The 72,089-nt window shown below is 50.3% G+C and overlaps 3 protein-coding genes across 5 annotated transcripts; 2 read left to right on the top strand and 1 right to left on the bottom strand.

Moving 5' to 3' along the window:
* Positions 1-18,260: 18,260 nt before the first annotated feature.
* Positions 18,261-33,681, bottom strand: PFAS (phosphoribosylformylglycinamidine synthase). 3 transcript variants are annotated; one of them, XM_063935154.1, is made up of 29 exons: positions 33,579-33,681; positions 31,822-31,960; positions 30,198-30,333; positions 29,968-30,073; positions 29,694-29,880; positions 29,425-29,530; positions 28,366-28,506; positions 27,323-27,447; positions 27,093-27,221; positions 26,881-27,012; positions 26,664-26,792; positions 26,300-26,373; positions 26,037-26,193; positions 25,842-25,903; positions 25,574-25,735; positions 25,382-25,492; positions 25,163-25,294; positions 24,849-25,079; positions 24,558-24,738; positions 24,372-24,455; positions 23,797-23,952; positions 23,463-23,582; positions 23,223-23,368; positions 22,582-22,792; positions 21,558-21,649; positions 21,368-21,482; positions 20,361-20,513; positions 20,127-20,279; positions 18,261-19,156 (listed from the first exon to the last, which is right to left on the bottom strand). In XM_063935154.1, the coding sequence occupies exons 1-29, from the start codon at positions 33,585-33,587 to the stop codon at positions 18,834-18,836; spliced, it is 4,002 nt and encodes a 1,333-aa protein (XP_063791224.1). In that variant the 5' UTR covers positions 33,588-33,681; the 3' UTR covers positions 18,261-18,833. The 3 variants fall into 3 exon arrangements, with proteins under 3 accessions (XP_063791224.1, XP_063791222.1, XP_063791223.1); XM_063935152.1 differs by having other exon boundaries at positions 20,127-20,513; XM_063935153.1 differs by lacking the exon at positions 33,579-33,681 and adding an exon at positions 33,431-33,571 and having other exon boundaries at positions 20,127-20,513.
* Positions 33,682-43,435: 9,754 nt separating this feature from the next.
* LOC134944422 (protein kinase C theta type-like) lies at positions 43,436-44,965 on the top strand. Its single transcript, XM_063933001.1, has one exon. The coding sequence runs from the start codon at positions 43,436-43,438 to the stop codon at positions 44,963-44,965; it is 1,530 nt and encodes a 509-aa protein (XP_063789071.1).
* A 13,380-nt stretch (positions 44,966-58,345) lies between these two features.
* Positions 58,346-59,875, top strand: LOC134944421 (protein kinase C theta type-like). Its single transcript, XM_063933000.1, has one exon. The coding sequence runs from the start codon at positions 58,346-58,348 to the stop codon at positions 59,873-59,875; it is 1,530 nt and encodes a 509-aa protein (XP_063789070.1).
* Positions 59,876-72,089: the final 12,214 nt, after the last annotated feature.

The following is a 72,089-nucleotide window of genomic DNA, read 5'->3' as shown; positions in this document are numbered from 1 at the left end:
TACTGTCTGTGTCACCCTGCAGCGGGAGGGACGGATACACGTCAGAGCTCCCTACTGTCTGTGTCACCCTGCAGCGGGAGGGACGGATACACGTCAGAGCTCCCTACTGTCTGTGTCACCCTGCAGCGGGAGGGACGGATACACGTCAGAGCTCCCTACTGTCTGTGTCACCCTGCAGCGGGAGGGACGGATACACGTCAGAGCTCCCTCCTGTCTGTGTCACCCTGCAGCGGGAGGGACGGATACACGTCAGAGCTCCCTACTGTCTGTGTCACCCTGCAGCGGGAGGGACAGAGACACGTCAGAGCTCCCTACTGTCTGTGTCACCCTGCAGCGGGAGGGACAGATACACGTCAGAGCTCCCTACTGTCTGTGTCACCCTGCAGCGGGAGGGAGGGATACACGTCAGAGCTCCCTACTGTCTGTGTCGCCCTGCAGCGGGAGGGACGGATACACGTCAGAGCTCCCTACTGTCTGTGTCACCCTGCAGCGGGAGGGACGCATACACGTCAGAGCTCCCTACTGTCTGTGTCACCCTGCAGCGGGAGGGACGGATACACATCAGAGCTCCCTACTGTCTGTCACCCTGCAGCGGGAGGGAGGGATACACGTCAGAGCTCCCTACTGTCTGTGTCACCCTGCAGCGGGAGGGACGGATACACGTCAGAGCTCCCTACTGTCTGTGTCACCCTGCAGCGGGAGGGACGGATACACGTCAGAGCTCCCTACTGTCTGTGTCACCCTGCAGCGGGAGGGACGGATACACGTCAGAGCTCCCTACTGTCTGTGTCACCCTGCAGCGGGAGGGACGGATACACGTCAGAGCTCCCTACTGTCTGTGTCACCCTGCAGCGGGAGGGACGGATACACATCAGAGCTCCCTACTGTCTGTGTCACCCTGCAGCGGGAGGGACGGATACACGTCAGAGCTCCCTACTGTCTGTGTCACCCTGCAGCGGGAGGGACGGATACATCTCAGAGCTCCCTACTGTCTGTGTCACCCTGCAGCGGGAGGGACGGAGACACGTCAGAGCTCCCTACTGTCTGTGTCACCCTGCAGCGGGAGGGATGGATACACGTCAGAGCTCCCTACTGTCTGTGTCACCCTGCAGCGGGAGGGACGGATACACGTCAGAGCTCCCTACTGTCTGTGTCACCCTGCAGCGGGAGGGACGCATACACGTCAGAGCTCCCTACTGTCTGTGTCACCCTGCAGCGGGAGGGACGCATACACGTCAGAGCTCCCTACTGTCTGTGTCACCCTGCAGCGGGAGGGACGGAGACACGTCAGAGCTCCCTACTGTCTGTGTCACCCTGCAGCGGGAGGGATGGATACACGTCAGAGCTCCCTACTGTCTGTGTCACCCTGCAGCGGGAGGGACGGATACACGTCAGAGCTCCCTACTGTCTGTGTCACCCTGCAGCGGGAGGGACGGATACACGTCAGAGCTCCCTACTGTCTGTGTCACCCTGCAGCGGGAGGGACGGATACACGTCAGAGCTCCCTACTGTCTGTGTCACCCTGCAGCGGGAGGGACGGAGACACGTCAGAGCTCCCTACTGTCTGTGTCACCCTGCAGCGGGAGGGACGGATACATGTCAGAGCTCCCTACTGTCTGTGTCACCCTGCAGCGGGAGGGATGGATACACGTCAGAGCTCCCTACTGTCTGTGTCACCCTGCAGCGGGAGGGACGGATACACGTCAGAGCTCCCTACTGTCTGTGTCACCCTGCAGCGGGAGGGATGGATACACGTCAGAGCTCCCTACTGTCTGTGTCACCCTGCAGCGGGAGGGACGGATACATGTTAGAGCTCCCTACTGTCTGTGTCGCCCTGCAGCGGGAGGGATGGATACACGTCAGAGCTCCCTACTGTCTGTGTCACCCTGCAGCGGGAGGGACGGATACACGTCAGAGCTCCCTACTGTCTATGTCACCCTGCAGCGGGAGGGACGGATACACGTCAGAGCTCCCTACTGTCTGTGTCACCCTGCAGCGGGAGGGACGGATACATGTTAGAGCTCCCTACTGTCTGTGTCGCCCTGCAGCGGGAGGGATGGATACACGTCAGAGCTCCCTACTGTCTGTGTCACCCTGCAGCGGGAGGGACGGATACACGTCAGAGCTCCCTACTGTCTATGTCACCCTGCAGCGGGAGGGATGGATACACGTCAGAGCTCCCTACTGTCTGTGTCACCCTGCAGCGGGAGGGACGGATACATGTTAGAGCTCCCTACTGTCTGTGTCGCCCTGCAGCGGGAGGGACGGATACATGTTAGAGCTCCCTACTGTCTGTGTCACCCTGCAGCGGGAGGGACGGATACATGTTAGAGCTCCCTACTGTCTGTGTCGCCCTGCAGCGGGAGGGATGGATACACGTCAGAGCTCCCTACTGTCTGTGTCGCCCTGCAGCGGGAGGGACAGATACACGTCAGAGCTCCCTACTGTCTGTGTCACCCTGCAGCGGGAGGGACAGATACACGTCAGAGATCCCTACTGTCTGTGTCACCCTGCAGCGGGAGGGACAGATACACGTCAGAGCTCCCTACTGTCTGTGTCACCCTGCAGCGGGAGGGAGGGATACATGTCAGAGCTCCCTACTGTCTGTGTCACCCTGCAGCGGGAGGGACAGATACACGTCAGAGCTCCCTACTGTCTGTGTCACCCTGCAGCGGGAGGGACGGGTACACGTCAGAGCTCCCTACTGTCTGTGTCACCCTGCAGCGGGAGGGACGGATACACGTCAGAGCTCCCTACTGTCTGTGTCACCCTGCAGCGGGAGGGACGGATACACGTCAGAGCTCCCTACTGTCTATGTCACCCTGCAGCGGGAGGGACAGATACATGTCAGAGCTCCCTACTGTCTGTGTCACCCTGCAGCGGGAGGGACGGATACACGTCAGAGCTCCCTACTGTCTGTGTCACCCTGCAGCGGGAGGGACGGATACACGTCAGAGCTCCCTACTGTCTGTGTCACCCTGCAGCGGGAGGGACGGATACACGTCAGAGCTCCCTACTGTCTGTGTCACCCTGCAGCGGGAGGGACGGATACACGTCAGAGCTCCCTACTGTCTGTGTCACCCTGCAGCGGGAGGGACGGATACACGTCAGAGCTCCCTACTGTCTGTATCACCCTGCAGCGGGAGGGACGGATACACGTCAGAGCTCCCTACTGTCTGTGTCACCCTGCAGCGGGAGGGACGGATACACGTCAGAGCTCCCTACTGTCTGTGTCACCCTGCAGCGGGAGGGACGGATACACGTCAGAGCTCCCTACTGTCTGTGTCACCCTGCAGCGGGAGGGACGGATACACGTCAGAGCTCCCTACTGTCTGTGTCACCCTGCAGCGGGAGGGACGGATACATGTCAGAGCTCCCTACTGTCTGTGTCACCCTGCAGCGGGAGGGACGGATACACGTCAGAGCTCCCTACTGTCTGTGTCACCCTGCAGCGGGAGGGATACACGTCAGAGCTCCCTACTGTCTGTGTCACCCTGCAGCGGGAGGGACGGATACACGTCAGAGCTCCCTACTGTCTGTGTCACCCTGCAGCGGGAGGGACGGATACACGTCAGAGCTCCCTACTGTCTGTGTCACCCTGCAGCGGGAGGGACGGATACACGTCAGAGCTCCCTACTGTCTGTGTCACCCTGCAGCGGGAGGGACGGATACATGTTAGAGCTCCCTACTGTCTGTGTCGCCCTGCAGCGGGAGGGACGGATACATGTCAGAGCTCCCTACTGTCTGTGTCACCCTGCAGCGGGAGGGACGGATACATGTCAGAGCTCCCTACTGTCTGTGTCACCCTGCAGCGGGAGGGACGGATACACGTCAGAGCTCCCTACTGTCTGTGTCACCCTGCAGCGGGAGGGACGGATACATGTCAGAGCTCCCTACTGTCCGTGTCACCCTGCAGCGGGAGGGACGGATACACGTCAGAGCTCCCTACTGTCTGTGTCACCCTGCAGCGGGAGGGACGGATACACGTCAGAGCTCCCTACTGTCTGTGTCACCCTGCAGCGGGAGGGACGGATACACGTCAGAGCTCCCTACTGTCTGTGTCACCCTGCAGCGGGAGGGACGGATACATGTCAGAGCTCCCTACTGTCTGTGTCACCCTGCAGCGGGAGGGAGGGATACACATCAGAGCTCCCTACTGTCTGTGTCACCCTGCAGCGGGAGGGACGGATACACGTCAGAGCTCCCTACTGTCTGTGTCACCCTGCAGCGGGAGGGATGGATACACGTCAGAGCTCCCTACTGTCTGTGTCACCCTGCAGCGGGAGGAACGGATACACGTCAGAGCTCCCTACTGTCTGTGTCACCCTGCAGCGGGAGGGATGGATACACGTCAGAGCTCCCTACTGTCTGTGTCACCCTGCAGCGGGAGGGATGGATACACGTCAGAGCTCCCTACTGTCTGTGTCACCCTGCAGCGGGAGGGACGGATACACGTCAGAGCTCCCTACTGTCTGTGTCACCCTGCAGCGGGAGGGACGGATACATGTCAGAGCTCCCTACTGTCTGTGTCACCCTGCAGCGGGAGGGACGGATACACGTCAGAGCTCCCTACTGTCTGTGTCACCCTGCAGCGGGAGGGACGGATACACGTCAGAGCTCCCTACTGTCTGTGTCACCCTGCAGCGGGAGGGACGGATACACGTCAGAGCTCCCTACTGTCTGTGTCACCCTGCAGCGGGAGGGACGGATACACGTCAGAGCTCCCTACTGTCTGTGTCACCCTGCAGCGGGAGGGACGGATACACGTCAGAGCTCCCTACTGTCTGTGTCACCCTGCAGCGGGAGGGACGGATACACGTCAGAGCTCCCTACTGTCTGTGTCACCCTGCAGCGGGAGGGACGGATACATGTCAGAGCTCCCTCCTGTCTGTGTCACCCTGCAGCGGGAGGGAGGGATACACGTCAGAGCTCCCTACTGTCTGTGTCACCCTGCAGCGGGAGGGATGGATACACGTCAGAACTCCCTACTGTCTGTGTCACCCTGCAGCGGGAGGGAGGGATACACGTCAGAGCTCCCTACTGTCTGTGTCACCCTGCAGCGGGAGGGAGGGATACACGTCAGAGCTCCCTACTGTCTGTGTCACCCTGCAGCGGGAGGGATGGATACATGTCAGAGCTCCCTACTGTCTGTGTCACCCTGCAGCGGGAGGGATGGATACACGTCAGAGCTCCCTACTGTCTGTATCACCCTGCAGCGGGAGGGACGGATACACGTCAGAGCTCCCTACTGTCTGTGTCACCCTGCAGCGGGAGGGATGGATACACGTCAGAGCTCCCTACTGTCTGTGTCACCCTGCAGCGGGAGGGACGGATACACGTCAGAGCTCCCTACTGTCTGTGTCACCCTGCAGCGGGAGGGACGGATACACGTCAGAGCTCCCTACTGTCTGTGTCACCCTGCAGCGGGAGGGACAGATACACGTCAGAGCTCCCTACTGTCTGTGTCACCCTGCAGCGGGAGGGACGGATACACGTCAGAGCTCCCTACTGTCTGTGTCACCCTGCAGCGGGAGGGAGGGATACATGTCAGAGCTCCCTACTGTCTGTGTCACCCTGCAGCGGGAGGGACGGATACACGTCAGAGCTCCCTACTGTCTGTGTCACCCTGCAGCGGGAGGGATGGATACACGTCAGAGCTCCCTACTGTCTGTGTCACCCTGCAGCGGGAGGGATGGATACACGTCAGAGCTCCCTACTGTCTGTGTCACCCTGCAGTGGGAGGGAGGGATACACGTCAGAGCTCCCTACTGTCTGTGTCACCCTGCAGCGGGAGGGAGGGATACACGTCAGAGCTCCCTACTGTCTGTGTCACCCTGCAGCGGGAGGGAGGGATACACGTCAGAGCTCCCTACTGTCTGTGTCACCCTGCAGCGGGAGGGATGGATACATGTCAGAGCTCCCTACTGTCTGTGTCACCCTGCAGCGGGAGGGACGGATACACGTCAGAGCTCCCTACTGTCTGTGTCACCCTGCAGCGGGAGGGACGGATACACGTCAGAGCTCCCTACTGTCTGTGTCACCCTGCAGCGGGAGGGACGGATACACGTCAGAGCTCCCTCCTGTCTGTGTCACCCTGCAGCGGGAGGGATGGATACACGTCAGAGCTCCCTACTGTCTGTGTCACCCTGCAGCGGGAGGGACGGATACACGTCAGAGCTCCCTACTGTCTGTGTCACCCTGCAGCGGGAGGGATGGATACACGTCAGAGCTCCCTACTGTCTGTGTCACCCTGCAGCGGGAGGGACGGATACACGTCAGAGCTCCCTACTGTCTGTGTCACCCTGCAGCGGGAGGGACGGATACACGTCAGAGCTCCCTCCTGTCTGTGTCACCCTGCAGCGGGAGGGAGGGATACACGTCAGAGCTCCCTACTGTCTGTATCACCCTGCAGCGGGAGGGAGGGATACACGTCAGAGCTCCCTACTGTCTGTGTCACCCTGCAGCGGGAGGGAGGGATACACGTCAGAGCTCCCTACTGTCTGTGTCACCCTGCAGCGGGAGGGACGGATACACGTCAGAGCTCCCTACTGTCTGTGTCACCCTGCAGCGGGAGGGACGGATACACGTCAGAGCTCCCTACTGTCTGTGTCACCCTGCAGCGGGAGGGACGGATACACGTCAGAGCTCCCTACTGTCTGTGTCACCCTGCAGCGGGAGGGAGGGATACACATCAGAGCTCCCTACTGTCTGTCACCCTGCAGCGGGAGGGAGGGATACACGTCAGAGCTCCCTACTGTCTGTGTCACCCTGCAGCGGGAGGGAGGGATACACGTCAGAGCTCCCTACTGTCTGTGTCACCCTGCAGCGGGAGGGACGGATACATGTCAGAGCTACCTACTGTCTGTGTCACCCTGCAGCGGGAGGGACGGATACACGTCAGAGCTCCCTACTGTCTGTGTCACCCTGCAGCGGGAGGGATGGATACACATCAGAGCTCCCTACTGTCTGTGTCACCCTGCAGCGGGAGGGATGGATACACGTCAGAGCTCCCTACTGTCTGTGTCACCCTGCAGCGGGAGGGACGCATACACGTCAGAGCTCCCTACTGTCTGTGTCACCCTGCAGCGGGAGGGACGCATACACGTCAGAGCTCCCTACTGTCTGTGTCACCCTGCAGCGGGAGGGATGGATACACGTCAGAGCTCCCTACTGTCTGTGTCACCCTGCAGCGGGAGGGACGGATACACGTCAGAGCTCCCTACTGTCTGTGTCACCCTGCAGCGGGAGGGACGGATACACGTCAGAGCTCCCTACTGTCTGTGTCACCCTGCAGCGGGAGGGACGGATACACGTCAGAGCTCCCTACTGTCTGTGTCACCCTGCAGTGGGAGGGATGGATACATGTCAGAGCTCCCTACTGTCTGTGTCACCCTGCAGCGGGAGGGGCGGATACATGTCAGAGCTCCCTACTGTCTGTGTCACCCTGCAGCGGGAGGGACGGAGACACGTCAGAGCTCCCTACTGTCTGTGTCACCCTGCAGCGGGAGGGACGGAGACACGTCAGAGCTCCCTACTGTCTGTGTCACCCTGCAGCGGGAGGGACAGATACACGTCAGAGCTCCCTACTGTCTGTGTCACCCTGCAGCGGGAGGGACAGAGACACGTCAGAGCTCCCTACTGTCTGTATCACCCTGCAGCGGGAGGGAGGGATACACGTCAGAGCTCCCTACTGTCTGTGTCACCCTGCAGCGGGAGGGACGGATACACGTCAGAGCTCCCTACTGTCTGTGTCACCCTGCAGCGGGAGGGACGGATACACGTCAGAGCTCCCTACTGTCTGTGTCACCCTGCAGCGGGAGGGACGGATACACGTCAGAGCTCCCTACTGTCTGTGTCACCCTGCAGCGGGAGGGAGGGATACACGTCAGAGCTCCCTACTGTCTGTGTCACCCTGCAGCGGGAGGGATGGATACACGTCAGAGCTCCCTACTGTCTGTGTCACCCTGCAGCGGGAGGGACGGATACACGTCAGAGCTCCCTACTGTCTGTGTCACCCTGCAGCGGGAGGGACAGATACACGTCAGAGCTCCCTACTGTCTGTGTCACCCTGCAGCGGGAGGGATGGATACATGTCAGAGCTCCCTACTGTCTGTGTCACCCTGCAGCGGGAGGGAGGGATACACGTCAGAGCTCCCTACTGTCTGTGTCACCCTGCAGCGGGAGGGATGGATACACGTCAGAGCTCCCTACTGTCTGTGTCACCCTGCAGCGGGAGGGAGGGATACACGTCAGAGCTCCCTACTGTCTGTGTCACCCTGCAGCGGGAGGGAGGGATATATACGTCAGAGCTCCCTTCTGTCTGTGTCACCCTGCAGCGGGAGGGAGGGATACACGTCAGAGCTCCCTACTGTCTGTGTCACCCTGCAGCGGGAGGGACGGATACACGTCAGAGCTCCCTACTGTCTGTGTCACCCTGCAGCGGGAGGGACAGATACACGTCAGAGCTCCCTACTGTCTGTGTCACCCTGCAGCGGGAGGGACGGATACACGTCAGAGCTCCCTACTGTCTGTGTCACCCTGCAGCGGGAGGGAGGGATACACGTCAGAGCTCCCTACTGTCTGTGTCACCCTGCAGCGGGAGGGACAGATACACGTCAGAGCTCCCTACTGTCTGTGTCACCCTGCAGCGGGAGGGACGGATACACGTCAGAGCTCCCTACTGTCTGTGTCACCCTGCAGCGGGAGGGACGGATACACGTCAGAGCTCCCTACTGTCTGTGTCACCCTGCAGCGGGAGGGATGGATACACGTCAGAGCTCCCTACTGTCTGTGTCACCCTGCAGCGGGAGGGACGGATACACGTCAGAGTTCCCTACTGTCTGTGTCACCCTGCAGCGGGAGGGATGGATACACGTCAGAGCTCCCTACTGTCTGTGTCACCCTGCAGCGGGAGGGATGGATACACGTCAGAGTTCCCTACTGTCTGTGTCACCCTGCAGCGGGAGGGATGGATACATGTCAGAGCTCCCTACTGTCTGTGTCACCCTGCAGCGGGAGGGACGGATACACGTCAGAGCTCCCTACTGTCTGTGTCACCCTGCAGCGGGAGGGACGCATACACGTCAGAGCTCCCTACTGTCTGTGTCACCCTGCAGCGGGAGGGACGGATACACGTCAGAGCTCCCTCCTGTCTGTGTCACCCTGCAGCGGGAGGGACAGATACACGTCAGAGCTCCCTACTGTCTGTGTCACCCTGCAGCGGGAGGGACGGATACATGTCAGAGCTCCCTACTGTCTGTGTCACCCTGCAGCGGGAGGGGCGGATACACGTCAGAGCTCCCTACTGTCTGTGTCACCCTGCAGCGGGAGGGACGGATACATGTCAGAGCTCCCTACTGTCTGTGTCACCCTGCAGCGGGAGGGACGGATACACGTCAGAGGTCCCTACTGTCTGTGTCACCCTGCAGCGGGAGGGATGGATACACGTCAGAGGTCCCTACTGTCTGTGTCACCCTGCAGTGGGAGGGACAGATACACGTCAGAGCTCCCTACTGTCTGTGTCACCCTGCAGCGGGAGGGGCGGATACACGTCAGAGCTCCCTACTGTCTGTGTCACCCTGCAGCGGGAGGGAGGGATACACGTCAGAGCTCCCTACTGTCTGTGTCACCCTGCAGCGGGAGGGACGGATACACGTCAGAGCTCCCTACTGTCTGTGTCACCCTGCAGTGGGAGGGATGGATACACGTCAGAGCTCCCTACTGTCTGTGTCACCCTGCAGCGGGAGGGACGGATACACGTCAGAGCTCCCTACTGTCTGTGTCACCCTGCAGCGGGAGGGATGGATACACGTCAGAGCTCCCTACTGTCTGTGTCACCCTGCAGCGGGAGGGACGGATACATGTCAGAGCTCCCTACTGTCTGTGTCACCCTGCAGCGGGAGGGATGGATACACGTCAGAGCTCCCTACTGTCTGTGTCACCCTGCAGTGGGAGGGACGGATACACGTCAGAGCTCCCTACTGTCTGTGTCACCCTGCAGCGGGAGGGATGGATACACGTCAGAGCTCCCTACTGTCTGTGTCACCCTGCAGCGGGAGGGAGGGATACACATCAGAGCTCCCTACTGTCTGTGTCACCCTGCAGCGGGAGGGATGGATACACGTCAGAGCTCCCTACTGTCTGTGTCACCCTGCAGCGGGAGGGACGGATACACGTCAGAGCTCCCTACTGTCTGTGTCACCCTGCAGCGGGAGGGAGGGATACACGTCAGAGCTCCCTACTGTCTGTGTCACCCTGCAGCGGGAGGGAGGGATACACGTCAGAGCTCCCTACTGTCTGTGTCACCCTGCAGCGGGAGGGACGGATACACGTCAGAGCTCCCTACTGTCTGTGTCACCCTGCAGTGGGAGGGACGGGTACAGGACAATTTGGTCACAGTGTTATTACCTCCGTTTTCCAGAGCCCAGGTGTAGAAATCCTGCACTGTCTCCCACGTGGAAGCCATCCTGTACACCTGTAACACAAGAAACCTCTCAGGTACTGTGTGACCCTGGGGTGTTCCCGGGTCATAGAGGAATAATCACAGCCGCCAGGAATAGCGGCCACTAAGCAGATCAACAGCTACAAATAATCAGAAACTAATGTGAATCCTTCTAGTGACATCTATGTTACTTTCAGCCGGTGCAAAATTGTTATGTGACAGTCACATCCCAGACCTCCCAGCATGACCCCTCCGGGGGGGGACACAATGCTCATCTCCTGGGCTTCCCTCCTACTGTATGATTGCCGGCACCTGTGCTGAACAGGTGAATGGATAAGAAAGGTGTTTCAGCACAGGTGATAGCAATCATACAGTAAGAGGGAAGTCCAGGAGCAGAGCAGCCTGTACCTCCTGGAGAGGGTCATGTGGGAGGTTTATATATATATATATATATATATATATATATATATACATATACACTAGTTGTGATGCCCGGCACTACTATATATATATATATATATATATATATATATATATATATATATCTCCGCAGCTTGATACTAATACAATGTACGTTGGCTGAGAGCACTACATGTGCTAGCATAGAGAATACCCACCAGAACTACTGTTGTATGAAGAACAGCCAGAGAGGACACTAAAACCCGGTATGGTGACTATGATAAAGCAGCAAGGCTCTGCGGTGTATAACACAGATTACCTGCACTATATGGGAATCCTTCAATCCTTTGCCTCTTATTTATATATATATTATACCATGCAAGCAGCGGGACATGTGTATATCCGCCTTGTCTCACCTGACAACAGGTGACAGAGCCTAAGTTGTGGTCATTCATTTACTAGATGTATGAAAATGAAAAGCGCTGATTCAGACTAAGTAGCTCTGCATGCTCTGCATTCTGACCCTCTGGCTGGCATATTGCTCTGCAGCACCCATCAAGTGTTCTGTAATATAGTGACCCCGACCATCCCACCTCTCACCCGTCCGTCCGAGCTGCTGCCACCCTGTCCTGTCTCTCTCAGTCTCTGTCCTGTGACAGTCCTCTCAGCAGACAGTCTATGGAGTCTTCATTACACAACAAGTCGGGGTGGAGAGGGCATGTCTTGTACTCCCCTCCCCTCTTATGTTTCCCTGTTTAACCCTGTAATTAGCCGGAGGGCGGCTGTGGCTGGAGCACAATGTCTGTGTTTTCCTGGCACTGGTGCTTTAACCCCCGCAGTGTTTCTGTGCAGCACGTGTGATGATTAATATTGCATCATGTTTTACAGCACTGTCACCCGACCGTCATCATGCATGCTACAAGTACACGTTAGTGGCGCACACGCTACGTATGTGTCGTAGAATAGAATTAACATTGGGGGTCATTCCGACCTGATTGCACGCTAGGTTTTTCCGCTGCGCTGCAATAAGGTCAGAACTGCGCATGCATATGCACCGCAATGCGCAGGCGCGTCATACGGGTACAAAGCAAATCATTGCTGGGCGATGGATTAAACGGAGAATCCATTCGCACAGCCGATCGCAAGGTGATTGACAGGAAGAAGGCGTTTGTGGGTGTCAACTGACTGTTTTCTGGGAATGTTTGGAAAAATGCAGGAGTGTCCAAGCGTTTGCAGGGCGGGTGTCTGACGTCAAATCCGGGACCGGACAGGCTGAAGTTATCGCAGCGGCTGAGTAAGTCCTGAGCTACTCAGAGACTGCACAAAACTGTTTTGTACCGCTCGGCTGCACAGGCGATCGCACACTTGCAAAGCAAAAATACACTCCCCTACAGGCGGCGACTATCTGCTCGCAGCGCTGCAAAAAAATAGCTAGTGCGCAATCAGGTCTGAATTATGCCCATAGTTTGTCGGAGAGATCGGGAATAAAATTTGGGCAACAGGCCGTCATCTGGACTTGGTTTATACATTTTCTTTTTGGGACGCACTGTGGGCCTGAAACAAAAACGTATTATACGTTAACTGGCCCCGGAAGCGTTAATTTCCCGGGCATTCTGGGTAACCTGAGGTTTATCAAGATGTCCATGCAGAACGGATGCAGCAGCGGATCACAGAAGCCGGCCGTGGGCGTCTTTCTACTACCAGGTAGCGTGCGAGCAGGGCCCTCTTACCTCTCTGGGTTGCACTGCAAGGGGAGCAGATAGTGATACATGCCCATACATTATTTTGCATGTGGGGTAGATACTGGCTGCTTTTCTGAAGAGCTAAATGTTTACACTGCAACTTCTATAACAGTCTGGACATGTCTCTCCCAAACCTAACTCTCACTGCACATGTTACATCTGCCCCACCTGCAGTGCAACGTGTTTGTTTTTTTTGCCAAGGTGCACAGTTACTTGACGCTTTTTTACTACTCCCAAATCAGAATCGGGCCCTCCAGCCCTAAGTCATGCAGACCGGCCGCGACAGTAGCGATGCTGGCGCCATGTTTCTCTACGCAGGTGAAGGCAGATCCGTGCTGCCTAAACGCCCAACGGTGCGACCAGCATGTACTGCCCCCTGCTGCTAGTGTGTTATAAAATGAACTTACGTCTGGTTATGAATGACAGCTCTGCGGGTTATTTTTCAAGAGATATAATTATTGGGTAACGGGGGTAAGGACCAGGTGCAAATGTGACTGAAGGATGGGCTTTGAACCAAGCATTTAAATTTGCAATCCAGCTGTCATGGCAAAGAAGAATCTGCATGGTCACAAAGAGAGCCTGCAAAGATGGTCAATAAAGGGGGGCTGGACTACACACCCTAATCTTAAACATGAGGTGCTACCTTGCGGAGACTTGTAGTGCCACACAGAAAAAGGGAAAATGCCGGTGCAGACTCTAAGCACTAAGAACAAAATAATCATAATAAACTCTACAATTTAACATGGAGTGAAACTGAGGATCTTGGCACAATTTTTAGCCAAAAGTGTGGGCCCACCTACCACATCACAGTGATCTCATAAGGTGGGTCCCTAACATCCCTAATATTTACATATTTGGGTGGTATTCAATTTTTGAAAAGTCAGTTGGATGTCTGTTTTTCGCTATCTAAAAGACAGAAAAATAACAGACACTCAACCGACTTTTCAAACAATTGAATTCCCCCCATTATATACATTTATCCAGGTCTTACCTATCATAGTGCCCATTCTTATAGACAGCAAATGCAAGGACTCATACTAATTAAAAACACCTAAGCGCAGGTAGTCCATGTAGAAGGGTCTCCACCTGCAAGTATATACCCACTTTATTCAATTCACCCTTTGCTTTTCCTGCTTCTTTTCACCTTACCTATGACTTCAGTCAGAGAGGACATCGGCCCAAAGTATATTTCATTGCTCACAGTATTATTTCAATATGTTTAAAAAATTGACGTTTGTGCGGCTACAAATTAATTTTCCATATTTATTGCACTTTGTGAGCAGAAGAGCGGCCCTCGGAAAGTATTGAAGCCTGAGGTGTAATAATCAGGTCCAATGTAAGAGCAGACAAGTTCTATAGCTGGAAAAAGCAGCTGAGGGTGCATATAGCTCCGAGCACTTCCCGTATCTCTTCCTGCGCCTTGTAAATTACCATAGCGCCATATAGCGATGACGTTTTGTGACCAGCGATGAACACCTATGATTTCTGATGCTTGATCATGTGTAAAGCCATTTTGCAGCCATAGCTGTCTAAGACAGAGGCAATATTAGTCAGTCAAAGAAATCTTATCCCCGGGAAGCCTTTTCACACACAGGGCCTCCCTTACTTGATTTAGAGACAATGGTCTCACAAGGAAGGGGTGTGGTCACACAATAGTACCCCCAATTCAAATTACGCCACACTGTAGAACAATCTTATTCCCATTACACAGCATGTAGTGCCCCTTATTCATATTACACCACATAGTAGTATCCCTTATTCACATTATGCCACACAGCAGTGCCCCTTATTCACATTACATCACTCAGTAGTGCCCTTTATTCACATTATGCCACACAGTGGTACCGCTTATACACGTTATGGAATTACTGTGCAAGGCCGTGGAGAAGGTGGAACTAGTTCCACCTACAATTACAAGTGGTGGAAATCAGTTCCACCCCGTTCCCCCCGACTTGAACCCCTGCTTTTACCAATGAGAAGATAGAAACAAGGGGTAACCGCCGCTTGACTCATGTTGCAAAATTGCACTTCGATGAAAAAGAGTTAAAAAAAAACAATTTTACACTGAATAGCTCTAATTTCTTGATCTCTTATTATTAAATACAGTGTATTTAAAGCAATAGTGTCCTGTACTGCATGCCTAACCTACAGTATTACCACTTTTCCACTAGCTAAATTTACCCGTGTTTTTGCACAGGGGCACGCATCAACACGGGTTTTTAGTAAGTGGAAACGGCTCAACACGGGTTGAGTGACCCAGGAATCCTACCCGGGTAGCTACCTGGGTTGGACACGGTAACACGGAACTGAGGAAGCCGCTGAACGTTTTTGGAAGGCGGAGAAACGCGTTTTCGAAGTGACCACAATCAGCAGTGACGATCACCTCCCATTCGTTTATATGATCACCGGCTTGTGGCTACGATTAACAGCCAGTTCACCTGCAATTACGGTTAGTCACCAGCAGAGGGAGCCGGAGTGCTGTGGATGAATTCCCGTGGATACTGTCTCCAGATATTCTGCATTTAACGGACGAGTACCAGCAGAGGGAGTCTTTTAAATTGGGATGGTCCGACTCCTAACAGACTGATCTTAAGAGGTGACAAGAAAACTCATTGTCTATGGTAATTACCTATTCTGAATCAATATATGTGTGCACACATTTTTCGGGACACTAATGAATTGAAGACACATGAATGCAATTAGTGTCTAAAACGCTGAATCCAGCCGGTCCATTACTGAATCAAGTGGACATTGTGAAATTTATACATCAAAGTCCAAGCCTCTGATATCTAGCGAGTTTTAAGTATTTTATTTGTGTATGTGGAGCATTTATATTAGAAGCTCCCAGTATACATAATATGTATTTTATGTATGTCAATTATGCTGCAGCATTATATGTTAATAAATTATAATTTATGTATTTTTTATCCTAACAGCAGTTTGCCATTGTAATTATTTTTAATTGTCTCCTATAATTAGTGAGGATAGCGCTCCTGATTTTCTACAGGGGGTTACACCTGTGTAGGTAGTTTGTGTTTTTTAACACGGTAATGACCCGGGTAATTGTGCAGTGAAAACGGTCATTACCTGTGTTTCAGAACCGAGTAACATTGATAGGCTTTTACAGAGTTTACCCGGGTTAAGTGGAAACAGATCCGACCCGGGAATAACCCGTGTCGGAGTGCAGGGGAAACAGTGGTGCCGACACGGGTTGTAGCCGGGTTAAACATCCCGCATCGGAACTGGTACTCAGGTGGAAAAGGGGTATATATTGGAGACAGTGGGCAGCGTCAGAAGTGGAGGCTCATGGGAGAGGAGGAGATAAAAGGGGTTGCGCTGACAGTGGTGGTCGGCCCACGGTGAAGGGGAGCAGAGCTGCACTACAAGGCGGCCCCTGGTCTCCGGCGACCTGCGGTGCTGGGCTGGTGGTCGACTGTGCTGAAACTGGCAGTAGGGGTTTCCGGTTGTACCCCTGGTATCCAGTGCGTCCTGGCAGATGTGGTCGGAGGTGGTACTTACCCCTAAGAAGGTGGATAGAGAGGTGAACACTCCCCCTGGCAGGCAGGTCTAGTATTAGCAGCAGAAAGGCTGTGATTCAGAGTTTGTTCCCACAAGTAAAGCGGGCGCTCCCGGGTGTCGTACACTCGGTGGGCGGCATCCTTGGGAGTAGATTCCTCCCGAGGAATCGTAATCCAGAAAAGAGGTGTGTCCTCATCGGAGTGGGTGTGGCTTCGTGGCACAGGACCGTTTTGTCATTTGGGGGTAGGCCCAGCGCTCCTCGAGCAGCCCGCGGCTCACCTACACGCACTGTGCACGGCATCTATACAGCGATCACTCGCAGCTTTGCATGGCAGAGCAGTGAGTGATCAAAGGATCCCCCCCAACTGTCTCCCCCTACCCGCGGGACACCGCTGCACGTGGGCGGGACAGTGTCCGAATAGCGGATTGTCCAGCTGGAATGGGGACAGTTGGGAGGTATGGTCAATGTACTGTTAAAGAGCTCTCAGCAATATTTGCTTAAATGCGCGCAAACTGGCAAGAACTCATAGAACTAATTAATGGCTTCATTTTGGCGGTTTGCCTTAAGGGAATTAAAAAGGGGAATAAACTGCAGAACCCGGTATTATTGTAACCGGTGTAGTGCATTGATTGTTAATGTCATTCTGTACGTTCATCGGAATACATGTTTTACCGGCAGACGGGTTGCTGGCTGTCAGTATAGCGACAGCGGCTTCCCATGTGTCGGAATCCCGGCAGCAAGTCCCTCGCGGGATCGCCACGCTTTGGCCCAGTGGCTTGCTGCACTCGCCACAAGTTATATTCCCACTCGGTTGGTGGCGTGGACCCACCAACAGAGTGGGAACAACCTGCGGTGGTCGGGATTCCGTCCGTCGGATTTCCACCGGCTGTCGGGATTCCGGCGTCGGTCTCATGATCGCCAGGATACTGACAGTATTTTAACTGTATCTTTGTTCATCAACGGTTGTTAGATTGTATTGGACACATCTTCTGAGGACATCTAAAGAACTTCATTCTCAACTAATAACTTGGGTCGTCTGTTAAACCCTTTTGTTATTTTGCTTTGAAACTTGAGTCCATTTATTCATCCCTAACACCCGACGTGAACCACAACCATCCCGCACCCATACTACTTCCTGGGTGTGACACTCGCTGCACCAGAAAGGGGTGTGTCTTCACTGAAAGTGGGAGTGGCTTCATAAGACTGATTATAGTGGGGTGGACGTGCAGAACACCCCCCCCCCCGCCCCCGTACTGTAGGACAAGGTAGAGATACTTAGTGTAGCTGTATACAGTGCATTGTGCATCTCTCAGTCCTGCGGGACTCAGTATTCAGAAAAACTGGATTTTATATAGCGCCCCCTAATGTGTAACGGCTTATTACATGCTAATTGCAAATAGACAACAGACGTGTCACAATTCATTGTATATGTGTAACCTTACACACCTGTGCTGCTTGTACTGCACGTTCTCTTCTTATCAGCCTCCATCACCCAGCGCATCCACCTAACCCTCAATGGCAGGAGGAAAACTGAGCTGCGGAGTTCCTCTTCAGTGCTAGGTACCCAGCGGGTGTGTTAATAGAATACGGATTCCTCCCGGATAGAGTCTCGCGGCTATCTCATACTCCGCACTCCCCCGGGTATAAATTATTCTATTATGTTATAATAATACAAACATCAGATTATTCCAAACAACCCATTAAGGTGCGCAGGATTGTATATGATGTTACTGTACCGCAATCCTCGCGAATGTTATTGCGCATATCAGAGAATGGCCTTGTTTGTGTATCGTTTGTATTTTCTGGCTTTGTTACATTGAAATATAGAATGTGACGGCTGAAAAGAACCACATGTCCCATCTAGTCTTCCCATGTATACGCACACACTTACAGTGCATGGTAGGGTTAATGTTTGTTGGGATCCAATTATACTACCGGAATATATTTTTGGATTGTGTAAGGAAACCGGAGTACCCGGAGGAAACCCACACAAGCACGGGGAGAACATACAAACTCCACACAGTTAGGCCCAAGGATTGTTGTTCACCTCCGTACTTCTTGTGATTGGCCGAGTTCATGATCTCATACCTTAATGAGCAATCATTTAGTAATTACATGCTTTAGTGGATTCTGTAACTTTAAATAACTAAGACAAACATTTATTTCATGAAGACATTTATTGCATTTGGAATAAAGAACACACTATAAATATGCATAACGAGGCACTGTGCACTAACGATGGCCGACCCCGAGGAAAGTGCAGCAGCGCAGAAATGTCACAGTCGTATGTTCTGCACAAATATACTCAGGTACATGGACGGGGACACTTTGCAGGACTGCACCTTGTGTATGGTCCATGACGTGGTGACATATCATCCTGTAGGCCTCCTGCTCTCACCCCACATCCTCATTCCTTCTATCCTTCTCCTCTTCCCCAGTTCAGACAATCTGACTTTTGTTTTTGGCCCCTGACTCATTTACAGAACATTCCCCAGCCGTATCTAATATATTGACCATGTTGCTTCCTGAATCCCATATATCCAGACGTCTGACATGCACACCCCAATCATTGGTGACTTCAACATCACCATTAATGACCCCACTGATGCTCAGCCTTCAGAGTGTCCGGGGACAGCAGATGTGCCATCATTACGAGAGGCCAGACACCAATAACAGCTGAGGACTCTGCTTTCAGAATGGAGTCACTCCGGCCTTATCTGGGCCTCTCCGGCTACACGTCACTGACAACGTTCTCCAAGCACCACTTGTAGCCGTTCTCAAAGAGTCGCATCCAGGGGGAAACGTCCAGGGACTTGCGCCACTCTTCAGGCATCCAGGGCCATTGCCACGTCAGCGTGCAGCGCTCTGGGTGGGGCATCATAGCCAGGTGGCGCCCGTCGTCAGAGCAAAGCCCAGCGATGCCCAGAGGAGACCCGTTGGGGTTCATAGGGTACTCCTCAGTGGCCACACACTGGTCATCAACATAACGAAGAGGAGCCAAGCCGTGGGAGACCACGTAGTCCTGGACCTGCTCGGACCGGAACCGCACGAAACCTAGAAGACAACAGGGACTTACAGATCTTGTTCACATCAGAGAATAAGGCAGTAACGGGATAAACCCAACCTGAGCCACTTGGGGCAGAAATCTAACATTCAGCTTTTGGATCATCTATTAGACGATAAAAGGGAGGACTCTGGGGATTGGGTCTTTTTTCCAACAAAAACAATTTAAATATAAAAAACAACTTCAAAAAGAGTAGATTTACTAAAGTTTTTAAACTAGACAAGTGGTGATGTTGGGATCATCGTAACCAATTAGATTCTGTTTATCATTTTGCAGAGAAATGATAGGTGGAATCTGATTGGCTGATATGCACAATATCTTTAGTAAATCTACATCTTAAAGTTTTGCCATAACGCTTTCTGCTGGTCCATTGGGACATGACTAAACATATATACGGAGCAGTACTATTATAAGATGGGTATGGGTCGTTGGGTTGTTGGGTCAATGGGTATGGGTCGTTGGGTCAACCATACTTAGGTTGACAGTCATTAGGTCGACCACTATTTGTCAACATGCAGTAGGTCGACAGGGTTGCTAGGTTGAAATGGTCTTTTAATCGACATGAAAAAGGTCAACATGAGGTTTTGTTTTTCGTTTTTCATTTTTTTGGTGTCGTTTTCTTCGTAGAGTGATCGGAAACCCCAATTAGTGCACCGTGTCCCCTCGCACGGTTCGCCATGTTTCGGGCAAGGTGCCTCGCTCCCTTACCGCTGCGCTCGGCACAGGTTACCGTTCCCAATTGTAGCCCATGTGGATCGTAAAGTATGAAAAAATTAAAAAATTTGAAACAAAATTATTTTTTTTTGTCAAAAACTCATGTAGAACTTTTGTCATGTCGACCTAGCAACCCTTTTGACCTACTGCATGTTGACCAATAGAGGTCGACCTAACGACCGTATCCCTATAAGATCTGCACAATAATCACACGTGTCACTTACACACAGTAACGGTGATGCTTACCTTCCCCATGTGCCACCCACACGCCGAGCGATGACCCGGCCATCCCGCGCAGCAGAACAGACGGACTCTCTTCAATCTTCACGGTGACAAAGCGAGACTCGAAGCGCCGGGACAGGTTGTGGCTGAGCAGGACCCCCTGTGTGGGTGCTTTCCCTGTAGGGTGGACGTTCTGTATGAGCAGAGAGCATGGAGGACACACAACAACACAATCTCTGGGCCTGAGGGGACACTGACCTGTATCTGTTGGGTTGTCGGATCCCACCCATCCAAGAAGAGTCATGAGCTGGCAGCCGTTGCAGATTCCCAGACTGAAAGCGTCAACCCGGCGTCGGAAAGTTTCAAACTGCGCACGGACACCAGCGTTGAATTTCACAGACGCTGCCCAACCTGCGGCACCGGGGAAACACAATGACACCTCTCCAGCGTATGGGATGTCCCACATGGCTCTCATACTCTTCCACACCTCATTTCATGCACTGCCCAAGGCCGTGTCCTGGGACACCATTCAGGACGCCATAACTAGTGCCTAGAGGACATAATTTCTCCTAGGACTCTATCACCGCCCCCTCACTAAATGCTCCATTATTCTCATTGGTTTAGCTTAATCTACGTCTTTAATAAATCATGAGAGTAAAGGAACGGCCTTTATCACAGGAGGCCATTTTCTGGGGTTTGAGGTTTTATTTTTCATTGTTTGAAATGTGCCTCTCTCCGCTGAAGCACAACATGCCACCCAAATGGAGGCACACAGCGCCCACCAGAGAGGCCTTTGCATTGCACGGTGTCCATTCTACAGTTAGTAAATGACCTCTAGTAGTATGCCAGGCCTATACATTCTATCACATCACTAGTCGGAACGGACAGACTGCTGGTTAGGAGTGTACGTGGTAAGAGGCTGCGTTTAGCTACTCTGTACATACATCTGTATACCCCAGCAGGTGACCTGGCCCCCATTACTTTCACCATCTGGGTCTGTGCACCCTCTGCCCGCCTCCTCTATATCACACTGCATTGTGCGGGGCTCCCCTCTGCCCCACTGTGACCCACATTACCCTGCCATGGAAGAGAGTGGGACACAGGAGAACCTGAGGAAACCGCCAATAGAGGTCATACAGCCACCACACATCCAAACACACAGTGGTTATTATTCAATGTCATGTACAGTGGTTCACCTCACAAAATGGCTGCCGCCACCATGTGCATGCACTGGGCAGAGTGTAAACCTGTAGCCGAGCACTAACCTTTTGCAGACCCTAAAACATCAGCGTAGCTGAATCCCCCGACAAATACAATACCCCTGAATATGTCCAGGGTGGTTCCTCCAGAAAGGAGGTCCTCCATGGTGACATCCCACACCTGGAGGAGACAAGAGAAGAACACTCAGTGCCGGGTGTGACACTATATATACAGGGATCCATGGGAGATCATTACCTCAAATCCAGCCATCAGCAACGCGGCCGCCATCTCCCTGTCCCCATTACTTCCCTCTTCACGCACAACAGCAACGCGTGGCCTGGCGGAGCCTGTGACAGTGTGACATATGTGTGCAGTCAGTCAGGCAGTGCTTAGTCCCATCCCTTACCAAATAGCATCTCATCACCGCCAGGTCTGTACCCATCGCAGCAGCACCCACTCTATCCATCACTGAACCCACTGCCCACCACACCCCTCGCTGCACCCACTGCCCACCATACCCATCGCAGCACCCATTGCCCACCACACCCCTCGCAGCACCCACTGCCCACCATACCCATCATTGAACCCACCGCCCACCATACCCATCACTGCACCCACTGCCCACCATACTCCTCGCAGCACCCACTGCCCACCATACCCATCGCAGCATCCACTGCCCACCATACCCATCACTGCACCCACCACACCCATCACTGCACCCACTACCCACCATACCCATCACAGCCCCTTCCCCACTGTATTCATCTCAGCACCCACTGCCCACCATACCCCTCGCAGCACCCACTGCCAACCATACCCCTCGCAGCACCCACTGCCCACCATACCCCTCACAGCACCCAATGTCCACCATACCCCTCGCAGCACCCAATGTCCACCATACCCCTCGCAGCACCCAATGTCCACCATACCCATCGCAGCACCCACTGCCCACCATACCCCTCACAGCACCCACTGCCCCCCATACCCCTCGCAGCACCCACTGCCCCCCATACCCCTCGCAGCACCCAATGTCCACCATACCCATCGTAGCACTTACTGCCCATCATACCCCTCACTGCATCCACTGCCCACCATACCCATCGCTTCCCCCCCCCCCCCGCTCTATACATCCTAACACCCACTGCACCCCATACTAATATTACAGCCTCACCCCCACTCTATAAATCACCGCACCCACTGCCCATCCCCCACTGTATTCATCTCAGCACCCACTGCCCATCCCCACTATATCCATCCCAGCCCCCATTCCCCATTTTACCAATCAAAGCTGGCATAGGAAGCTTTTCAGAGGGGTTAAATGTCAGCTTATAGTCCGGCCCTCTACGTCGACTGAGTCCCGCCTCCTCCTGTGACACACAGCTGGGATTGGCTTGCAAACGCTCCAGCTGGAAACTTGTCTCCTCCCAGAGAGCCCGCAGTTTCCCCACCTCCTCGCAGATCACCTCCTCGCCGTTCACACAAACCCGGACCTGGAGAGAACACAGTACATACATATGAGAGATTCTGCCGACCTTGTATATAATCCTGACACTGAGTGTCTGCAACGCAATATACACTAGATGTGGTTTCAGACTTCTCTCTATAATAGTGTTTCATTTTTTACAGGTCTCTTAACAATCAGTAATTACCAATACAATTATCCAATGTACAGCTATGGTGTGACCACGCAACACTCCAACACGGAGAACGTCAATCATTCAGTAGTGATTTCAAATGATTCCACACGGAACTCTATGCAAATGTCTCAGGAACCTGTTTGAACAATAGCAATGCACCTGAAGACTTCATACACAGCGGCAACCCCAGTTTTATGGTGCACACCTACTTCTCAGTCCTTAACCCTCCCCCCAGAACAATGGATCTGCGCCAGGATTGCACATACAGACTCAGGAGACTTACCGTGGAGCTGGGTCCCTGCCCCTGCGTACTTCCGATCCTCACGCATTGTAGGCCAGATGCTCGATATCGCTCCACAACCCGCTCAGATGTCGCTTCTGGGACTTCTAAGACCAGCCCCAATTCCTCCGCGAACAGCAGCTCCAGAGCTGAGAAGCAAAAATGGATGTCGCATGTAAAGATCTCCACACATCGGTCACCACTACGCTAAACTCGCTCAGACACCGTAACGTAGGGACTCACCGCTGGCGCCTGCCGAGTGAAGGTCAACGTCCAGCCCACGGTTCCCAGCAAAGGCCATCTCCAGGAGACACGTGATGAGACCTCCGTCACTCACATCATGTCCGGCACTCAGGGAGCGCTCTGAGCAAGACAAAATGCAGGAGAAGTAAATGTCTGAGGAGCAGGGAAGTTCCCCAGCCCACCGGTGAATGGACCATCTGTGGTGCCATTAATGCCAGTACAAGGGCTGCTGGCTCTATACAAGAATACAATGTGACCCACGCCCAAACATGGGGGGGCTCATACCATCCAGCTAGAGGAAGGTGCTATATGAAGGCCTCACGCTGCATCTTACCTTTGAGGAGTTGCTGAGTAACCTGGAAGCAGGACACCAACGTCTGGGGATCATCCAAGTCAGGAGGCTGGTCCCCGAGCTGTGAATAGCACTGAGCTAAAGCACTTCCACCCAACCGATGGTGGCCAGGGCAGAGAGGAACGTACAGGAGCACACCTGCAGTCAAAACAAACAGGTACTGAAATCTGCAACCACCTCCAAGTCCAGATTAAGAATGAGCCATATGGAAGAAGGGGGGGTAAAATGAAGCCAAGATTGAACTGTGCAGCTCATTTTTACGAGGCCCCTCTGGTCGGTGACCTGAATAGGTGTAGGACTATCCATGCAGAGGCCAACAGGGACATTTAGGGCAATTGTTGCAAAGGGAAAAAGGACAAATGACTTAACACAGACAAATGACAATTACAATCTGACTGTGTTCTACAAGCAACAACTTTACCTTGCACCAAGTTTTGGAAATACCTAGGTCACCAGTAAAATCTCTCCACAAATAACACAGCAGAGGTTGGGTAGCAGAACTAAATCCAATATACAGTAGTAGACATAGAAGTTATTTATTCCTTTGAGGTAATTACCCTTCTGTCCCGGGGTCTTCAGATCCGGTGTCACTGTGGCGGTTATATCCGGGCACACTGCATACACAGAGATCACCAGAGACCCTGGAAGTAGAAGACGACTGTATTACACTCAGGGAGAGAAGATAAGTGAAAGAAGGACGAGGACCAACAGACAAAACAGGATGAGAGAGGTCGCGTGATCACCTGGGGCCTTCACCGTTTCTGGGCCGGCTCTGGCAGCCATGCTGAGGGAATCCTTTCCTCCATCCACGGCCACACCGAGCTGCGCCATGACATCACACATAGCCACGCAGGCGTCATACAGAGCAGCGCCTTCTCCAGGCAGCTTCGCTGCCCACATCCAGTTGCCGCTGCATTTGACATCCTATGAGGAAGCGGAGGGAGAGATGACCCACCCTCTCTAAGCGCATTGAGCGGGGCTGGATATGTTATACATCTATATTGCACAGAGCCTGGAACTGTGGAGGCCGTTACCTTCAGGTCAGTCACCAAGGCAAACGTGAGGTTTGTAAGGGCCTCGCCCACTGCCAGCCGAGCCCCCGCTTTGGGGTCCAAGAGACCTTTAATCGGCTGCTCCCCAATTGCTGTAGCTCCTCCCACTATGTCAGTATAGGACAAAGCGATCACTGCCACATCAGCCAAGGGGGTGTGAAGGGGCCCCACGCACTGCTGCTGGGCCACAAGACCAGTGACTGAGCGGTCAACCTGCCGAAAGATAGAGATCAGGATTCGCTACATGGAGAAACTTCATAACAAGTCCAGGCAGAGAGACTCCAGGAGATATCCACCTTGTTAGTCAGGTATCGCTTGCTCCCCACTGATGGCAGCCTGAGAACCCGCTCCAGTGCTTGCCTGACAGTAAGGTCATCAGGGAGGGTTAAAGGTCGAAGTTCTGCGGCAACGCGATTTAGAGCAAACTCCTGTATGTCCAGGGAAACATGGAATTAAAAAAGTTGCACCAAATGTATTTATTTTTTTGTATCCAAGAGTATGGAACTGTACCGCACCTTACGTGGCATCTTGCCCAACACCCACTCCAGCTCTAGGTCCACCGGGACACAGTTTCGGTCCTTGTGATTGGGGACAGGATCCGTCTCGCTTCCATTTATGAGCACAATCTGTAAGGAGGAGAGAAAGTCTTAATGACTGCGCAGTAAAGGCCGCTGATCTCATCACGGAAGGCCGAAGTCGGTACTTACTCTGCCATCGCCTGTGATCTTGCCCACAAAGTCCACAGGAGACCTCTCTCTTCGGCACACAGAGCGCAGAAATTCCGCGTCACTTGGGCGGAGGAGCAAAGCGTTCGATTCCTGGTACTCTGCACCCCAAATCTCCAGCACACTCAAGGTGGGGTCCCCTAACTGGGATGGAATAAGCAGAGTATCTAGGACATTCTAAGGGTTTGCCCAGAGCAGTGGTGGTTACACAGCCAAGGGGTTAGAGGCAAGCATACAACATTGCTCTTACCTGGAAATTTCGAGTATAGATGACGGCTCCTTGCGGTTCACTCAGCTCCTTAAGAACATTACCTGTAGAGAGGGCGACAATGTGAATTTGGATGGAGTTCCTATCCAGCTATACAAGTTACATGAGGCTTAGGGGAGGAAAGTGCAGAAAACTGGAAGGACAAGGTAGAGAAGTGCAAGAGGACTAAAGTCTCACCATTGCCACCTGCTCCCTGGTCATGAATGCTACAGATTGGATTATGTTCCCCTCTTTCCACACAAGCCCTTACAGCTCGGTTCATCTTTTGCTCCATCTCGGCGTCCCCTCGTTGTACGGCTCCGAAATCCAGGTCACTGGCATTGTCCCCCTGAACCTGCAGATTCAAGGAGAACGCCACTAAATACCTCCACTTGGTCCATCTGCTGAAGTATGACCCCATGAAGCAGGCCTCGCCTTGGCCAATCTTAGACTGCGCTTACTTGAATGGAGGATGCAGCACCTCCCCCCACTCCAATCCTATAGACGGGACCTCCGACTTTCACCACACACATTCCTGAGTGGGAGAAGAGAAACGTAATACACGGATACGTCAGATCTTTCTGTGGATCACTAGTGCTCACTATGTCACAGCAGATACATGTGACCTCGATGTCATAGCAGATACACGTAACCTCGATTTCACAGCAGATACACGTAACCTCAATGTCAAAAATGACCCTTCTCCCGTCCCACTCAGAAACCAATGTAAACTAAAACCCATCTTAGCTCTTATTTTTGGGATAAACAGTATATTGTTTTATTTGAGTACTATGTCCTGCTGCACCACATCTAAAGAACCCTTACCAGGTTGTGGGACTTCCTTGGTCCGATGAACATGTTCCATAGATCCGATCCCACCACTAAACATAATAGGCTTCACCCACTCCTTCCTTTCCCCCGAGGGCAGACGCAGACCAAACGACCGAGCAAATCCTGCAGCCAAGATATTTTCAGGTGAAACTCAATACAAAGTAACCAGTGATGACCAGTGACTAGTCAACAACTCATGACACCCGCTGACCTGCCAGCACTGGCTCCCCAAATTTGTTTCCATAATCCGAGGCTCCATTGCTGGCCTCAATGGCTACCTCCAGAGGCCGGGCAAACTGGTTCGGATACTGAAAGGAGGTATCCTCCCAAGGAAGAGAGTATCCTGCGGGGAGATGGACATAAGAGTAAGAGGAGGAAGTAAGAACAAAGACGTATTACAAGGACCGCGTGGAGCACGCGTACCTGGAATGTGTAGGTTGCCAAAGCAATACCCGGCGGTTCCTGCAATGACATGCGCGCCCTTCCCTGTGCTCTGTACATCACGAATACGACCTCCAGTGCCAGTGGTGGCACCACTGAACGGAGCCACTCCTGTTGCGGGCAGATAACCAGAAGGGCCTGAGATTAGCGGCAGGCTTCCATCTGTACATGTAACACTTTCATACACAAACCCGCGTCACCCGTGCACTTACCCGTAGGGAAGTTGTGGGTCTCAGCGGTGAAGATAAGGTGCCGTGTGGAGCTTTTCAGGTGATAGGGGCCAGCACAAGAGGGGTCAGCTGGGATCAGACTGGTCACCTCTTTTCCCTGGATTGCGCTGCATAAGTGATGAGACGGTGAAACATTGCATTCACCTTCTCCACCAGGAAAATCCAACCGCTAAGCGTGACATCAGTTGTCTCCTTCTCACAGTGGCTAAACCAGAGGTTCCCAAACGTGGTCCTCAAGGCACCCCAACAGTCCTGGTTTTAAATGTATCCATGCTTGGCCACAGGTGACTTAATTAGCACCTTAGTCAATTTGATTTAACTATCTGTGCTGAGCCATGGCTATACCTAAATCCTGGACTGTTGGGGTGCCTTGAGGACTGCGTTTGGGAACCTCTGGGCGAAACCCAATAGGGTAACCTTCCTTTATTAGGGCGATTTGTGAACCTGCCATGTTTGTCTATGTGAAAAAATGTGCCTACTTCATTATAGTGCACTGCCCACAGGAACGTGCTCACTACACCAACACACCCAACGTACACAAATTACATCCCAACCCCAAACATCTCAGGACCATTCATTCCACTATTGGTTAGAACTTTTACATCTGTAACCCTTCTATATAGAGATGGGTGACTGCTGTAAAATATTGGCCTCATTCCATCGCATCTCCAGGATGTAGGAAGAAGAGGGCCAGAGAGTAGGAAGAAGAGAGCCAGAGAGTAGGAAGAAGAGAGCCAGAGAGTAGGAAGAAGAGAGCCAGAGAGTAGGAAGAAGAGGGCCAGAGTGTAGGAAGAAGAAAATGTTGTATCCCACCCCTGTATCACCCCCCCCCCCCCCACACACCTTATACAGGGGAGGGGGGGGTATGTCTAAACCAGAGCCAACGCCATGACTAATAGTCACTGTACCCGCCAATCCTTCTCGCATGTAGTGTGTTCTGCCAGTTACCCAGCTAACGCGGACTGGATGACCTCATCACTCTGACATCACATTACCTCGCTGCGCACTGCAGCATAGACACGTACCTGCTATTGTCACAGAACTTGATGACATTGTTTGGGTTGCTGGTGTCCTGAGTCTTCATGATCATATCAAACAGTGAGTGCCCCTTCTCCTGCCCGTCTATCAGCAGTCTGCCCTTAAAGAACCAATGACGGCTGTGCTCACTGCGAGAGAGGGAGAGACAGTGGATTAGTGGGGAGAGCGCGAAAGGGGTCAAAGAGGGTGAGGGGGGACAAAGAAGGCGAGGGAGGATCAGAGATGGATGGGGGTGGGGGGGGGGGGGGGGGGGGTAGAGAGCCAAAGAGTATGAGAAAGGGCCAGAGAAGGGGGTAGAGGGCCAGAGAGTAGGTGATAATGCCAGAAAGGGAAAGAGAGGTTGAGTGGGGGGATAGAGGGCCAGAGAGTCAGATAGAGAGTGGAGGGCCCGAGACAGGGGATAGATGGCCAGAGAGTAGGAGAGGTGGTGGTGGTGATGGTGGTGGGGTGGTATTATAGGGCCAGAGCGGAAGGGGGGATAGAGTAGAGGGCCAGAAAGGGTCAGAGAGTAGGAGAGATTAGGAAGAAGAGGGCCAGAGTGCAGGAAGAAGAGGGCCAGAGTGCAGGAAGAAGAGGGCCACAAGGGTGGAAGGGGGGGAGAAATAGAGGGCCAGAGTGTAGGAAGAAGAGGGCCAGAGTGCAGGAAGAAAAGGGCCACAAGGGTGGAAGGGGGGGGGGGGGAGAAATAGAGGGCCAGAGTGTAGAGAGAAGAGGGCCAGAGTGTAGAGAGAAGAGGGCCAGAGCGTAGAGAGAAGAGGGCCAGAGTGTAGAGAGAAGAGGGCCAGAGTGTAGAGAGAAGAGAGCCAGAGTGTAGAGAGAAGAGAGCCAGAGTGTAGAGAGAAGAGGGCCAGAGAAGAGGGCCAGAGTGTAGAGAGAAGAGGGCCAGAGTGTAGAGAGAAGAGGGCCAGAGTGTAGAGAGAAGAGGGCCAGAGTGTAGAGAGAAGAGAGCCAGAGTGTAGAGAGAAGAGGGCCAGAGTGTAGAGAGAAGAGGAAGACACTGGCAGAGGTGGGTGAAACACACATTTGGAGGGGTTAGAGACACAGACCTATTAGACTGTGCTAGATCAAAGCACTCAACGCTGCTCGGGTTCCGGCCCACACGTTGGAATAGCGCAGTATAATAATCTAAGTCCCAGGAATCAAAGGCTAAACCTGTAATAGAAACAACAGGAATATTATTAGGACATACTGTATACAAAAGAGAAAAAGCCATAAGCAATTCCAAAACGTGCGGACAGTATCATGTACGCTCCTTATCCCAGCCCGGGCACAGGTGGTGGCACCAGAGTCTCCCCCTAACATGCGTCACACGTACCCAGCTCGGAGTTTGCAGTCTCCAGAGCCGCCCTCCCGCATCTTATCACGTCCACCTCATAGACCTGCTCAGGCCGAACAGAGATGTCAAAACTGGTCACCGGCTCTGGGTAGACGCACTCGGTCATCCGGTCATACAAGGAAACCGCGAGCTTCTGCCTCTGGCTTTCCTCCGGTACCTGCTGAAACTGGCGGGTTGGGACTATATTAGTGACGCTGCGGGCCGGCACTATTACCCACCTGTGACCGCCCAGTCAGTGCAGAGTCCTGCTCACCTTTATTAAATATCTTTTTGAGCACTCAATCCTGTCCACGCTGGTCAGGCCGATGGTGCGACATATGGACACCGCGTTGGTGGAGGATGGAGTTGAAAAATTCAACCTAGAGAAGGACAGAGCGACAGTAGCGCGTGGGAGCATCTCCGATAACCATGTGACGGCGCAGCTATGGAGGACGGGATGCGGGGTGTGTGAGGGGGAGGGGGGACAATCATTCAGTCACGTACCTTGGTCCAACTTCCAGGAGCAGATCCGAGGGCTCGGGGTGAAGGAACGAGGTATCGGAGATGCTCTTCTGGTCAAACGGGCAACTGAAGAGCCAACGCAACGCGTCCTTCTGCTCACTGGATGGCGAGGAGGCATCTGTAGGGGATCAGGAGACACACATGGGGAGGTGGGGTGATGTATGTATGGTATTATTACAGAGTCCTATACACAGTGACAGACATTACACGTATCTAGTAACACTAACTCACAGGCACCAAGGTCCGTAAACAATTGTATCAGACGGCTGAGAACATTAGAGGTTTCTCAGAGAATAATTGTGGTCACACAGCTCATGATGTCCGGTCACATAACGGGTAACAGCCGGGAAGGTGGGAGGTGAGTACGTATGATCGAACACACATAGCACAGCTAGGTCACGCTACATATGATCAGACACACATGACAGCCAGGTCACGCTACAGATGATCGGACACGCGACAGCCAGGTCACGCTACATATGACTGGACACAACAGCTAGGTCACGCTACATATGACTAGATGCATATGACAGCTAGGTCACGCTACATATGACTGGACACACGTGACAGCCAGGTCACGCTACATATGAATGGACACAAGTGACAGCCAGGTCATGCTACATATGACTAGACACATATGACAGCTAGGTCACGCTACAGATGATCGGACACATGTGACAGCCAGGTCACGCTCCATATGACTACACATATGAAATCTAGGTCACGCTACAGATGATCGGACACACACGACAGCCAGGTCACGCTACAGCTGCTCGGACACGTGTCAGCCAGGTCACGCTCCATATGACTAGACAAATACGACAGGTCACGCTACAGATGATCGGACACACACGACAGCCAGGTCACGCTACAGATGATCGGACACATGTGACAGCCAGCTCACGCTCCATATGACTAGACACATATGACAGCTAGGTCACACTACAGATGATCGGACACATGTGACAGCCAGGTCACGCTCCATATGACTACACATATGAAATCTAGGTCACGCTACAGATGATCGGACACACACGACAGCCAGGTCACGCTACAGCTGCTCGGACACGTGTCAGCCAGGTCACGCTCCATATGACTAGACAAATACGACAGGTCACGCTACAGATGATCGGACACACACGACAGCCAGGTCACGCTACAGATGATCGGACACATGTGACAGCCAGCTCACGCTCCATATGACTAGACACATATGACAGCTAGGTCACGCTACAGATGATCGGACACATGTGACAGCCAGGTCACGCTCCATATGACTACACATATGAAATCTAGGTCACGCTACAGATGATCGGACACACACGACAGCCAGGTCACGCTACAGCTGCTCGGACACGTGTCAGCCAGGTCACGCTCCATATGACTAGACAAATACGACAGGTCACGCTACAGATGATCGGACACACACGACAGCCAGGTCACGCTACAGATGATCGGACACATGTGACAGCCAGCTCACGCTCCATATGACTAGACACATATGACAGCTAGGTCACGCTACAGATGATCAGACACATGTGACAGTTAGGTCACGCTACATATGATGGGATAACACTGCGAATCAGGAGTCAGTACGATCACTCACCTGTCCAGCTGACATTATAGCAGAGCTCTCTCTGTACACTGTGAATATTCTCAGACCCGGACATACGGAGACAATCGCTGGACGCTGGGATGGCGCAGTAAAAGTGTAAGACCGCCATTGTCGCTGAGGGAGGGGGAACCTTGTGGAAAGAAAGCAGAGTGCACTCAGAATGGGATGGCTACAAACATAGGGCAGACTGTTGGCTCCAATATTCACAGTGTCTTCAGCAGGCCATGTTTTCAGGATGTCATTAAGCCAGCTGATTTATTCTACTTGATTGACAGTAATTATTTTACAGCTGGAAATCATCACGTGTGTGCCGCTGGGTAGGAGGACTAAAGCCACATGTAATCTACAGACCAAGCCTGACCATTGGTACAGGCCCTGTGTGTATGACATGCGCATTGTACCAAACATCGGACTGGAACATGCACGATTCTAATTATTAACACAGACATAGCTCAGCGCTGTATGATCATGCGTGTGCCGCGCTGTGTACATACGGTGACTGCCCACACAACATACAGACAAGCTACATGCACATCAGCCTCGCTGTACAATTGCTAATACATTTCACTGTGCAATCAGAAATGATGCACTGCAACCCATAATAGCCAATCTGGTAGCAGCTAACGGTCAGACAAATGTAAGCCAGGGTCTGATTGGTATTACATTCCCCTCAATGTACAGTGTCACATACTATGAAAGACATTATTAATAATTACAGTAACAGAGAGGCACACTAATTGTAGAGACCCCATCATTTGGTCAGGGCCCCCACCCCTCACACAGTCCCCAGGAGAAGAGCTTGACCCTAGCACAATCCCTAGTTTATGCTGTAGAACTGTAACGCAATTCTCAGTATATGTCCTGGCGGCTGCCCAGTACCACTGCCCTGTAAGGTGTATGTAGTATCTCCCTATAATGATGTGCAATTCTTTTGGAAGTGCAGTATGGGGGTAACCTGCACCATGTGGTGTGACCTCACTGATTGGGGTTTTCGCTCAGCAATAGAGGACATATGGGTAGCAAAAGCCGATTCAAAACACTGGGGGCAGGCGGGGAATGGAGTGCTAGCTCTGTGGCTCACAGCAGGTGTCTCTGTATTACACGGCCAACAGCGATATAACTGATATTTAGGGAATTCAGCATTGAGAGATGCTTTATATAAATAAAACAGTAGATTGCCACCCCATACCCCTGTCACTGCCAGCCGCCGCCCCTGGTGTACAGGGAGGGAAGCCCCATGGTGGGATTACTACCCTGTGATAAATATGCTGCGTACTGGGGGAGATGTATCAAAGCTTGAAGAGAGAGCTAAAGTACCAGCCAATCACAAACACATCCTGTAACATGGCAGCTAGACACTGATTGGCTGTTACTTTATCTCTCTCCTAATCCTCTGCCCAGGGTAATGCCCCCTACTGCAGTGACCAGAGAGACCGCCAGGGGGCAACACTGGCACACACAGCAATAACAGAGCTGAGCTCTCCCTCCAAACACACGTGGTGGGGACATGGGGGGTCCTCCTCTCACCCACCCTGCCCGGGGACCCCCTCCCCACACCCACCCTGCCCCGGGCACGTTCCCACCCCTCTCCTATACACACCCGGGGGCACCCGCACTGCAGAGAGATAGACGAGGAGGTAGAGTGCTAGCTCTTGTGCTGAAGGCCTACGCAGCAGCGCTATACTCCCATCACACACTGTAATTAATGTATCATTCCTCTGTGACACAGTGTATCAGCCATCACTCACCTCCAGCATGTGCTGCTGCTGCCTGCAGGAGGAGGAAGCCGCGGGGAGGAGGCACAGAGGTGGGAGGTACAGGGGAGGACGCTGGGACTGGGGAGGGAGGCACAGAGCTGAGAGGTGGGCGGTACAGGGGAGGAGGCTGGGACTTGGGGTGGAGGCACAGAACTGAGAGGTGGGAGGTACAGGGGAGGAAGCTGGGACTGGGGAGGGAGGCACAGAGCTGAGAGGTGGGCGGTACAGGGGAGGAGGCTGGGACTTGGGGTGGAGGCACAGAACTGAGAGGTGGGAGGTACAGGGGAGGAAGCTGGGACTGGGGAGGGAGGCACAGAGCTGAGAGGTGGGCGGTACAGGGGAGGAGGCTGGGACTTGGGGTGGAGGCACAGAACTGAGAAGTGGGAGGTACAGGGGAGGAAGCTGGGACTGGGGATGGAGGCACAGAGCTGAGAGGTGGGTGGTACAGGGGAGGAGGCTGGGAATGGGGAGGGAGGCACAGAGCTGAGAAGTACAGGGGAGGAGGCTGGGACTGGGAGGCAGAGAGGTAGGAGGTACAGGGGAAGAGGCTGAGACTGGGGAGGGAGGCACAGAACTGAGAGGTACAGGGAGGAGATTGGGACTGGGGAGGGAGGCTGAGAGGTGGGAGGTACAGGGGGAGGAGGATGGGAATGGATTGGGGAGACATTGGAGGCTGAGGCGCACAGGGGAGGGAAACACAGCACAGAGGTGGGAGGCACAGAGGAGGAGGCTGGGAGCAGCACAGAGGCAGCAGGGTTATTATTACACAGGCTGGTGAATGAATGAGGCTAGTGTCTGCGCTATGATGAGTGTCAGCTCCTCTGCATTAGTTACCCTGCACCCCCGTGATGCTGTCTCCCCTGCTGACCCTGTCACATTATACCTTCCCTGCACTATTATACTGCTATATAACACATGCAGGGGTCGTGTATGGGACGCAGGGTCAACAGTGTCTAAGTTGACACACATTAGGTCGACACCTATTGGTCGACAGTGACTAGGTCGACGCAGGAAATGAGCCAACTCGGCCATTAGGTCGACATGGGAAAATGCAGAAAGGAGTTTTTTATGCTTTTTCGGTGACGTTTTCTTCGTAAAGTGATGGGGAACCCCAATTAGTGCGCCGTGTCCCCTCGCTACGCTCGGCACGGGTTACCGTTCCCAATTGCAGTCCACGTGGATTGTAAAGTATGAAAAAGTTCTAAAAATAAAATAAAAATTTGAAAAACTCATGTTGGCCTAATGGTTGTGTCGACCTATTTCATGTGTCAACCAATAGGCGTCGACCTAATGTATGTTGAGCTTTGGAGAGAGACATTATTACTCACTCTGTATACAGCTACAGTATATAATATAGTGCAGCAGAGACTGTCACACACTGGGCACATGAAGTCACTGCAATGAGCATTATAGGACAAGTGTCAGAGGATGACAACTGACTGCAAGCTCTTTGGGATAGTCACCAATTATATTATAATGTACATGGCTGCAGGATTCTTATGGTGATACTGGGAGTATAGGGGTCCTTCAGACCTGATCGCTCGCTAGGTTTTTTTTTTGCACTGCTGCGAACAGATAGCCGCCGCCCAGGGGAGTGTGTTTTCGCTTTGCAAGTATGCGATCGCATGTGCTGCCAAGCGGTACAAAAAAGTTTTGTGCAGTCTGGTCCCGGATTTGACGTCAGACACCCGCCCTGCAAACGCTTGGACACGTCTGCGTTTTCCCTACCACTCCCCGAAAACGGTCACTTGCCACCCACAAACGCCCTCTTCCTGTCAATCTCCTTGCGATCGGCTGTGCAAATGGATTCTTCGTTAAATCCATCGCTCAGCAATGATCCGCTTTGTACCTGGCAACGCGCCTGCGCATTGTGGTGTATACGCATGCGCAGTTCAGACCTGATCGCAGCGCTGCAAAAAACACTAGCAAGCGGTCAGGTCTGAATGACCCCCATACTGTAGTTCCATCAGCGGTTAATGTCCTTGTAGTCTACAGTGTGAAGTGAAGTGTCTTTATAGCTCACGCCAATATCCAGTGTCCCAGAGCACTGGTGCACAGCAACAAGGTGCTATAACCCATCTGTGTCACACAATACACTGCCCTAAGAAATGACCGAGGGGTGATACAGGGGTGGGCACTCAGAAACCATCCCGCTCAGGCGCCCAATGGTTTCCCTTGCACTTGTGTCTGGGACACGCTGCAGATGCATCCCAATGCAGACCAGAAATGCATGGAGTGCAGTCCGAAGACCCAGCCGATGGGCCATTGATAGTGCGTCTTTGTACACACAAGGCCATTTTAGTGCCACGGCTGATGGTCATCTCAGAAGGATGCAGCATTAGCATCCAGACGCAGCAGCGACTGCGACAAGCCATAGACGCTCCTCTACCGCCTCCACCTCTGAATCACCCCCACAATCACTGATTCCAGCAACACTTGCACTATACAAATATATAGATACTGTATGGTCTTTGAGTCAATTTCAAAGAAGAGTAGATTGCAAGCTCCTTGGGACAGCACTGAAGGCCCCCATACATCAGCAATCACAAAAAAAGTAGAGATGAGCCGATTCGGGTTTACTTGGATTTACTGCTCAGTGCTCAAAACGGCATCTGATTGGCCGTATCCACTTAACCCTGAAAAAAAAAAAAAGCAATTCACAGATTCTGAGATTTCACCCCCAGATTTAAAGATTCCCCCGTCCGCCAGTCTGCGCCCCCCTACATCACAGATGTGTCAGTGACTTGCAGATCACGTTCAGCAAATACAGATCTGCCAATCCTGAAAAGCCGACCGGTCTGCAGATCTGCGGATTGTTACCATACACAGGTGATCTACAGCCCCAGCTGATCTGTGACATTAAACATAAAGAAAATCCTGATGTAACAATCCCAATAGATTTATTGTCGGAATCTGCAATCTGTGATGCCATACATTGCACATTTATTTGCACAATCCCCTGCAAAACAGCAAATTGCCCCAATCGATTGCTGATGTATGGGGGCCATTATTAGGGTTAGGGTACGCCGTTTGATACAACTTTCCTAAGGCAATAGATTGTGAGCTCTCTGGGCAAGACGTGCCGTGGCTGCACACATATCCACCATATATTGTACAAGGAACACGGCTAGCTCTATGGGGTGTGAGGAAAGACTAGCGATGCCACTGGCTGCAATGTACCGTACCGGATAGGCGCATCGCATGCATACCATTACATTGAATCGCCCCCTTTGTGTCTTAACCTGGTTTCTCGTGTAAGCAACTAGTTAATTATTCCCATGAGGTCAATGGCGTGCAAGCCCTTTGGCAGAGTATCACAACATAACTGCATCATGCATGTTTTTTCTGCAAGATTGTGCGTACGTTACATGTACGTATCCGGTGGCAGCTCGAGGTCTTTACATGTGTTGTCCAGGATCTGAATGGCGGAGTCTCTGCTTCCTTGAAGAACATTTGACCTTTTGTAAATTAAACGAAATGAGAACAACAAAATGGAGACACTAGTACACGGGGATATGTGCTGTTGCTTATAGCAACCAGTGTTTCCTTGCATTTCCTAAACTCCATTAAACAAGTGATGAATGGAATCTGGATTGGTTGCTACGGGTTACAATAAACTTCTAATTGGCAGCGTTTTTAAAAAAATGGGGCTTATTAACACAGGACATTTTGGAAAAGGGCGTAGAGGCGCGGAGCCATTTTAAATAAAGTTGATTTAAAAAAGTGCAGTTGGAGTAGAGACAGTTGGAGCAGAGGAGAGCCGGGGGGCGCCACTGAGCAGAGATAAGCAGCTGAGGGAGATATAAGAGTGGGGAGAGATTACACAGGGACCGGCAACAGAGGGACAGAGGCAGGAATAGCGCAGCAAGAGTCTGTTTGCAGATAAGCTGTAATTGTTACCCGTGCTCTGTTTTTTGTTCTGTGTTGTTCTAATGTGTGTTGTATGTACGGCGCTGCAAAACACTTGTGGCGCCTTATAAATAAATTGTAATAATAATAATAATAATAATAATAATGAAAAGGCGATGTTGAGAATGGCAGCAGAATGTACCCTATTTAAGCCTAACCCTAAACCAATAAGCAAAAAAAAAAAAAACCTGTATGTCAATATTCTTAACCATGTCGATATTTTCACATATCAGCATATTGGCTGTCAGCCTAAAGTCTATGTTGATATTCTGTCAACATCCAGAACCTGTGGACATTCTGGCCAGATACCAATGGGAAGAGGTTACAAATGTTACGTTCCTGTGTGAGGCCCCTGACGTTCTCTCCAGCAGAAAAAGATTACGGACGATCCTCCTTATTTATTTATTTATTTATTAACAGTTTCTTATATAGCGCAGCATATTCCGTTGCGCTTTACAATTAGAACAACAGTAATAGAACAAAACTGGGTAAAAACAGACAGACATAGAGGTAGGAAGGCCCTGCTCGCAAGCTTACAATCTATAGGGAAATAGGCATAGATACACAAGGATAGATGCTACCTATTGCATAATGGTTCCCCAGATTGCTAGGTTCTTAATGGGTTGTATGATGATACCCCACAAAGTTATCCAAGTGTCAGGAGGGTGTGAGACTAAAGAAAGACAAGATATGTGATGTTATGTATACTGTACAGAGAGGATGTAATTAGATAGGGAAGCACTGAAGGTTATGTGGGTGGGTCTGGAATTTGATAGGCTTGTCTGAAGAGGTGAGTTTTCAGGGAACATTTAAAGGTTTGGAGACTAGAGGAGAGTCTTACTGTGTGTGGGAGGGCATTCCACAGAGTGGGTGAAGCCCGGATAAAGTCCTGTAATTTTGAGTGTGAACAAGTAATTCATGTGGATGAGAGACGTAGATCTTGTGCAGAGCGGAGAGATCGGGTAGGGAGATATTTTGAGATGAGTGAAGAGATGTATGTTGGTGCAGTTTGGTTAATGGTCTTGTATGTGAGTAAAAGTATTTTATATTTAATACGGTAGAATACCGGTAACCAATGGAGGGACTGACAGAGCGGATCTGCAGACGATGAACGTCTATCAAGGAAGATTAGCCTCGCAGCTGCATTCAAAATGGATTGTAGTGGTGAGAGCCTATGTTTGGGAAGAGCGGTCAGGAGACTATTACAATAATCAATGCGGGAGATAATGAGAGCATGGATTAGAGTTTTTGCTGTGTCTTGTGTAAGATAAGGGCGTATTTTGGATATGTTTCTTAGATGTATGTAACATGATCTTGAGACAGATTGAATGTGGGTAACAAAGGACAGTTCAGAGTCAAGAATGACACCTAGGCAGCGAGCTTGTGGGGTAGGGGTGATTGCAGAGTTCTCAACAGTGATAGAGATATCAGGTTGGAAACTACTATTGGCCGGTGGAAATATAATTAATTCTGTTTTGGAAAAATTAAGTTTGAGGTGGCGAGATGTCATCCAAGATGAAATGGCAGAAAGGCATTCAGTGACACGGCCCAATACAGATGGTGACAAATCAGGGGAGGATAGGTAGATTTGAGTATCATCCGCATACAGATGGTACTGAAATCCGAAAGAGTTGATTAGTTTGCCAAGAGATGTGGTATAGATAGAGACAAAGCAGAGGACCTAGGACTGAGCCTTGCGGTACTCCAACTTAGAGAGGTAGGGAAGGAGAGGTGGAATCAGAGAAACGAACACTGAAGGAGCGATTAGATAGGTAGGATGAGAACCAAGAAAGGGATGTGTCCTGAATACCTAGGGATTGTAGTGTTTGTATGAGAAGAGAGTGGTCAACAGTGTCAAAAGCAGCAGAGAGATCAAGGAGAATAAGTAGAGAGTAATGTCCTTTAGATTTAGCAGTGACCAAATCATTCACTACCTTAGTCAGTGCTGTCTCTGTGGAGTGTTGGGCACGAAATCCTGACTGAAGTGGGTCCAGTAGGCTGTGTGAGTTAAGAAAGTGTGTGAGGTGAGTGTAGGCAAGTCTCTCCAGTAGCTTGCAGGGGCATGAGAGCTGAGAGATGGGACGGTAGTTAGAGGGAGTGTTCGGGTCAGAGTTTTGTTTTAAACCGCTGGGTAATCTGCGCATAACAATTAAATAACATTTAACAATTTAATAACAAAAATTCAACTCAGACGAACTCCTATGACAGGTACGTTATGCATTATACAACTTGTGTAGACACACACAGCAGACGTCCTTGGTTTATTGTTCCTCACATCAGCCACAGAGGGTCATAGCCTGCCTCTGACACAACAACCTCCACCTTCTCCTCCAGAGCCTCCGTGATCTGAGCGCCGAGGTCCTGCAGATACCCCCGCTCTGCATTGCTGTGCCCGCACAGGATGAAGCTGCGTCCTTCACCCACCGTGTCCAGCACCTCGTGATGGGACATGTCACCTGCGGAGAGACAGACAGTAGGGGTATACCAGGCACCATGGGACAGCGTATTCCTGCACAGCAGACCGCTACCTAATCATCCCTATCACACTGATATGTCTGTAGATTTCACGAGTGGTCATACGTGTTTCATACAAAAGTCTACATTTGAAAGCTAGGGGCGCTCCATGACTGTATGGCTTCTAAATAAAAGATATCTCATTATCATGTTCTTGCGACTTGGGAGTACAGTAGACATAAGATTTAGGGGCATATTCAATTGCTAAATTTTATTGCAAAGAAAAAAAAACGGAGTATTATCACAATTTTTACCCGATGTTTCGCACTGAGCAATTCAATTATAGCACCTGTTATTTTATCGGACCTATGTGTTTTTGCAAAAAAACAAGGCTGATGGGATTGGTTATCGGGGATTATCTTTCGCCTGCCTCTGGCAAGTAAAGCGAGAACTCCGATAAAGGCTGCCACCGGCGGCACCTCAGGGTCAACTGAATATCCCCCCAGGGGGGTCCACAAGCCGTAGTGAATTGCTGTAGCTAATTGAATATCCCCTTTAATAGAAGGAAAGTGCACTGGAAAAACAATTGTGGGCACAAGCGCTTTTACAGCTGCCCAGAGCTATATGGACATCTCTATACAGCTGGACACAAAGATTTGGGCCGAGTGCTGAGGGACCAGGATGTGGTCAGTCTATAACTAGGTGGAGTGGCATTGTAGGAGCCTGGTAATGACGTCAAAAGATGACCACACACAGAGACCAACAGCGGTCACCTTCTAACCTCATTTATCCTTCATCAGGCTTCACCTTTCTTCTCTGGCCATACACACTGCATTACCAGGCCCTATATAAGTAGTAATGTGGCAGCGTTGACCAGATTATCCCTCCTCAGTCTCAGTAATTGAAAACGGCAGGTGCCGGTATAATCATTCATTGCCGGTTACATGGAGTCAGGATGATTGGAGAGGCTTATGTCATACGAGACTGACTGCTGCACAGGACTCTTGTGGAAACAATCAGTCGTAGCAATCCCTAATCAGGTACAACAAGGGTGAAATAAATAGGATTTTACTGGTAAATCCTTTTCTCGTAGTTCGTAGAGGATACTGGGGTCCACATTAGTACCGTGGGGTATAGACGGGTCCACTAGGAGCCTTGGGCACTTTAAGAAATCAATAATGTGCACTGGCTCCTCCCTCTATGCCCCTCCTACCAGACCCTGTCTAGAAACTATGCCCGAGGAGACGGACATATCCTGAGGAAGGATGTAACAGAACAGTGGTGAGATATGAACCAGCACATACAACCAAGAGGAAAGCCATGCTAACCAAACAGCAACAGCTGAACCAATAATAATACTTAACAAAGTAACAGAGCAGGAAACACGAAGCACAGTGCGTGCGCCCAGTATCCTCTACGGACTGCGAGAAAAGGATTTACCGGTAGGTAATTAAAATACTATTTTCTCTTACGTCCTAGAGAATACTGGGGTCCACATTAGTACCATGGGGATGTACCAAAGCTCCCAAACCGGGTGGGAAAGTGCTGTGATTCCTGCAGAACTTACTGAGCAAATTGAAGGTCCTCAGCGGCCAAAGTATCGAACTTGTAGAACTTAGCAAACGTGTTCGACCCCGACCAAGTAACTGCTCAGCAGAGCTGTAAAGCCGAGACACCCCGGCAGCCGCCCACCGACCTAGTAGAGCGGGCCTGTACTTTAGAAACCGGCAATCCTGCCGTAGAGTAAGCATGCTGGATAGTAAGCCTGCTCCAGCGAGCAATAGACTGCTTTGAAGCAGGACACCCAATTTTGGTGGTCATTCCGAGTTGTTCGCTCGCTGCCGATTTTCACAGTGCAGCGATCAAGTGAAAAAATTGCAAAAATGTGCACGCGCTAAGTACTTTCACACAAAACTTTGTAGATTTACACAAGCTCGATCGACGTTTTTTCATCGCTCGAGTGATCGTAGTGTGATTGACAGGAAAGGGGTGTTTCTGGGTGGAAACTGGCCGTTTTCAGGGAGTGTGCTAAAAAAACGCAGGCGTGCCAGGTAAAAATGCAGGAGTGGCTGGCCGAACGCAGGGCGTGTTTGTGATGTCAAACCAGAAACTGAACGGACTGAGGTGATCGCAGTCTAGGAGTAGGTCTGGAGCTACTCAGAAACTGCAAGGAATTTTTTAGTAGCAGTTCTGCTAATCTTTCGTTCGCTATTCTGCTAAACTAAGATACACTCCCAGAGGGCGGCGGCTTAGCGTGTGCAATGCTGCTAAAAGCAGCTAGCGAGCGAACAACTCGGAATACGGCCCTTTCTCGGGATCATAGAGAACAAAGGGGGTCATTCCGAGATGATCACTCGCTAGCTACTTTTTGCAGCCGTGCAAACGCATAGTCGCCGCCCATGGGTGAGTGTATTTTCGCTTTGCAAGTGTGCAAACGCCTGTGCAGTTTCTGAGTAGGTCTGAACTTACTCAGCCCTTGCGATCACTTCAGCCTGTCTGGTCCCGGAATTGACGTCAGACACCCGCCCTGCAAACGCTTGGACACACCTGCGTTTTTCCAAACACTCCCAGAAAACGGTCAGTTGCCATCCACAAACGCCTTCTTCCTGTCAGTCTACTTGCGATCGGCTGTACGAATGGATTCTTCGTTAAATTCATCGCTCAGCAACGTTCTGCTTTGTACCCGTACGACGCACATGCGCATTGCGGTGCATACGCAGTAGTGACCTGATCGCTGTGCTGCAAAAAATGGCAGCGTGCGATCAGTTCGGAATGACCCCCCATATTGGGATAGATTTATAGGTTAGGCTTAGTGGTCCTTTAATAAACGGTCTTTACTAAAGTAACATTTGAATTTTATTTGGCGGATCAATATTGCGTGAAAAACGTGTATTATTAAAATAAGTATTTTTAAATGATTCATGTAATAAAAGTGAAGGCAGATGTGGGAGAAATAAAATGTAACTTTAATTTGACAATGTAACGTACATATATTACTCTATAGATTGTAAGACCCCCCACATACATTATTGACGCACTGACGCTATTTCCTGTCTGTTATTGCATAATAATTATAATTTATTAATCTGTGTAAAAATAAGTCTGCAGGGCTTATTTGGTTCAATAACAAATATTGGAAGGTAATATAATATATAGTATTTACTATCACCTGACTCTACCAGGGAAAAGGAAGTACAATAATGGCCCCACAAATTCTCATCCGAGAGCACCAAGGTTATTAGGGACTTTTCTTACATTAAACTGGGTTATATTATAGGGACAGCAGGTAGCAGGCAGTGACACTGGGCCTACAGCAGCTGATGATGATGTCACAATGCTTCTGATGATGTCACGAAGCTTTGTGATGTCACTGGCTGCTGGCTCAGGGGCTCACAAACCTCATTTCCATTAGTGTATCTTCACCTATTCCAGTGTGAAGCTGCTTTTCTTTGCCCTTGGCAAAATTTTTGTATTGTTTCGACAATATGAGTTCAAAAAAGAGAAAGCGACCAAATAACAACGGGTCCGCTACAAAGGAGCTAGCGGCTCCTAGCAAGAGGAAGAAGGAGGAGGATGGATGTGAGGAGAAAGGAGATGTTTCCAAAATCATAATGTCAGGAGACATTCAGGTGCGTGAGGAGAACCAGTCATCTGAGAAAGCATCAAAGTCTCTTCAAAATAAGAGAAAAAGAGAGTCCTCAGATGAGTCCCCAAATATGAGGAAGGTGAGAAAGACCAGCAGTGGCAGAACTGACAACATGCTTAAGAGAGTGGCCACTAAAAGACCCTTAGACGGGACAGGGGACAGTGGACCATGTAAGAAAAAGAAAGTGGAGGAACATCGTGACAGCCCAGGCGAGGGACCCAGCGTGCCCATCATACCCCAGGCATCTGGACGGAGGGGCATAAAGAGAACTCACACAAGTGAGGAAACTGGCCACAAAAGGAAGAGATCAGCAGGGGCAAGTGTGATATCCGTAGCCAGCACCCCAGAGACATCAGCTGCATCTCACTTTCTGGCCAGTTTGACCTTCCACAGAAAGCTTGGAGAAGGTAGCTTCGGGAAGGTGTTCCTAGCGTCCCATTCCACCAACAAACAGCGTCTGGCAGTGAAAGTAATAGAAAAAAGGAAAGTAGTGAACAGCATTAAGAAAAACTCCATGTGTGTAGAGAAAGAGGTGATGAAAATAACTGGGGAGAGTGCCCTCTTCCCGCACACATATGCTGCCTTCCACACACCAGGCCATGTATTCTTTGTAATGGAGTACCTGAGTGGTGGAGACCTCTGCCAATTAATACGGAGCAGAGGCCCATTTGATGTTCCTACTACCAGATTTTTTGCAGCAGAAATACTCTGTGGGCTGCAGTTCCTGCACACAAGAGGCATTGTCCACAGGGACATTAAGACAGAAAATATACTTCTGGATGCAGCTGGCCATGTGAAAATCGCAGATTTTGGCCTCTCTGTGATGAATGTCCATGGCGATAAGAAAATCTCAGGAAAAACTGGGACTCTGCGTTACATGGCTCCAGAGATTATCTGTAAGTTCCCATATAACTACATGGTAGATCTCTTTTCATTCGGGGTAGTATTATTTGAAATGGCTACTGGAATATACCCCTTTCGTTCTGGCAAGATTGCACTGTCTATCATGCATGATGCTCCATGCTATCCGAGCAATCTCCATCCAGAGATTAGGGACCTCCTTGAAAGACTCTTATGCAAAGACCCAGAGGAGAGACTGAATCGCTGTAGTAACATCACATGTCATCCATTCTTCAAGTCCATAAACTGGGAGAAACTAGAGGCCGGCAGGATAACTCCCCCATTTACCATGTATCCTACTCCAGTGACAATGGCTGAAGCTATACCGGTGGATGACCTGCTCTCACCTACAGAATCTGCAATATCTGCAGAGGATGAGAGCCTGTTCACAGGATTCTCCTTTACCAGTGACATGTGGACAACAATGAACTGCATAAAACAAACTAGCAGCCGCTGCATCATCCTCTAGGCAGAAGTATCACCAGCTGCCTCCTCATCCTGGCAGCAGCACCACCAGCTGCCTCCTCCTCCCGGCACAAGCACCACCAGCTGCTTCCTCATCCCGGCAGCAGCACCACCAGCTGCCGCCAGCTCCCGGGAGAAGCACCACCTGCTGCCTCTTCAACCTGGCAGTAGCAATACCAGCTGCCGCCTGCTCCCGGTAGAAGCACCACCTGCTGCCTAAATGCATATAGGCCAGGTGAGGGACTTGCAGGATATTGGGGTCCCTTGACGTGGGCTGCAAGCTTAAATATTTTGATCAAAACATGATAAAACCCCCTATAATTTGTTTGCTATATGCACACAGATTTGCAGTATATTATTGTTAGAGCCCACATAAAATGTCTTTCAGTTTTATATAAATATATGGCATTAATACTGCCACGCAGCCGGTACCATGTACAATATGGGTAACACCGAGTGTGGGCATATTTATTTTCTATTTCTGTTTGAAAATATTTTGCCTAGTGCTATCATGGCAGCTTACAATTAAGGCTATGATAGGACTAATTAGGTGCGGCTCACACGCCAGCTCTGTATAGATGTACCCCTCTGTAGCTAGGAGGGGAGTACATGTAACTGCAATGTAATGGTGAGCTGAGCATATAGGCTAGTGTAGAGACTAGCAGAATGGTTGGGGCCCCTGACGTGGGCTGCAAGCTTAAATGTTTTGATCAAAATATGACAAAATCCCCAATGTTTTATTTGCTACATACACACAGGTTTACAGTAGATTATTGTTAGAGCCGACAGCAAATGTTTTTCTACCTCCTCCTAATGCCAGTAACACTACACACAGCACAGCAGCCTGGCACACACATATACACACAGTGGCCTGGCACTCACACACATATACGCACAGTGGCCTGGCACACACATGCACAGCGGCTGACTTACACACATATATGCACAGTGGCCTGACACATACATGCACACATCTACACACAGTGGCCTGACACACACACACATATATATACAGTGGCCTGGTACCCACACACACAGCGGCTGACTTACACAAATATACGCACAGCGGCCTGGCACCCCCACACATATCGGCTGTCACACACACATATACGCACAGCGGCCTGAGACACACACATATACGCACATCGTGTTAAATTAGCAAAAACGCCTATTCAACTGTTCAACTCCTTGAGAGCCATAGCCCGTGGAACTGGAAGTACAATTTTCTTGGATAATCTGGACACTGACGGGTCCACTGTGGGTGGAGTTTCCCACAGTTGCCATTTCTCAGACGGAAAAGGATATGTGGTAAGTAGTCTCTTTGTTTCCTGAAACTTTGCATCTGGATTCTTCCAGGCTTCAGCGAACTGGGTATCCAACTCACATGTAATAGGACAAGTGGCTGAAGTCTTCAGCTTCAGTCTAAAGAATGAAGGTTGGGTCGTTGCAGGATCCGAATCAGGAATCTTTAGGACCTCCCGTAGCGCCAGTATGAGCGCGTCAACCCCCTGAGGACCGGTGTCGTCCTCCTGAGGCGTGTGTTTCTCAGGCTCCTGCACAAATTCATCCTCCTCCAGCTGCGGCATATCACTGTCAGAGTCGTATGACTGTAACACATTGATGTTTCTTAGGCACCGGCTGAGAAACACAAGCTAAAGTTTGATTGGCAAATGTCATTGCCGATGCTAAACCTTTCGACCGGCCTTGCTAGGGTCTGAGCCGAGGCGGGTTCAGGAGCCTGAAGTGTGTGCACCCAAAAATCCGCTCTATCCATCTATCCATCCTGGCTGCAGCCAGCTCCGAAGAGATATTGGACATGACCCTGGTAAAGGTGGATAACCAACCTGGAGCCGTGTCCTTTGCACTGGGAGTAACTTGTGAAGCCGTTTCCTGAGAACACTCTTCACAATATAAGGATATATCAGTTGAAGTCTGTGTCAGGAGGGTGTGAGACTAAAGAAAGACAAGATATGTGATGTTATGAATACTCTACAGAGGATGTAATTAGATAGGGAAGCACTGAAGGTTATGTGGGTGGGTCTGGAATTTGATAGGCTTGTCTGAAGAGGTGAGTTTTCAGGGAACATTTAAAGGTTTGGAGACTAGAGGAGAGTCTTACTGTGCGTGGGAGGGCATTCCACAGAGTGGGTGAAGCCCGGATAAAGTCCTGTAATTTTGAGTGTGAACAAGTAATGCGTGTGGATGAGTGTTATGCACACCAGTGCCTGCAGGAATGTACTGGTGTCTGAACTGTTATGCACACCAGTGCCTGCAGGAATGTACTGGTGTCTGAACTGTTATGCACACCAGTGCCTGCAGGAATGTACTGGTATCTGAACGGATAGGGATGCAAAACAAATGAACTCACAGACAGACTGGGGAATATGACATTACGTACACAGAAGGTGATAGGGTAACAAAATAAACACAAAGTGAACAGAGAAGCCCAGAGGCTAAGAAACTGGGTGTCTCCCTATTATTAGGAATGCTCAGATGAAAAAAGCAAGATGTTGTGTTTTAATACGTAGAGAACCCGAAATGCTGTTGCTAAGGGCAACAGCAAAACTCTAAAGGGTTACCAACGGGTGTGGCAGTAAACTCCTTGGTCAGAGATGGAATGATAGACACAAGGAGAGTCTCCACAATCCTAATCCTAACTTGCAGTGCACAGGTTCAGCTTACTGCCACTAAACTGAATACCTGAACACCTTGCACAGTGAGACAGGATTTAGGCAGGCAGTCTGAGAATACAGCCGCAAACCTGCTAAGTTCACAGAGTAGCAAAAGAACCCCAGCAGGTTAAACGACTGACTCCAGTCTTACTGCTAGGTCTGGATTGGCAGAGTGTAGTACCAAATCCCCAGGCCTATTTGCAGTAAGCAACAACAAATACAAAGCTACACAGTACTGGCTAACTTTCAGGAACTGACTAACCAACAAAGATTCAGCAGCATCTGCTTAACCTGAGAAGAGGCCTTATAAAGCAGGTGCTGTCCACGCCCCACTCAGACCTCACAGACTGTGAGCACAAAAACCAGCACCGGATCCCCTGCCGTGCACAGAGCCTGTAACCACTGCACAGCAAAAGACCCGAACCGGAGTATCAGCTGCGCTCAGGTTACTCCGCTAGCACTTGTCTCCCGGTTGCCATGACGACGTGGCAGCACAGGGCAGGAGACCCTAACAGTACCCCCCCTCTGACGAGGGGTCAAAGAATCCCTACCACCGGGTTTATCGGGGAACTGCGAGAAGAAAGAGCGTATCAGTCTGGGGGCATGAAGATCACAACTGCGCACCCACGACCGCTCCTCCGGGCCATACCCCTTCCAGTGCACCAAAAATGACAGCCGACCCCGAACCATCTTGGAGTCAAGAATCCTTTCAACAACAAACTCCTTCTGGCCACGCATCAGAAGAGGAGAAGGTCTTCCACTGGAAGAAGGATTACTAATCGCCCGTTTTAAAAGGGAACAATGAAATGTTTTATTGATACCCAAAGAACGGGGCAGGTCTAACTGAAATGCCACCGGATTGATTACCCTGGTGATCTTATAAGGGCCGATGAACCGGGGGCCTAACTTATGAGATGGCTGTCTCAAATTCTTGGTAGACAACCAGACGAAGTCTCCTAATTTGAAGCTGCAGGGTCTTTTCCGCTTATCAAAAACCCTTTTGGTCACTAATGACACAGACACAAGGGCTTTCTTCACTTTCCTCCAAATACCTCTATGGACAGAAACCACAGAGGAACCACCAGGCGTGGAGTCCAGGGGGTCAAAAGAATTGGCCTTAGGATGATGCCCATACACACAAAGGAAGGGAGAGATCCCTGTAGCAGAGTGAGCCGCGTTGTTATAGGCAAACTCCGCCATGGACAGATGAGCAACCCAGTCAGTCTGACACTTGGAGACATAACACCTGAGGAACTGCTCCAAGGACTGGTTCACCCTTTCAGTCTGCCCATTAGACTGCGGATGGTAGCCTGACGACAAGCTGACAGAAATCTGGAGATCGGAACAAAATGCCCTCCAGAATTTGGCCACAAACTGGGATCCGCGGTCAGAGACCACATCAAGTGGCAACCCGTGGAGACGCACAACATGCAGCATAAATAATTCAGACAGGCGTCTGGCCGATGGCAGCCCAACCAGTGGAACGAAGTGCGCCATCTTCGAAAACCTGTCAACGACAACCCAGATGGCTGTCATCCCCGAGGATTTGGGCAAGTCCACCACAAAATTCATTGAAATGTGGGTCCATGGCTTAGATGGGATAGAGAGTGGATGTAATGGGCCAACAGGAACCCCTCTAGGAGTCTTATTTCGGGCACAGATGTCACATGCCCGAACCCACTGATCCACATCCTTAGCCACCGAGGGCCACCACACCGCCCTAGATAGCAACTCCCGAGTTCTGGCAATACCCGGGTGACCTGCCGACTTCTTGGCATGGAATTCCAGGAACACTCGCTGTCTTAACCTAGGAGGCACAAACAAAAGACCTACCGGAAGGTCTGGAGGAGCCTGCTCCTGTGCTCTAAGGACTAATGACAAGAGGTCCTGGGTAATGCCCACTTTAATACATGATGGGGACACAATGGGCAACGGCTCCTCGGTGGTCTCCTGGATTGGAGCAAAACTCCGCGAGAGCGCATCAGCCTTGATGTTTTTTGACCCAGGGCGATATGTTATCAAAAATTAAAGCGAGCAAAAAACAAAGCCCATCGTGCCTGCCTGGCATTGAGACGCTTCGCTGACTCTAAATATGCCAGATTCTTATGGTCGGTGAGAATTGAGACCACAAACTTAGCCCCCTCAAGCCAGTGTCTCCACTCCTCGAGTGCATCCTTAATAGCCAACAATTCCCGGTTACCCACGTCATAATTCATCTCGGCAGGCGAAAATTTACGGGAAAAGTAAGCACAGGGATGAAGGCGATTATCAGACACTCCCATCTGAGAGAGCACTGCCCCAATACCCATCTCAGAGGCATCCACCTCCACCACAAAAGGACGCTCTGGATCTGGGTGTCGCAGCACCTTGGCCGAGACAAATGCCCTTTTGAGACGGGCAAAAGCCGCTTTAGCCTCACAAGACCAGTGAGCAACATCCGCCCCTTTCTTAGTGAGTGCCACCAAGGGCGCCACTATAGACGAAAATCCAGCGATAAATCGTCTATAAAAATTTGCAAAGCCCAGGAAACGCTGAAGCGCCTTCAAACTAGTGGGCTGCACCCAATCCAGGACTGCCTGTACCTTGGAACCCTCCATTTGGAAACCTTCTGGGGAGATAATATATCCTAGAAATGCGATTTTCTGAACTTCAAATTCGCACTTCTCCAGCTTCGCCCCAAGCCGGTGGTCTCTGAGTTTCTGGAGGACTAAGCGTACATGCTTCCGATGTTCCTCCAGGGAATGGGAGAAGATTAGGATGTCATCTAAGTATACAACTAAGAATCTATCCAAATATTCCCTGAGTACATCGTTCATGAAATCCTGGAAGACTGCCGGGGCATTACAGAGCCCAAAAGGCATCACCAAATATTCATAATGCCCTGAGTGGGTATTAAAGGCAGTCTTCCATTCATCCCCCTCTCTTATTCGGATTAGATTGTACGCCCCGCGTAGGTCAATCTTAGAAAAAATGGTGGCAGTACGAAGCTGGTCAAACAAGACCTAAATGAGAGGCAGTGGGTATGAGTTTTTAATCGTGATACGGTTCAATTCCCTGAAGTCGATGCAGGGTCGCAACGAACCGTCCTTTTTACCCACGAAGAAGAACCCCGACCCAACTGGAGACTGTGAAGGTCTGATAAATCCCTTAGCCAAGTTCTCCTGAATGTACTCTGCCATAGCCTGAGTCTCAGGACGTGACAGGGAGTACAACCTGCTCTTGGGAAGCTTAGCATTTGGCAACAAATCAATGGCACAGTCATAGGGGCGATGGGGAGGTAGTACCTCTGCAACTTTTTTGGAGAACACGTCCGCAAAATCTGCATAACACCCTGGCAATCCTGGCAAACTTAGCTGCGAGAGCCTGACTGGAAGGCTCAAGCAACTCCTGAAACAACCAGTACCCCAACTAAGAATCTCCCCAGAGACCCAGTCAAATTGAGGATTGTGGGCCCTTAACCAGGGTAACCCCAACACCAATGGGGCAAAAGTACAGACAGTCACATAAAAGGACAATTTTTCAGAGTGTGTGGCTCCAATAAACAAAGAAATCTGGCTAGTGCAAGAGGTAATTTTACCTTGGGATAATGGTTCCCCGTTTAACCCACAAATCTCAATTTCCGATGCCAAGGGTACTAAGGGAACAGAGTGTTTCAGGGCGAATTGGCGGTCCATAAAAACCCCGTCGGCCCCACTGTCCACAAAGGCCTCAGTCTTGACAGTTTGACCGAGGATCTTCAAGGTCACCGGAATGATAAAAGTCTTCTTGGGAAATTCTGACTTCTGGCCTGACAGGATATTTCCCATCACCCTCAAGCCCTGAAGTTTTCCGGCTTTTCTGGGCATGATACTACCACATGACCTTTATTCCCACAGTACAAACACAACCCCTGCTGTCTCCTCCGCGTCTTCTCACGCGAGGAGAGGCGGGTAGCCCCAATCTGCATAGGCTCCTCGGAAAATTCCTCAGAGTCTGAGGTTCCCTTGGGAAAGAAGGAAACCTCGGTCTCCCTTTCAAGCCTACGCTCTCTCAGCCGTCTATCCACCCGGATGGATAACTGCATGAGCTGATCCAAGCTATCAGGCAAGGGATATTGTACCAGTTGGTCTTTTATCTGGTTAGAAAGACCTCTTCGGTACTGGTGTCTCAGGGCTGGGTCATTCCACTGGGTATCATGGGCCAACCTCCGAAACTCCGTACAGTAAACCTCAACTGGCCTTCGCCCTTGCTTAAGGATCGAAATCTGAGCCTCGGCTGAGGCCGTCTTGTCAGGGTCATCATACAACATGCCCAGTGCCGTAAAAAAAGCATCAACACTTTTAAGCGACGGACAGTCAGGCTGCAACCCATATGCCCAGACCTGTGGGTCTCCTTGTAGCAAGGAAATCACTATGCCCACCCGCTGAATCTCCGACCCTGAAGACTGAGGCCTAAGCCGGAAGTACAGCTTGCAGCTCTCCTTGAAACAAAAGAACTGCGAGCGATCTCCAGAAAAACGATCCGGGAGATTTACTTTCGGCTCCTTAACCCCTGAAGGTGCTGCTGCTGCGGGAGTTCTGCCAGCGGCCTGGGAGGTGTGCATTTTAATGGACAAATCATTAAATTGTCGAGTCAGGACCTGCACCTGATCGACCACCTGTTGCAACGTATTTTGAGGGGTATGCTCCATATTCCCACAAAATTTCAACAGGAGTATTAGGCTGCTGAATATGTTATGCACACCAGTGCCTGCAGGAATGTACTGGTGTCTGAACTGTTATGCACACCAGTGCCTGCAGGAATGTACTGGTGTCTGAACTGTTATGCACACCAGTGCCTGCAGGAATGTACTGGTGTCTGAACGGATAGGGATGCAAAACAAATGAACTCACAGACAGACTGGGGAATTTGACATTACGTACACAGAAGGTGATAGGGTAACAAAATAAACACAAAGTGAACAGAGAAGCCCAGAGGCTAAGAAACTGGGTGTCTCCCTATTATTAGGAATGCTCAGATGAAAAAAGCAAGATGTTGTGTTTTAATACGTAGAGAACCCGAAATGCTGTTGCTAAGGGCAACAGCAAAACCCTAAAGGGTTACCAACGGGTGTGGCAGTAAACTCCTTGGTCAGAGATGGAATGATAGACACAAGGAGAGTCTCCACAATCCTAATCCTAACTTGCAGTGCACAGGTTCAGCTTACTGCCACTAAACTGAATACCTGAACACCTTGCACAGTGAGACAGGATTTAGGCAGGCAGTCTGAGAATACAGCCGCAAACCTGCTAAGTTCACAGAGTAGCAAAAGAACCCCAGCAGGTTAAACGACTGACTCCAGTCTTACTGCTAGGTCTGGATTGGCAGAGTGTAGTACCAAATCCCCAGGCCTATTTGCAGTAAGCAACAACAAATACAAAGCTACACAGTACTGGCTAACTTTCAGGAACTGACTAACCAACAAAGATTCAGAAGCATCTGCTTAACCTGAGAAGAGGCCTTATAAAGCAGGTGCTGTCCACGCCCCACTCAGACCTCACAGACTGTGAGCACAAAAACCAGCACCGGATCCCCTGCCGTGCACAGAGCCTGTAACCACTGCACAGCAAAAGACCCGAACCGGAGTATCAGCTGCGCTCAGGTTACTCCGCTAGCACTTGTCTGCCGGTTGCCATGACGACGTGGCAGCACAGGGCAGGAGACCCTAACAATGAGATACGTAGATCTTGTGTAGAGCGGAGAGGTCGGGTAGGGAGATATTTTGAGATGAGTGAAGAGCTGTATGTTGGTGCAGTTTGGTTAATAGCCTTGTATGTGAGTAAAAGTATTTTATATTTAATACGGTAGAATACCGGTAACCAATGGAGGGACTGACAGAGCGGATCTGCAGACGATGAACATCTGGCAAGGAAGATTAGCCTCGCAGCTGCAGTCAAAATGGATTGTAGTTGTGAGAGCCTATGTTTGGGAAGACCGGTCAGGAGACTATTACAATAATCAATGCGGGAGATAATGAGAGCATGGATTAGAGTTTTTGCTGTGTCTTGTGTAAGATAAGGTCGTATTTTGGATATGTTTTTTAGATGCATGTAACATGATCTTGAGACAGATTGAATGTGGGGAACAAAGGACAGATCAGAGTCAAGAATGACACCTAGGCAGCGAGCTTGCGGGGTAGGGGTGATTGCAGAGTTCTCAACAGTGATAGAGATATCAGGTTGGAAACTACTATTGGCCGGTGGAAATATAATTAATTCTGTTTTGGAAAAATTAAGTTTGAGGTGGCGAGATGTCATCCAAGATGAAATGGCAGAAAGGCATTCAGTGACACGGCCCAATACAGATGGTGACAAATCAGGGGAGGATAGGTAGATTTGAGTATCATCCGCATACAGATGGTACTGAAATCCGAAAGAGTTGATTAGTTTGCCAAGAGATGTGGTATAGATAGAGAAAAGCAGAGGACCTAGGACTGAGCCTTGCGGTACTCCAACTTAGAGAGGTAGGGAAGGAGAGGTGGAATCAGAGAAACGAACACTGCAGGAGCGATTAGATAGGTAGGATGAGAACCAAGAAAGGTCTGTGTCCTGAATACCTAGGGATTGTAGTGTTTGTATGAGAAGAGAGTGGTCAACAGTGTCAAAAGCAGCAGAGAGATCAAGGAGAATAAGTAGAGAGTAATGTCCTTTAGATTTAGCAGTGACCAAATCATTCACTACCTTAGTCAGTGCTGTCTCTGTGGAGTGTTGGGCACGAAATCCTGACTGAAGTGGGTCCAGTAGGCTGTGTGAGTTAAGAAAGTGTGTGAGGTGAGTGTAGGCAAGTCTCTCCAGTAGCTTGCAGGGGCATGGGAGCTGAGAGATGGGACGGTAGTTAGAGGGAGTGTTCGGGTCAGAGTTTTGTTTTAAACCGCTTAAACCGCTGGGTAATCTGCGCATAACAATTAAATAACATTTAACAATTTAATAACAAAAATTCAACTCAGACGAACTCCTATGACAGGTACGTTATGCATTATACAACTTGTGTAGACACACACAGCAGACGTCCTTGGTTTATTGTTCCTCACATCAGCCACAGAGGGTCATAGCCTGCCTCTGACACAACAACCTCCACCTTCTCCTCCAGAGCCTCCGTTATCTGAGCGCAGAGGTCCTGCAGATACCCCCGCTCTGCATTGCTGTGCCCGCACAGGATGACGCTGCATCCTTCACCCACCGTGTCCAGCACCTCGTGATGGGACATGTCACCTGCGGAGAGACAGACAGTAGGGGTATACCAGGCACCATGGGACAGCGTATTCCTGTACAGCAGACCGCTACCTAATCATCCCTATCACACTGATATGTCTGTAGATTTCACGAGTGGTCATACGTGTTTCATACAAAAGTCTACATTTGAAAGCTAGGGGCGCTCCATGACTGTATGGCTTCTAAATAAAAGATATCTCATTATTATGTTCTTGCGACTTGGGAGTACAGTAGACGTAAGATTTAGGGGCATATTCAATTGCTAAATTTTATTGCAAAGAAAAAAAAACGGAGTATTATCACGATTTTTACCCGATGTTTCGCACTGAGCAATTCAATTATAGCACCTGTTATTTTATCGGACCTATGTGTTTTTGCAAAAAAACAAGGCTGATGGGATTGGTTATCGGGGATTATCTTTCGCCTGCCTCTGGCAAGTAAAGCGAGAACTCCGATAAAGGCTGCCACCGGCGGCACCTCAGGGTCAACTGAATATCCCCCCAGGGGGTCCACTAGCCGTAGTGAATTACTGCAGCTAATTGAATATACCCCTTAATAGAAGGAAAGTGCACTGGAAAAACAATTGTGGGCACAAGCGCTTTTACAGCTGCCCGGAGCTATATGGACATCTCTATACAGCTGGACACAAAGATTTGGCCCGAGTGCTGAGGGACCAGGATGTGGTCAGTCTATAACTAGGTGAAGTGGCATTGTAGGAGCCTGGTAATGACGTCAAAAGATGACCACACACAGAGACCAACAGCGGTCACCTTCTAACCTCATTTATCCTTCATCAGGCTTCACCTTTCTTCTCTGGCCATACACACTGCATTACCAGGCCCTATATAAGTAGTAATGTGGCAGCGTTGACCAGATTATCCCTCCTCAGTCTCAGTGATGGAAAACGGCAGGTGCCGGTATAATCATTCATTGCCGGTTACATGGAGTCAGGATGATTGGAGAGGCTTATGTCATACGAGACTGACTGCTGCACAGGACTCTTGTGGAAACAATCAATCGCAGCAATCCCTAATCAGGTACAACAAAGGTGAAATAAATAGGATTTTACTGGTAAATCCTTTTCTCGTAGTCCGTAGAGGATACTGGGGTCCACATTAGTACCATGGGGTATAGACGGGTCCACTAGGAGCCTTGGGCACTTTAAGAAATCAATAATGTGCACTGGCTCCTCCCTCTATGCCCCTCCTACCAGACTCTGTCTAGAAACTGTGCCCGAGGAGACGGACATATCCTGAGGAAGGATGTAACAGAACAGTGGTGAGATATGAACCAGCACACACAACCAAGAGGAAAGCCATGCTAACCAAACACAGCAACAGCTGAACCAATAATAATACTTAACAAAGTAACAGAGCAGGAAACACGAAGCACAGTGCGTGCGCCCAGTATCCTCTACGGACTGCGAGAAAAGGATTTACCGGTAGGTAATTAAAATACTATTTTCTCTTACGTCCTAGAGAATACTGGGGTCCACATTAGTACCATGGGGATGTACCAAAGCTCCCAAACCGGGTGGGAAAGTGCTGTGATTCCTGCAGAACTTACTGAGCAAATTGAAGGTCCTCAGCGGCCAAAGTATCGAACTTGTAGAACTTAGCAAACGTGTTCGACCCCGACCAAGTAACTGCTCAGCAGAGCTGTAAAGCCGAGACACCCCGGCAGCCGCCCACCGACCTAGTCGAGCGGGCCTGTACTTTAGAAACCGGCAATCCTGCCGTAGAGTAAGCATGCTGGATAGTAAGCCTGCTCCAGCGAGCAATAGACTGCTTTGAAGCAGGACACCCAATTTTGGTGGTCATTCCGAGTTGTTCGCTCGCTGCCGATTTTCACAGTGCAGCGATCAAGTGAAAAAATTGCAAAAATGTGCACGCGCTAAGTACTTTCACACAAAACTTTGTAGATTTACACAAGCTCGATCGACGTTTTTTCATTGCTCGAGTGATTGTAGTGTGATTGTCAGGAAATGGGTGTTTCTGGATGGAAACTGGCCGTTTTCAGGGAGTGTGCTAAAAAACGCAGGCGTACCAGGTAAAAATGCAGGAGTGGCTGGCCGAACGCAGGGCGTGTTTGTGATGTCAAACCAGAAACTGAACGGACCGAGGTGATCGCAGTCTAGGAGTAGGTCTGGAGCTACTCAGAAACTGCAAGGAATTTTTTAGTAGCAGTTCTGCTAATCTTTCGTTCGCTATTCTGCTAAACTAAGATACACTCCCAGAGGGCGGCGGCTTAGCGTATGCAATGCTGCTAAAAGCAGCTAGCGAGCGAACAACTCGGAATACGGCCCTTTCTCGGGATCATAGAGAACAAAGGGGGTCATTCCGAGATGATCACTCGCTAGCTACTTTTTGCAGCCGTGCAAACGCATAGTCGCCGCCCATGGGTGAGTGTATTTTCGCTTTGCAAGTGTGCAAACGCCTGTGCAGTTTCTGAGTAGGTCTGAACTTACTCAGCCCTTGCGATCACTTCAGCCTGTCTGGTCCCGGAATTGACGTCAGACACCCGCCCTGCAAACGCTTGGACACACCTGCGTTTTTCCAAACACTCCCAGAAAACGGTCAGTTGCCATCCACAAACGCCTTCTTCCTGTCAGTCTACTTGCGATCGGCTGTACGCATGGATTCTTCGTTAAATTCATCGCTCAGCAACGTTCTGCTTTGTACCCGTACGACGCACATGCGCATTGCGGTGCATACGCAGTAGTGACCTGATCGCTGCGCTGCAAAAAATGGCAGCGTGCGATCAGTTCAGAATGACCCCCCATATTGGGATAGATTTATAGGTTAGGCTTAGTGGTCCTTTATTAAACGGTCTTTACTAAAGTAACATTTGAATTTTATTTGGCGGATCAATATTGCGTGAAAAACGTGTATTATTAAAATAAGTATTTTTAAATGATTCATGTAATAAAAGTGAAGGCAGATGTGGGAGAAATAAAATGTAACTTTAATTTGACAATGTAACGTACATATATTACTCTATAGATTGTAAGACCCCCCACATACATTATTGACGCACTGACGCTATTTCCTGTCTGTTATTGCATAATAATTATAATTTATTAATCTGTGTAAAAATAAGTCTGCAGGGCTTATTTGGTTCAATAACAAATATTGGAAGGTAATATAATATATAGTATTTACTATCACCTGACTCTACCATGGAAAAGGAAGTACAATAATGGCCCCACAAATTCTCATCCTAGAGCACCAAGGTTATTAGTGACTTTTCTTACATTAAACTGGGTTATATTATAGGGACAGCAGGTAGCAGGCAGTGACACTGGGCCTACAGCAGCTAATGATGATGTCACAATGCTGCTGATGATGTCACGAAGCTTTGTGATGTCACTGGCTGCTGGCTCAGGGGCTCACGAACCTCATTTCCATTAGTGTATCTTCACCTATTCCAGTGTGAAGCTGCTTTTCTTTGCCCTTGGCAAAATTTTTGTATTGTTTCGACAATATGAGTTCAAAAAAGAGAAAGCGACCAAATAACAACGGGTCCGCTACAAAGGAGCTAGCGGCTCCTAGCAAGAGGAAGAAGGAGGAGGATGGATGTGAGGAGAAAGGAGATGTTTCCAAAATCATAATGTCAGGAGACATTCAGGTGCGTGAGGAGAACCAGTCATCTGAGAAAGCATCAAAGTCTCTTCAAAATAAGAGAAAAAGAGAGTCCTCAGATGAGTCCCCAAATATGAGGAAGGTGAGAAAGACCAGCAGTGGCAGAACTGACAACATGCTTAAGAGAGTGGCCACTAAAAGACCCTTAGACGGGACAGGGGACAGTGGACCATGTAAGAAAAAGAAAGTGGAGGAACATCGTGACAGCCCAGGCGAGGGACCCAGCGTGCCCATCATACCCCAGGCATCTGGACGGAGGGGCATAAAGAGAACTCACACAAGTGAGGAAACTGGCCACAAAAGGAAGAGATCAGCAGGGGCAAGTGTGATATCCGTAGCCAGCACCCCAGAGACATCAGCTGCATCTCACTTTCTGGCCAGTTTGACCTTCCACAGAAAGCTTGGAGAAGGTAGCTTCGGGAAGGTGTTCCTAGCGTCCCATTCCACCAACAAACAGCGTCTGGCAGTGAAAGTAATAGAAAAAAGGAAAGTAGTGAACAGCATTAAGAAAAACTCCATGTGTGTAGAGAAAGAGGTGATGAAAATAACTGGGGAGAGTGCCCTCTTCCCGCACACATATGCTGCCTTCCACACACCAGGCCATGTATTCTTTGTAATGGAGTACCTGAGTGGTGGAGACCTCTGCCAATTAATACGGAGCAGAGGCCCATTTGATGTTCCTACTACCAGATTTTTTGCAGCAGAAATACTCTGTGGGCTGCAGTTCCTGCACACAAGAGGCATTGTCCACAGAGACATTAAGACAGAAAATATACTTCTGGATGCAGCTGGCCATGTGAAAATCGCAGATTTTGGCCTCTCTGTGATGAATGTCCATGGCGATAAGAAAATCTCAGGAAAAACTGGGACTCTGCGTTACATGGCTCCAGAGATTATCTGTAAGTTCCCATATAACTACATGGTAGATCTCTTTTCATTCGGGGTAGTATTATTTGAAATGGCTACTGGAATATACCCCTTTCGTTCTGGCAATATTGCGCTGTCTATCATGCATGATGCTCCATGCTATCCGAGCAATCTCCATCCAGAGATTAGGGACCTCCTTGAAAGACTCTTATGCAAAGACCCAGAGGAGAGACTGAATCGCTGTAGTAACATCACATGTCATCCATTCTTCAAGTCCATAAACTGGGAGAAACTAGAGGCCGGCAGGATAACTCCCCCATTTACCATGTATCCTACTCCAGTGACAATGGCTGAAGCTATACCGGTGGATGACCTGCTCTCACCTACAGAATCTGCAATATCTGCAGAGGATGAGAGCCTGTTCACAGGATTCTCCTTTACCAGTGACATGTGGACAACAATGAACTGCATAAAACAAACTAGCAGCCGCTGCATCATCCTCTAGGCAGAAGTATCACCAGCTGCCTCCTCATCCTGGCAGCAGCACCACCAGCTGCCTCCTCCTCCCGGCACAAGCACCACCAGCTGCTTCCTCATCCCGGCAGCAGCACCACCAGCTGCCGCCTGCTCCCGGTAGAAGCACCACCTGCTGCCTCTTCAACCTGGCAGTAGCAATACCAGCTGCCGCCTGCTCCCGGTAGAAGCACCACCTGCTGCCTAAATGCATATAGGCCAGGTGAGGGACTTGCAGGATATTGGGGTCCCTTGACGTGGGCTGCAAGCTTAAATATTTTGATCAAAACATGATAAAAACCCCTATAATTTGTTTGCTATATGCACACAGATTTGCAGTATATTATTGTTACAGCCCACATAAAATGTCTTTCAGTTTTATATAAATATATGGCATTAATACTGCCACGCAGCTGGTACCATGTACAATATGGGTAACACCGAGTGTGGGCATATTTATTTTCTTTTTTGTTTGAAAATATTTTGCCTAGTGCTATCATGTCAGCTTACAATTAAGGCTATGATAGGACTAATTAGGTGCGGCTCACACGCCAGCTCTGTATAGATGTACCCCTCTGTAGCTAGGAGGGGAGTACATGTAACTGCAATGTAATGGTGAGCTGAGCATATAGGCTAGTGTAGAGACTAGCAGAATGGTTGGGGCCCCTGACGTGGGCTGCAAGCTTAAATGTTTTGATCAAAATATGACAAAATTCCCAATGTTTTATTTGCTACATACACACAGGTTTACAGTAGATTATTGTTACAGCCGACAGCAAATGTTTTTCTACCTCCTCCTAATGCCAGTAACATTACACACAGCACAGCAGCCTGGCATACACATATACACACAGTGGCCTGACACACAGCGGCCTAACACACACATACGCACAGCGGCCTGAGACACACGCATATATGCACAGCAGCCTGACACACACACATATACACACAGTGGCCTGGCACACACACACACAGCGGCTGACTTACACACATATATGCACACATCTACACACAGTGGCCTGACACACACACATATATGCACAGCTGCCTGACACACACACACATATACGCACAGCGGCCTGGCACTCACACACATATACGCACAGTGGCCTGGCACACACATGCACAGCGGCTGACTTACACACATATATGCACAGTGGCCTGACACATACATGCACACATCTACACACAGTGGCCTGACACACACACACATATATGCACAGTGGCCTGGTACCCACACACACAGCGGCTGACTTACACAAATATACGCACAGCGGCCTGGCACCCCCACGCACATTGGCTGTCACACACACATATACGCACATCGGCCTGAGACACACACATATACGCACATCGTGTTAAATTAGCAAAAACGCCTATTCAACTGTTCAACTCCTTGAGAGCCATAGCCCGTGGAACTGGGAGTACAATTTTCTTGGATAATCTGGACACTGACGGGTCCACTGTGGGTGGAGTTTCCCACAGTTGCCATTTCTCAGACGGAAAAGGATATGTGGTAAGTAGTCTCTTTGTTTCCTGAAACTTTGCATCTGGATTCTTCCAGGCTTCAGCGAACTGGGTATCCAACTCACGTGTAATAGGACAAGTGGCTGAAGTCTTCAGCTTCAGTCTAAAGAATGAAGGTTGGGTCGTTGCAGGATCCGAATCAGGAATCTATAGGACCTCCCGTAGCGCCAGTATGAGCGCGTCAACCCCGTGAGGACCGGTGTCGTCCTCCTGAGGCGTGTTTTTCTCAGGCTCCTGCACAAATTCATCCTCCACCAGCTGCGGCATATCACTGTCAGAGTCGTATGACTGTAACACATTGATGTTTCTTAGGCACCGGCTGAGAAACACAAGCTAAAGTTTGATTGGCAGATGTCATTGCCGATGCTAAACCTTTCGACCGGCCTTGCTAGGGTCTGAGCCGAGGCGGGTTCAGAAGCCTGAAGTGTGTGCACCCAAAAATCCGCTCTATCCATCCTGGCTGCAGCCAGCTCCGAAGAGATATTGGACATGACCCTGGTAAAGGTGGATAACCAACCTGGAGCCGTGTCCTTTGCACTGGGAGTAACTTGTGAAGCCGTTTCCTGAGAACACTCTTCACAATATAAGGATATATCAGTTGAAGTCTGTGTAAACTTAATTGAACAATTTTTACAGGTAAAAACCTTTGCCAGCCATATTTGCAGAAAACACACACTAAATAGTAAGAGTTTTGGTAGACTTACCATTGTTAACTCTTTTTCTGCAAGGTACACTGGGTTTCACAGGGAAAAGGAGATTTATGGAAGACTTACCATAGTTAAATCTCTTTCTGCGAGGTACACTGGATTCCACAGGGAATAACATTGGGGTGTAGAGTTGGATCTTGATCGGAGGCACCAACAGGCTAAAGCTTTGACTATTCCCAGAATGCATTGCACCACCTCCTCTATAACCCCGCCTCCAGGCACTGGATCTCAGTTTTGTTAACCAGTCCAATGCAGTAGCAGGTAAAAGAGATGGTAGATGTTAGTCACATAGAACCACATTCTCATCACAGGAGAAGGGACTAGCGGCTAATGCAGTGGTTTCCAAACTTTTTTGAATCACGCGCCCTAGAATATCAGAATTTTTTTCATGGCACCCCTAGGATAAAAAAATTCTTATTGAGAAGTTTAGAAAGAAATATTACATTAAATAGATCGCGTTTATATGTCATCCTTAGGGTCAGTTGTGTGGTGAGGGACAAGATTTGCTTCTGTTTGGCCACATATTTTATGACTGGCAGCCACCAGCACTGGCTTTGCCTATTATATTGACCATGAATAATTTGAATTGGTCCTGGACCACCAACCCAGGGCACCCCTGCATGGGTCCCGAGGCACCCCAGGCAGCTACGGCACACAGTTTGGGAACCTCTGGGCTAATGCCATATAAACCCAAAGAAGCTAAGTGCGTCAGGGTGGGCGCCCTGTGGAATCCAGTGTACCTCGCAGAAGGAAATTTAACTATAGTAAGTCTACCATAAATCTCCTTTTCTGCAGCGGGGTACACTAGTATTCCACAGGAAATAACATCGGACATGTCCTAAAGCAGTTCCTCATGGGAGGGGATGCACTGTAGCGGGTACAAGAACCCGGCGTCCAAAGGAAGCATCCCGGGAGTCGGAAGTACCAAAGGCATAGAACCTGATGAACGTGTTCACAGAGGACCCTGTAGCCACCTTGAACAATTGTTCAGCAGACGCGCCTCGTCGGGCTGCCCAAGAAGGTCCAACAGACCGGGTAGAATGTGCTTTGATAGCAGCAAGAGCCTGTGCATAAGCTAGTGCAATCACCATTCTTATCCATCTGGCAAAGGTTTGCTTATTTGCAGGCCAGCCACGTTTGTGAAAACCAAAAAGTACAAAAAGGGTATCTGACCTCCTGAGGGAGGCAGTCCTCTCTACGTAAATACGTAGAGCCCGTACCACATCCAAAGACCGCTCTTTGGAGGACAAACCAGAAGAGATAAAGGCCGGAACCACAATCTCTTGGTTAAGATGAAAAGAGGATACAACCTTAGGTAGATAACCAGGGTGAGTTCTAAGAACTGCCTGGTCACGGTGAAAAATCAGAAAGCGTGGACGACAGGACAATGGGCCTAAGTCCGACACCCTCCTAGCAGAGGCAATAGCCAGTAAAAACGTGACCTTAAGTGTAAGACATTTAAGATCCACAGACATAATTTTCTTCTGAACCCACACCAAGGCAGAGCTATGACCCTTTGGGAAGGCCAACGAAGGCCTAAATCTAGGCCTTGTTGCAGAAAGGCCAAAAGCCTAGAAGTACTGAATGAATAGGCATCATAATTCTTAGCAGCACACCATGTGAAGTAAGAGTTCCAGACCCTGTAATAAATCTGTGCAGAAGCCGGTTTGCGGGCCTTCCACATAGTTTGAATAACCACCACAGAGAATCCCTTGGCCCTCAGGAGTGAAGCTTCAAGAGCCACGCCATCAAAGCCAGTCTGGCCAGGTCTGGATAGACACAAGGGCCCTGAATGAGGAGGTCTGGGCGTTGAGGAAGTAGACGTGGACGCTCTATCGATAGACCCTGCAGGTCTGAGAACCAATGCCTTCTGGGCCATGCTGGAGCGACTAGAAGTAGTATTCCTCTTTCTTGCTTGAACTTCCGTAGAACCCTGGGCAGGAGTGACACTGGAGGGAACACGTATGGCAGTCGAAAGTTCCATGGAATTGCCATTGCATCCACGAACGCTGCTTGAGGATCCCTTGTCCTTGATCCAAAGACCGGAACCTTGTGATTGTGTCGAGACGCCATTAGGTCCACGTCTGGTAGGCCCCACTTATCCATTAGGAGTTGAAAGACTTCCAGGTGAACGTTCTGACGACTGAGGAAATCGGCATTGTCTGATTGTACTTGTACAGGCCTATTCTGTACTAGAGGCAAGGCCAGTGTCAACGCATTGAACACTGCCCGCAATTCCAGAATGCTTATCGGGAGGAGAGATTCCTCCCTAGTCCACCGACCCTGGAGAGAGTGTTGCTCCAACACTGCACCCCAACCCTGCAGACTGGCATCCGTTGTTAGGAGGACCCAGTTGGAGATCCAGAAGAGATGACCCCTGCTCAGCTGTTGGTCCTGGTGCCACCAGCTTAGTGACAGATGAACCTCCGGAGTCAAGGAGATAATTTGAGACCTGATCCGATGAGGCAGGCCATCCCACTTGGAAAGAATTAACCTCTGCAGGGAGCTAGAGTGAAATTGAGCGTACTCTACCATGTCGAAAGCCGACACCATGAGGCCTAGTACTTGCATCGCCGAGTGTATCGACACTCTTAGGCTAGAGAGGAAATATCTGATCCTGTCCTAAAGTTTCAGGACTCTCTCTGGGGACAGAAACAATCGTTGGCTGTGTGTGTCCAGTAGTGCCCCCAGGTGCACCATGCTCTGAGCAGGGACCATCGAGGACTTTTTCCAGTTGATGAGCCACCCGTGAGCTAGTAGGAATTGGACTGTCGGTTCCAGATGACTGATGAGAACCTCTTGGGAGTTCGCCAGGATCAGCAAGTCGTCCAGATACGGCAGGATCCTGATTCCCTGACGGCAGAGAAGAGCCGTCATCACAGCCGTCATGGCTTGTTGAAGATCCGAGGGGCCGTGGTCAATCCAAAAGGCAGTGCCCGGAATTGATAATGTAGGTTGCCAATAGCAAACCGCAGATATTGCTGATGCGACATGGTAATAGGTATGTGCAGGTAAGCATCCTGCACATACCTTCTAATGTTTTTATCAGGTTTCTTAGACGTAGTAGTAGGCTCAATGTCATCATCTATTTGAAGAATTAGCTTAATAGCCCCCACCAGGTCAGGAACATCAACCTGGGTTGTAGATTCCTCATCAGAAGCAACTGTATGAGTGTCTGACGGATCAGTATATTCCCCATCCTCATCGGTAGAAATATCTGAAATATTAGTGGATTGGGAGGAAGAAATAGCCCGCTTAGATAACCCCTTGGCCCTAGAGGGGCGTGGGGTAGACCTTTGTCTAACCAAAGATTGATTTAATTGTAATTGTGTAGACAGAGTGTCCACCCAAGGCGGATTAACTACAGGGACAACATGTGGCTGCAATGGCACAGGAGGTCCCACAGGGGGCGTAAGACGTGTTACAAGTGTAATCAGCATACTTGAGAACACTGCCCAAGGTGGGTCCTGATTGGCCACAGATGCTGCAGGTTGACTGGGTGTATGGCACTCAGCGCCTGAACCACCAGCTAAAACTTCTCCCTCAGGTAATTCCGTGGCGCCAGTACTGCAGGATGCAGAAGCGCCCGCGGATTTCCCACCCTGTGTGGCAGACATTATAAGGAGTGTAGCCTTAGGGCGTAACAGTACATCACAGCCAGACAAACAGAAAACCTGCAAATAAACCCGTGTTATGCGACAGTAATCACAGGACACAAAACAGAGGATTTAAGCGGTATGAGGTGACGGAAACACACAGAACAAATACCAAATCGTATATTCTGTGTAACACTATATATACTGTATATGAGACCTTGACGCACCTAGCTCCTCAGGGTACAGAATACAGTGATAGCAATATGTGATCCAGGAGAATGGAATCCCACACATCAGATACAGGCACACTCAGTCACATGAACAATGCAGAAGTTATTACATATAAACAATAAAACTGCACTGGACTAGTATAACTACATATAGATATGTATGTATATAGACAGCAGCGCACGCAGGGGGGGTTTCCGAGTACCTGGAACCCCCCTGATGAGCCAAATGTTTATTTGTGAGACAGAGACAGCAGTGTCTCCATCTCAGCAAAAGCCGCGACCGCGACCACGGAGCTACTGCAGGAGCAGAGAGATACATAGCTCTCTGCATAGAGAAAGTCCGGGGAGAGCTGCTAGATGCGCATGCTCAGCCGCAGCAGCTCTCTCCCTCCTCACTGACCTGCCAGTCTGCTCCCGCCTCCCACTGCTCCCAGCCGCCTCCCACTGCTCCCAGCCGCTGGTGGTATGGACAGTGCTTATACTCATCAGTGGTAAGTGGAATAGAGTCCATCGGTGAATACACAGCCATCCCTACGGCCCGTTTCGGTGGTCAAACCTTCATCATGGGGTCAGCTACAATCAGAGGCGTCGGAATGGGGGGGGGGGGGGCAAGGGGGCAGCTCGCCCCCCCCAAAATATGACAGACGCCGCCGCCGATATAAAAGAGGAGCGATGTGCGATCAGCTGAAAGACCGCACATCACCTCCGTGCAGGCAGGAACTGGGCAGCAGCAGGAGGAGGATGCGGCTGTGTGCAATGTGCAGCCACTCCTGCTCCCAGACCAAGTTTTCAACGGTGCTGCCCGTCCTTCCGCCCCTCTTAGAGAAGTGCCGCGATTCGCGGGTGTATAGGGGGCGTGGCCTAATGAAGAGAAGTGCCTGCCTTCCCTTCATTACAGACCTGTGGCTGGCTTGTGACAGGTAAGAGTCTCCCCCGCTCCCACCCACTCCCTCCCTCTATCACCCTCTCCAATGGCAAATGCAGGGCTTGTAGGGGAGGGTGGGGGTTCCATATATGTACGTCATATAAAAATACATGTGTGTGTGTGTGTGTGTGTGTGTGTGTGTAAAATGCACTTATATGGAAACCCCCTGACCCTGCAAATATTGTGTGTGTCTGTGTGTGTATATATATATATATATATATATATATATGTGTGTATATATATATATATATATATATATATATATGGAAAAGATGAGAAGTTAACTCTAAGCGACCATTTTGGTGGCATCAAAATACACAGAGTCTGCTTATTTTTTTTTAAAAAAAAAGGTGTATACAGGGTTTATTTCTCAAAATGGTAAAATTATAGACAATACTACAGGTTGAGTCTCCCTTATCCAAAATGCTTGGTACCAGGGGTATTTTGGATATGGGATTTTCTGTATTTTGAAATAATTGCATACCATAATGAGATATCATGGTGATGGGACCTAAATCTAAGCACAGAATGCATTTATATACCATATACACCTTATACACACAGCCTATAGGTCATTTAATACAATATTTTTTATAACATTGTTTATTAAACAAAGTTTGTGTACATTGAGCCATAAAAAAACAAATGTTTCACTATCTCACTCTCACTCAAAAAAGTCCGTAATTCGGAATATTCCGTATTTTGGAATATTTGGATATGGGATACTCAACCTGTATTACATGCAAACAAATATTTTGGTTGTGCCAAAAGAGTTCTTATTGTATCCAAACCACTCCGGGATACATGAATGACAATACTTAAAATGAGTGATGCAAAAAAGAACAATACGACAATTGGTCACCTATATAAAAGCACTCTAAAAAATACAAAAAAAAATCTATATAAGTAATTAAAAAGCACCAAGAATTAAATATATATATATATAAATAAATAAATATATATATAATTCAGGGACTTTGTTATGGAAGGAGGTTGAGATATTAAAAATAGCTTAGCTTGGAGTAGTATTATCAGGTAGCACCTGATGTTTGCATGTAATAGTATTGTCTATAATTTTACCATTTTGATAAATAAGCCCTGTATACACCTTTTTTTTAAAAAAATAAGCAGACACAGCGGTGGAGGACAGCCTATGCTGAAGGACAGGGACAGCAGCAGCAGCACCTCCACCAATAACACAGCGCTGCTGCGGCTCCCTCCTCCACCTCCCTCTCCCCTGCCCGGGATCTCTGTTATAAGAAGCTGCCCGAGGAGCCTGACTGCCAGCGGAGACAGTAAGTATAATTCATTCATTCTTTCTCTTTCTTTCTTTCTTTCTTTCTTTCTTTCTTTCTTGTCTGCCTTAATGTGTAAAAAGGGGGGTGCTGTCTGCCGTAATGTGTAAAAAGGGGGACGCTGTCTGCCGTAATGTATAAAAAGGGGGACGCTGTCTGCCGTAATGTGTAAAAAGGGGGACTCTGTCTGCCGTAATGTGTAAAAAGGGGGACGCTGTCTGCCGTAATGTGTAAAAAGGGGGACGCTGTCTGCCGTAATGTGTAAAAAGGGGGACGCTGTCTGCCATAATGTGTAAAAAGAGGGACGCTGTCTGCCGCTATGTGTAACGAGGGCACGCTGTCTGCCATTATGTGTAAAAAGTGTATGCTGTCTGCCGTAATGTGTAAAAAGGGGATGCTGTCTGCTGTAATGTGTAAAAAGGGGGACGCTGTCTGCCGTAATGTGTAAAAAGGGGGACGCTGTCAGCCGTAAGGTGTAACAAGGGGAATCTGTCCGCCGTAAGATGTAAAAGGGTCTCTACCTGGTGTAGTGGTGCTACTGTGCGGTGTAATTTTAATAATGGAGACTACTGTGCACCGTTATATGAATTGGTATTATGTTGTGGCCACACCCCTTCTCCACGAAGCCACGCCCTTATATTTTTTTGCGCGCGCCTATGGTGGGCACTGCCCCAGTTTTGCATGGACGGGGGGGCTTTGATGCCGTTTCTTGCACACAGTACTAAAATGTCTAGTTATGGCACTGTCGCTAGGTATCCATTTCTCTGGCCCTGAGCAGGTCCCCCTCACCAGATCCTCTCCAGGGGTGAGGGGGTGGACTTGGATGGTATGTGGGGGGGGGGGGCCCAAAGCATTTTGTCGCACCTGGGACACCGCTCGCTAGTTCCGCCACTGTTCGTCCCCATAGTATTGTCTCCTCCTCCCTGGTGGCACTGCCCCTTGCCCCCCCCCAACCTATAAGTGTTCTGACGCCCCTGTTAGGAGGTAATGCTTGTTGCCAGGGATTTCATGCTAGGTGTTGTGCTTGTAACCAGGGGGTAATACTTGTTGCTAGGGCTGTGCTCCCAGTGCCACATATGCCCCCAGTGCCAGATATTCCCCCACAGTGCCAGATACACATATGCCCCAGTGCCAAATATAGCCCCCCCCCCCAGTGCCAGGTACACATATACCCTCAGTGCCAAATATGCCCCCTCCCCCAGTGCCAGGTACACATATACCCCCCAGTGCCAAATATGACCCTCAGTGCCAAATATGCCCCCCCAGTGCCAAATAGCCCCCCCAAGTGCCAAATATGCCCTCCCCCAGTGCCAAATATGCCCTCCGCCAGTGCCAAATAGCCCCCCCAAGTGCCAAATAGCCCCCCCAAGTGCCAAATATGCCCTCTCCCAGTGCCAAATGTGCCCATACCCAGTGCCAAATATGCCTCCCCCTCCAGTGCCAAATATGCTCCCCCAGTGCCAGGTACACCATTCCCCCCCACACACAAACCCTTCCGGGCTCCCCTGCTGCTGTGCGATTCGAGAAGGAGGGCACAGCACGCACCTCTCCTGTGTGTCCCTCCTGCGTCTCCGGCGTGTTAAATGAAGTGCCAGTTCGTGAGCTCTGATTGGCTCACGAACCGGCACTTCATTTAGTAGACACGCCGCTGCCGCCGGAGACCCAGGAGGGATACACAGGAAAGGCGCGCGCTGTGCCCTCCATGTCCCTCCTTCCCAGCAGAAACCAGTGGCGGCAGCTAGGGCGCACCGCGGGTGTAGTATGGTATGCCGGTGGTCGGGCTCCCGGCGACCAGCATACCGGTGCCGGGAGCCCAACCGCCGGCATACCGACATTGTGGCAAGCACAAATGAGCCCCTTGCGGGCTCCCTGCGCTCGCCACGCTGCGGGTACTATTTTATTCTCCCTCCAGGGGGGTCGTGGACCCCCAGAGGGAGAATAAGTGTCGGTATGCTGGCTGTCGTGATCCCGGCGCCGGTATACTGTGTGCCAGGATCCCGACAGCCGGCATACTGAAGACCACCCCGCACCGCAGCCCTGCGTGCCTCCAAGCGATTGCAGTGGCTGCGGGCCCCTAGTTACGCCACTGCCAACAACAACAGCAGAGCCCTCAAACTAACCGTGTGTGTGCAGGGCAACAAAACTAGACACAAACTTAACAACCTTGGCCCTGCACGGAAACACACATCACGAATCACAATAACAGTGCGAGTAATTACAACGGTGCTGTCCCTTTAATTACCTACTTCAGATTACCAGAAGGGGGTGCCACGCAGCCTACCCACCTTCCCTTACTTGGGCCTACTGCCCCCCTCCCCTAAATGAACACAGGCCAGAGGCCTGACTTTACTCGCGGGCCTAGCGCCCACCTAACTTGGGCCTGTTGGGTGACCTGGGCCTAATGCCCTGGGTCACCTTATATCCTTAGCGGCTGCAACTGAACTAGGGCCTAATGCCCTCTAATATAGCCACAGGCCTAATGCCTGATATTACCCCTCGGGCCTAGTGCCCGCCTGCTGCGCCACAGACCTGTGGCCAGACTGTCCCCCACGGGTCTAGTGCCCGATCCCTGGTGGTCTAGGGAGGGAGTAGGGGTGGGGGTAGCAGTGGCACCTTAGAAGGGCCTACCTGACCCGGTGGGAGAGGCACCAAGGGGGAGCATCATTAGCTCTTTACTTCCCACCCCTGGTGACCTCTCCGGCACTCTTCTTCACTCTTCTGCAGCTGGCCCGTCCTGGCCGCCGTCGACTCTCCGCGTCCAGCCGCCGCAGGACATCTTCTCTGGTGCTGCCCGTGTCTTCAGGCCTCTTCCGCGGCCTCAGGAACTCCATCCGCGGCGTCTTCTTCCTGGCACCGCCCGACTCTTCGCCGCTCTTCAGCATGCCCTCCTGTCTTCTTCTCCTCCCAGCGGCGTCTGACTTCACACGCCGGGGGCGGGGCCTATGACACGGCAAGCACCGATTGGTTCGCTGCACCTGCCTGTGATTGGGCGTCACTCCGCGAGCCGTGATTGGCTTGCGGAGGGCACCGGATTTGAAACAACGCGTCTGGCGCTTCTGATTGGCGGCCAAATTGGCGCCAAGTTTAAAACGCTGCTGCTGCGCCTCCGCTTCTCATCCGGTGCGGGATCTGTTACCTGTTACAGTACAGTAAGTGCAGAGGCAGGATAAGGGAGGGAGCCGTGTGCAGCTTCCATGCAGGCCCCTCCCTCTCTCCTTGGCGCAGTTTCAAGTAGTCTCTGGCACTGTGCCAAAATCTACTGCATGTGCGCTGGTCTCCGGGAACATGGTGGCCACACAATGCTTCCGGCGACTGCGCACACAAATTCTTGGGAAAATGGCGGCCGCGCCATATTCCATGTGACAAATGTTACGTTCCTGTGTGAGGCCCCTGACGTTCTCTCCAGCAGAAGAAGATTACGGATGATCCTCCTTAAACCGCTATGTAATCTGCGCATAACAATTTAATAACAAAAACTCAACTCAGACGTAATGAGGTGTAAAGGACTCTAATGTGAGTCTGTCTCTGCTCCTATGAAAGGTACGTTATGCATTATACAACTTGCGTAGACACACACAGCAGACGTCCTTGGTTTATTGTTCCTCACATCAGCCACAGAGGGTCATAGCCTGCCTCTGACACAACAACCTCCACCTTCCCCTCCAGAGCCTCCGTGACCTGAGCGCAGAGATCCTTCTGGTATCCCCACTCCGAATGACTGTGCCCGCACAGGATGACGCTGTGTCCTTCACCCACCGCGTTCAGCACCTCATGATGGGACATCTCACCTGTGGAGAGACAGACAGAAGGGGTATACGAGGCACCATGGGACAGCGTATTCCTGCACAGCAGACCACTACCTAATCATCCCTATCACACTGATATGTCTGTAGATTTCACGAGTGGTCATACGTGTTTCATACAAA

Source organism: Pseudophryne corroboree, chromosome 7 (genome assembly GCF_028390025.1).
Source record: "Pseudophryne corroboree isolate aPseCor3 chromosome 7, aPseCor3.hap2, whole genome shotgun sequence".
Classification (NCBI taxonomy): domain Eukaryota; kingdom Metazoa; phylum Chordata; class Amphibia; order Anura; family Myobatrachidae; genus Pseudophryne; species Pseudophryne corroboree.
Note: the sequence above shows the minus strand (reverse complement) of the source record. Positions and strands in the feature narration are given on the sequence as shown.

Coding starts and splice junctions, on each gene's coding strand:
- LOC134944421 (XM_063933000.1), top strand. CDS start 58,346: ATGAGTTCAAAAAAGAGAAAGCGACCAAATAACAACGGGTCCGCTACA.
- PFAS (XM_063935152.1), bottom strand. Junction 28,507..29,424: donor GATCTAGCACAGTCTAATAG/GTCTGTGTCTCT, acceptor CCTCTCTCGCAG/TGAGCACAGCCGTCATTGGT. Junction 25,493..25,573: donor AGATCACAGGCGATGGCAGA/GTAAGTACCGAC, acceptor TCCTCCTTACAG/ATTGTGCTCATAAATGGAAG.
- LOC134944422 (XM_063933001.1), top strand. CDS start 43,436: ATGAGTTCAAAAAAGAGAAAGCGACCAAATAACAACGGGTCCGCTACA.